Below are 71,911 nucleotides of genomic sequence, written 5' to 3'. Positions count from 1 at the left end.
TGGCTCTGCCAGTAGCTGGCTCTGTCACTCAGTGTTCTCTGAGCCTCAGTTTCTTTTTCTAACACTTAGCTGACGAGGCTCACTGAGAGGGGAGGAGGTGGTAGCATACATGAGCTGCAAGCAAGTGCATGCATGCTAAGAGCAAGCGCAGTCTTCACACACTGAGGCGGTGGGGAGGGGGGCGCGGGGCGGTTAATACCTAGATTGTCTGGTCTGGGTTTCCCTCACCCATGCTTTTCCCCACTGGGTGCTTGTTGTGCAGTCAACTCTGCTTTCTAGCCGAGGGGAAGACTGGAGTCCCAATGTTGAACTGAAGGCACTAAAAAAGTTTTCTCTCTCGAGGAAGGGATTTCTCACATTTGAAAAATACATTTCTTCATGCTACTAAAGTAAACATAGGCTGCGCTTTCTCCTTTGGGACGTACATTTTACATTTTAAATCCTCCTCTAGATGGGTTGTATTCTTTCAACAAATGAGTTTGTTTTGTCACACTACATATTAAACCCAGCACTCCAGCAAGCTGAGACAGAGCCTGCCCACCGTGCTGTAGCCTCAGCCCTGTTTTTTAGAAGGAAGTCTCACTAAGTTGCCCTGGCTGGCTTTGAACTCACTCTATAAACAAGGTAGACCTTGAAGTTGCTATCCCCTGACTCCCCCCTCCTGAAGAGCTACAATTAGAGGCCTTCACCACCAACCCCAAATCAACGAACTCTTATCTGAGTTCCTGTTATGTGCCAGCATTTGCCATATATAAATATGAAAAGATATTGTCCTTGCTTGCAAGCCCGTTAGAACAAGTTAGCCTTTCATGTAGTTCCTGGTCCAGGAGAAAATGCCATTATCAGTTCTTGTGGTCAGATAGCTAACGTATCTAAACCTGGAGAGTTTCTTTCCTAGCACCAAGCAAATCTCAGACTGTAGACAGCGGTTTCTTACCACGCTAGGCCGTGAGGACTGGCTCACCAGTGGCTTCGATGATGCTTTTGATCTCCCTGGGAAGAGGCCCTGGAGGAGGACACAGACATTGAAGGCAGGAATCAGAACACTGTTAATTATCAAACAGACTCTACGTTGAATTATGTTTTTATATATCAGAATTCCGGTCATAAAACTCTGGCATAAATCTTGTTGCTTAAAGATGACAGCATTAGACACAGTCTATCACAATGGCTATGCTCCTGGGGTGCTAAGTGTAAAAAGAGACTTAGAGAGCATCTGAGTAACCCGGGGATCCATCCCATAATCAGCCACCAAACCCAGACACTATTGCATATGCCAGAAAGATTTTGCTGAAGGGACCCTGGTATAGTTGTCTCATATGAGGCTATGCCAGTGCCTGGCAAATACAGAAGTGGATGCTCGCAGTCATCTATAAGATAGAACACAGAGCCCCCAATGGAGAAGCTAGAGAAAGTATCCAAGGAGCTGAAGGGGTCTGCAACCCTATAGGTGGAACAACAATATGAACTAACCAGTACCCCCAGAGCTCATGTCTCTAGCTGCATATGTAGCAGAAGATGGCCTAGTCGGCCATCACTGGGAAGAGAGGCCCCTTGGTATTGCAAACTTTATATGCCCCAGTACAAGGGAATGCCAGGGCCAAGAAGCAGGAGTGGGTGGGTAGGGGAGCAGGGCGGAGGGAGGGTATAGGGAACTTCTTTTGGGATAGCATTTGAAATGTATATAAAGAAAATATCTAATAATAGATAGATAGATAGATAGATAGATAGATAGATAGATAGATAGATAGATAGATAGATAGAAAAATGATAACACCAAGAGCTACAGAATAGTGATTTACCCAAGATTTTACAAAGCTAAGTAGAAGGTCGTCGACGAAGTTTGTTAGTACACTAGCTATAGCTAGCTGCCTTACGCAGTGCTTCACAGAGCTGATTATGAAATAGTCAAGAGTTTTATGAACTGCTCATTAAGCCAGAGGTAATTTCAAAAGTCACTCTGCTCTGGGTGTCCACACCACAGAAACTGGTGACTGCTACTCTAAAATATTGGTTGGTTGGTTTTCAGTGAACAAGTTTACCAGCAGACCAAGTTCAAGCCCAGACTCTTAGCTCTTCATTCCCATTCCTTCATTTTCAGAGCTGTTATCCCATGGCTACCCTTAGCTGCACATTTCTAGTTTAAACATCCAGTTCAGCTACTCCAAATGCTCCTTTTGTGGTATCCCAAAGCATCTCCAATTATCTCAAGAGTTATTATGAAACTCTTCAAACACTCACCCACCAAAATTAATTTTAATTAGCTTTAATTATTTTGTATAGACATACGGTGTAGAACAGTTAAATGGGGCACAGAAGGAAATAGATTGTGGTGGGGAAATCTCACCACTCCAAAGCATTTGGGATTCCTCAATCCCTGATTTCTCCAGCCTCAGATAGCTACAGTTACCAAGTCTTTCTACCTGGCAGCTAAATTCTTCCTGGTTTCCACACAAAATTTATTCAGCTCGACAAGGCTTTAAGAGCTCAGTCTTTGCTAAGAGGTGATTTGAATTAGTTCTGACACCCTAGACTCCAGGTGCAATGCCCCTACGTGAACCCACAAATTCCCTCGTGCCCAAACAGCTACTTTCTTTACACTATCCTTGCCCTGGTGTCCTGTCCTTGTACCTGATTCTTGTTCTGCTTCCCAATTATTCACCAAGAGAACCCTGGGGACCTTGCTAATCCGGGTGAACTTCACACAGTCCCTGGCCTCCTTTCCAAATGCCAGGCTACCCTCTAGGGTCTTGGTTCAAACAGGAGTAGCTAGACAGTATATAGGCTGACTGTGGTTTTCTCAAAATGTTTGCAAGTTGGAATCCTAAATCCTAATGTGATAGAGTCGGGAGGTGAGGCCTTTGGATGTCAATCAGTTATGTTAGTGGAGCCCTTGTAAATGGGGTTAATGCCCTTATGCAAAAGCCAAGGGAACTTTCTCCCTCTCCGCTGTCATGGAAGGATAGATCAGAAAACAGTCGCTGAAAACCTAAAAGGAGAACATCATCAGACAGCAGGTCTGTCAACAAGTTGATCCTGGGTTTCAGAGGCTCTAGAAATGTAAGAAATACATTTCTGTCACTGAAGTCACCAAGTCTGTGGAATTGGGTTGCAGCACCTTGAGCTGACTAAGATGCTACCCTGGGGTGAGTGTGTCTGACAGAAAGATGGTGGCTGCGGACAGTGGTGCTGTCTCGGGCCATCTGATGAAGCTAGCAGAAATGAACACCGACCCAGCTCCAGGGCAGGCTTGCCACAAGTCCCCCAGTCCTGTGAGCTCAGGACTGATTAGTGTTCCAGGGAACAGCCCGACAGATGACACTGTTCCCCAGTGCTAACCTTCTTCCATCACCAAAATTAAAAATTTAGAGAACACACTGAGTTCTGTGTCAACACTTTAGCGGTAGTTACCTACTTTCAGGTAATAGAATTTTATATGATTTTATATTCCTCTTTTAGCTTCTTCATAGTATCTAACTTTTCTAGGATAGATAGATAGATAGATAGATAGATAGATAGATAGATAGATAGATAGAAGATAAATATTACTTAAAATAATAAAATCAACTAACATTGCTTTTAATTGATATATCCAAATGTGTTATCATAGTGGAAACTAATTGGAGACCCAAGTTACTAAGTAGGGCAATCATAGCCCCCCCAAAGGTTCCAAGATTGATTAACTGTGATAAGTTTGCTATTGTGGGGATAATTTAAACCATTCATTTACAAAGCAAGTATTTGTGAAATACGTCCTAACCCTGTCACATGCATTTGAAGCACATAGGAAACCAGCATACGGTCCTTGAGTTAAAGAAGCTTTAAATTCAGTGAAGTATCAGACAGTGCATGCAGGGATTACTCATCACTGACTTTTCTAGAGAAAGGATGCACAGAGGAGAGAATGGAGCAGGGGAGGGGTACGTTACTCAAGGCTATTTGAGAGAAAGAGCAAGTAGGACTATATGCACATTATACAAGAAAGGACATTGTGCATAGGAGGCAAGTACTCAGGTTTTATGGCAGAACCGACATGAATTGGTACTCTGTTAGCTAGAGAACACTGGGGAGGAATCAAGGACAACCTCCAGAGATGAGACCATGCTGCATTTCTTTTTAATATACAGTAATCTTGGGAGAGGAGTCGATTTTTTAGAAAGATGATGGAGTCAGTGTGAGACATGCTAAGTGTGAGGGACCTGGGGGACACAGATAGCTACAGTCGACAAGGCATTGGCTGTGATGGTCTGGAGACCAAGAAAAAGGCCTGAGAAGAGCAATGAGCAACATAACCAAGAAAAACCGATAATGAGAAACAAGTCTGAGGGACACCAACATGTGGGACTGTGACACAGAAAAGGAGCCTGTGCAAGTGGCACAAGTGATAGACGGATACCCTGAGAACTGGGAGGAAGCAGTGCTCTGTAAACCAGAGGAGGTGACAGCTGCAAAAACAGGCACAGCCGACAATTACAAACTTCAGGGCATGGTGAGAAAGGCAACAAGTGAAAGATATTCTCTGGGTTACTGGATTGGACTATTAGGTCTGAGGGTCTTAGCATGAACCATTTCAGTGGAGCCATGTTCAAGGCAGACTTAGAAATGTGGAGGGACCCATGGCTCTAGCTGCATATGTAACAGAGGATTGTCTTATCTAGCATCAATGGGAGGGGAGGCCCTTGGTCCTGTGAAGGCTCAATGCCTCAGTGTAGGGAAATGCTAGGGCAGTGAGTCGGGAGTGGGTGAGTGGGTGGGGGAGCACCCTCACAGAAGCATCGGGAGGGTGATGGGATGGGGGGGTTTGTGGAAGGGAAAACCAGGAAAGGGGATAACATTTGAAATGTAAATAAATAAAATATCCAATTAAAAAAGAAAGAAAGAAATGGTGTAATAACAAAAGCAAGACAAAAGAGACAACAAGCAAGCAGTTCTTTCTCCGGGGCTAAATGGGTGGAACAGGGCTGGGTGTACGGCTGGCATTCAGGTTTAAAGAATCAGTTTAGAGTGAACAAGGCGACATATATGAATGTGCTGGGTCAAGTGGAGGAACCTAGACACTGAAGAGAAGCTGAAGGGAGGAATCTCAGACCAGACATGTAGAACCCAGGATAGGGGACCCCACGTCTGAACCTCACTAAGGGAAGAGATACATTCCTCTGAGAGAGGAATAAAGAAGGCAAAGACCACACGTGAGTTTATACACATGGGACCCAAGAAGGAAAACTTCCCGAAGCCGATTGACTAGTTCTACTAATTGCCTCTCGAATAAGCATCTGGGAAGGGACTTGAGAGACACCAGAAAGTTTAAAATGGCCAGGGTGGAAAACATAACGGGGGGGGGGGGTGTGCTACAACTAGGAACACATCTTCAAATAGAAAGCGGACTGGAAATATCCCAATATTAGACGGAGGCTCTAGCTTTAGCCTCCATAAGGGCATGGGCTCTCTGTGCTTATTCCATACCCTGTGCCTGGCATGTAGTACCAGCTCAGTTATGTTTTCTTTATAAACATCTCAAATGCAGAGCAGCGATAGCTTCACCATGATTCCATCCAACCGTTTGCACAACAAATATAGGATTACACTTTTAGACAGAAACTCGAAAACAGTAAAAGAATGTTGAGGCTGTGACTGAAGGAATTTGGCCAAAGAGTGAGTAGATGGTGTCTCATAGGCACAAAGGAGCAAAGATGGGCCCACATTATGTATAAGTCTTGTTAAATAGCATTTGAAATGTAAATAAAGAAAATATCTAATAAAAAATTGTTTAAAAAAAAGTCTTGTTAAGCCAGGGTCACTAGCTATAACTGAAAGACACATTCCAAAAAAGAGTGAAAGAAAAACATTAAATTTCAATAATTTTTAAAACTCAGTCCAGGTGGGGGAGACTGGATAGTTTCCTTACGTGTTTTTTTATTTCCCCAGCAGTATCTGGGGTACTGTGTCTCTTTCTAGTGACACTAAGAATTAATCAAAGAGTGCAGGGCCCCTAAAGCCAATCTTACAGGTCAGCTATCTTTATAGCCTTAACCAGTTATTGATCAACAAAGTCCTCAGCCTTCCTTTGGATGAAGCTGGGTAACAGGAAAGACACAGAAGTATGCTCTGGCCAAGAGTTCCAATTATAGAGATGTGGGGTGCCAGAAAAAAAGGGGTGCCTGTGCCAAAGTCAATTAGCCTGGCACAGATAATCTAAGTCACCAGTACCGGCCCTGGGACTTCCTGAAGGCTTAGAAATAGAAGTTGGCACAATCTATAGGCCACTAGACCATAGTGCCCTATAGATAATCTTGACAATGGATTCCTTTTGTTGCCATTTGTCTGGCCTCCCACAGACCTGTTCTTCCTGCATCCTGAACTGCAACCGATAACTAAAGAGACACCCCATCATTCAAGAAGGACTCCAAGCTTCCTTGGCAGCCCTGGGCTGGCAGAGGGGTCCTACTTCTCAGCCACTCGGCCTCCCATTTAACTGGTACTCTCAGAGTCAGGATGAGTGCACCCATAGAGGGTTGTGTCTGTGACTTTAGGCCCCATGTCAAGTGCCAAGGGGCAAAGAAGACTCACACAGCAGCTACGGGAAATAAAAGTCTTTAGCGTTCTCAGGGTATTCTCTCTGCTGCAGATCAATGGCTGTCAACGCCTCAGAAGAGAAGCACACCTCAGTCCTGGAATAACTGTCTGAACAGGAGACCCTGTTCTACCATCTGTTCACTATATAAACCTGTTAGTAACATCCATATCATAACATTTCTTCATCTGCAGAGATGATCACAGAACCCTACCTTACAGAATTATGATGAAGATAAAAAAAATCATATCTAAAACTTACAAATAATTTAAATATAGTAAATGCTCCATAGGTGTTAATAATTGCTACTTCTCTAGATGTACGAGAAAATGCACCCACAAAGTATTCTACACACATCACCAGGAAGAGACTTGAATATTTATTACTGCTGTGAAATCAACAAATCCTCCTTGACACTCAATGCAGTGCCTGCATTGACCCAGGACTTAGAGGAAATGGAGAAACAGTATCACTTGACTACACAGGGGAAAACGCCAATGGATTAAGGTGAGAACATCAGCATTCACAACTTTAAGAAGTGTGGTCCAGTGCTTCCCGCACAGGAGGCTGGTTGCTCCAGGAACAGGGCAGGATGCCACAGGATGATCATGAAGCATGATTTTCTTTCTTTTATAAGCTATTTTCAATAGAATTTTAATTTAACATCAGCACAAACATTCTGAAGGGAAGTTCAAATTTGCAGTCATTTTTTTTTTTTTGAAGACAAGCATGAGATGTCAAAAAAATTTTCCACATTGGCTATGAGACAGATAAACAGACACATATTCTGCACCCCCACACTGAGTCATTCCTCGCCACGCAGTGGGGAAGTCTGAGAGACATATTCTGAACAAGAGCAGACATTCAAGCACTCAGAGCCAATGAGCTGGAAAGAGCCTCTGGAAGGATTCCAGGCCTGCAGGTGAAGCCATGACCGTGCCAGGAAAGCTCAAGCCAAGGCCCCTGCTGATATACAGTTCTTTCATTTACAGACCTAAAGCTTTCTGAGCTCTCTACTGCTGGATAAAATTCTGTATTATATAAGACCCGGAGCACCCAGCCACTGCACTGCACCAACTCACTAACCATGTTTGGAGAGTCTGAAAGTTTTGGTTTTCCTGGAACACGTGGTATTTCTTCTCTGAGGAAAGGAGGTCCTCAGGGACCTCATAGTAGTATACACCAATATTCTAAAGCTCAGATGTCCTTCCTAAGGGATAACACACACACACATGCACACATGCATGCGTGCGCCTTAGAATCCCATCTCAGTCGTTTTAAGACAGGGGATACCCACCATGCAGCTCAGCAGCCTTTCCTTCTCCAAATCACACAGCCCCAGCCTTATTCATCAAATTTCCCATCTTTAAATCTTTGTGGAGAGTATCAAAGTTCCAAAGAAAACTGAAAATTGATGCGACTGGAGCAGGATGTCAAGCCACTTGAAGAGGACTAGAACTTAGTTGCTAGCACCCACGTTGAGCACTCACATTCATCTCCAACTCCAGGACATCCAGCCTACTCTTCTGGCCTCCAGGGGCCCCTGCACACAAGGGTAGGTGCAAGCACACACACACACACTCACACATACACTCACACACACACATGTTTGTATGCACATAAATTAAAATAAATCTTTCAAAAAAAGGGAATTGAAACTAAGCTTTAATTTTTTTTCCTCAGTTATTTCTCAGCCATGCACATTTGAGAGGGCGAAAAAAAATCACTCAGTTGTTATAATGTTCCAGATCCTTCATCTTGAATATGAAATCCTTAAAGGGCTGTTATGTGACTGAAATGAAATACCACACGGATAAGTACCTGTTAAGTATGAAGGTGAGTTTGGAATAAATGTTTGCCTTTCATCCAGGTTATTTTATATTCTATAAAGGTGTGACAAGCTAAGCCACATACACACAGGTGATACTTGGTCGGGCATCACAGTGGAGAGCTCTTCGAACTTGAAATTAGATTTGCATTCCAGCACTTCTGGGGATTAGCTGTGAGACAAGTAACTTAACATCCCAGGCAAAGGAGCCTTCTTAAAGGATACTGTATCTTGTTCCAGATACCCTTGTAAGACCGTGGTAGGATAAGTGAGAGAAAGCACTGTTTGAGGTTTAACTAAAAATTTAAAAAACAAATATAAGGTCTAACAGGTGTGGTCTAGCTGTTGGCCACAGGCCACATGAGTCTGAGAGTGGTAACTAACATAGTCCAAGACATTTGTAGATCCCCGGTGTGTAGCAACTGTTAAAAAGTTAAACTCCCCTTGCTAGAAGCACTTAGGAAAGTAACTGTAGTAAGTGTTCAGCACAAGTTGTTACTAAAAGAGTACAGATGCCAACAATTGGGAGATGAGACCTCATGACATTAAAAAGCTTCTGCACAGAGCCGGTGAGACATGGCCAAGTGGGCCAGGGTACAAACCATAAAGCATAAAGAGCTGAATTCAGTCCCCAGACCCACAGGGCAGAAGTAAGGAACCGACTCCCACAAGTTGTCCTCTGACCACTGCACAATCACTGTGGTACATACATACACACACATACATACACACACACACACACACACACACACACACACACACATATACATACATACATACATACATACATACATACATACATACATACATACACTAAAGTGATTTTTAAATTTTTAAAACTTTTATACAGCAAAAGAAGCTATGAAGTAAAGAGGCACCCTCACAAAATGGAATGAAGTCCTTGCCTGCTGTACATCCAACAGAGAACTGATATACAGAATAAGAACTCTTAAAAAAAAAAAGTAAACAAACAAAAACAATAATTGAAGAATGTACCATAGTTGTAAACAGATCTTTTTTAAAAGAAATACAAATGGCTAGCAAGACTTTAAAAGATGTTCAACAGGGAGCTGATGAGATGGCTCAGTGGTTAAGAGTGCCGACTGCTCTTCCAAAGGTCCTGAGTTCAAATCCCAGCAACCACATGGTGGCTCACAACCATCCTTAACAAAAAAATCTGATGCCCTCTTCTGGAGTGTCTGAAGGCAGCTACAGTGTACTTACATATAATAAATAAATAAATAAATAAAAAGATGTTCAACATCATTAGCAACAGTTGGTTGAAAGATCCATGAAATTCCATCTGACCCCAGTGACAATGACTGTCATCATGAAATCGAAAGGACAGCAAGTGCTGGAAAGAATGGAGAAACAGGAAAGCTCACTCACAGTTAGTGGGAGTGTGAACAAGCACAGCTACTATGCAAGTCAGTCTGGAGGGTCCTCAAAAAGCTAGAGATAGAACTCCATGAGCCACCACACCTCTCATAGACATCTACTCAAAGGACTGCATATCCTACTCCAGAAACACTCAGTCAAATACAGTTGTTGCTTGTCTATTCACAACAGTCAGGAAAGAAAAGCAGCCTAGATATCTGTCAATAGATGAGCAGAGAATGAAAAGATGACACATTTACAAATGAAAAGATGACACATTTACACAGAGGAACTTTCATAGCTGTAAATAAAAATGAAATTGCAAGTTAATGGTTGGTGCTGGAGGGAGGTGACCCAGGACCCAGGAAAACAAACTTTACATGTTCTCTCTTGTATGTGGATCCTAATCTTAGGATATGTGTGTTTTCCTTGTAGAGGCCAGGAAACTGGAAAAGGGCCATTGGGTCAAGGGTTACCTCAAGGGATAGCAGAAAATAGGTAATATGAAAACAAAGAGGGAGGCTAATGGGAGGAGTTGCTGAAATAGAAATGGAGAAGGAAGAATAAAGGGAAGAAGGGGAGGGGCTAACCAAACTGAAGAGTGTATTAAAAAGCCCTTTGGAAATCTACTCTCTGTAGACCATTTTTAATATATAGTTTTAAAAGACAGTCAGAAAGGAGCCTGCGAGCTGGATACTGCACCTAATAGCTATAGTTATTTAACCAAACCCAACGATAGGTGTTACGTCCTTCTGAGCAAAACACTACAAGTGCTTGCCGTTCCTTTCGGTTGCCCCCGTCAGAACTAATTGAAAAGATCCTACCACTGAAGACATCGCACGTCTTGGTCCACAGGTGTAAAGATTTGAGCTGGAACTGGGCTGAAAGCTTCCTCCATGCTAGCTAATCTTCACAGTTTAGGGAGTTACTGTGCAAGCTTCAAGAAGTGGGGCAAGAAAAGAAAACTCTAGTCTTACCCAGATGAGAACTATCATACCAAGCGAGGCAAGATGTGTCTACTGGCACAATGGTGGTGTAACTGTTATGGGGGTAACCATTAGTTAACTTAGTTGGGGCCATTCTGAAGGAGAAATGAATGCCTAGTACTGTAAACTTAATTTAAAAATCCATGGCTGAAGAGGTCTTGGATATGGGGAAAGGGGAACTTGTCACTATTGTTCAGCTCAATTGACATGGTGCCCAACTGCCTTCTCAATATTTATGTCTATGCTCCCAGACAAGTGCTATTTTCAGCCTTAATCAGAGAAGTTTCTCTTCGCCAGGAATGGTGGTGAATACAGAAACTCAAGGCTGCTCAAGGTGCAGAGAACACAGGGTGGCTGAGTGTTCAGCCCTAAAGAAGACATTTACACCACACAATCTAAGGCTCAGAGAGCAAGGAAGAAGAGAGCATGGGAAAAATAAACGAGCCAAAAGATAGGGGAAAGGGCAGAGAAATGTCTTCTTCTGGGCACATCACCTCCCAGCATCCAAAGCTGCCTGCAATCAGCCTGCTTACGGCTCAACCTGTCAGTAGTAGGCGTGGATCAGGGAGGGGCCCTCAAGGCTCTATGCCTCCTGATTGATTCTGAAGCAGGGCAGTCAGTGGTGTATCTAATGATGACGATCCCATCAGATTCCAGTGAGGAATTCTAAACATGTTGTCACCCAGGCAGCCCTGGTTAAACTCAGTGGGGAACAAAACAAAAAGACATGAACATGGAAAAGAAACTTATTTAGGGAAGAGGATCATAAGAGATAGGAGATGAGAGGGGAGAGTGTCAGTAATTAGAAGGGGGTGTGTGTGTGTACACATATATCTGAAACTGTTAAAGAGCCAATCCAATAAAAGATTTTTTTTAATTAGTTCATCATTTTGCACCAATGGAATGACTTACAAGCTGGCAGTATGACACTCAAATTTCATTTTTAAAAAAAAGTGCAGTTTTAAAGTTCAGGTCTTACTCAGTGACATTGTAGAATAAATCCAAAATGGTCTTCATGATTTTCCTGAACACAAAATTCTCACTATTGTTTTCTTCACCCCTTCCCCCCCACCTCCCAAAATGCAAGACTTGCTTTCTCAACTGTTTAGAGCATGTCGTTTTATTTAGCTTTTATCTTTCATTCATAACGAACTTTTCACGTTGTTTTACTTTATTATTGATAATCTAACCCATCGTTACTATTTCCAACTGTCATTCTGCCCTTTCTCTTATCATAATAACCCACAGCTACCTTATCTTGTCTTCCGGAGAAGTACCTGTCCCTGACTTGCTATTGCGTTATCTGGTGGAATCCGTGGGGGACTGTTCATTTGAGAAACAATAGGGAAGGCCAGAAAGGATCAGAGATTTTGCCAAGCTCATTCGGTACATCTGCATTAGTCACCAAATGAAGAACTTCACAGGAAATCAATCAGAGGATTTCTAGCCCAATGTTTTCGTCCAAAAAAAGAAAAAGAAAAAAAGCACAGTACTTAGCAATAGGCATAGAATAGATTCAACACAAAAATGCAATTATGTAAAAACTCATTTCATGTGAATACAATGATTACAACCTTCAAAGTCATCCAGCCTGTATAAATAGGCTCATTCAGCCTACTGATAGATTGGTAGGTAGGTAGACAGCTATTCAACGATAAAAATAAGAACTCAAAGATTCATTTCTGGTTTTTTTCTCCTCATCCAATTTGTCAGCCAACAAAGTTCCATTCCACTTTCTGGTGTCCTACCTCTCTGCCCACTGTTCTTGGACAGAAATAGGCGGTGAATGCATACACGTGTTTCAGTGGAACTTACGTCCCTTGTTCTCTCAGTCTGGAATTAGTGCCTGCACATAGAGCTGCTCTCCGGGAGGGCTGCTCCGGTACTGAATTTAGCACATTAGGGCAATTTCTGTAGGAACCACTTATGATGGCAGAAACCAAGGGTCAAACTTCAGTTCTAGAGGACACCGAAGGGCATGTCAGGATGATGGAGAGGGTTCTTTTCTGAGCACAAATGTCTGCAGCCATCACAACACAGTTGCCAAAGTTTGCTGTTTTCTGGGGGCAGCTTATACAAATGACTGCTGCAGACTCTGTGTGCTGAGCAAACACTGCCCTTCCTGGCATTCCTCCTGTGCTGGAGTTTCTCTACAAGATTGCTACCACTGTTTTCTTTAACACTAAGGATACGCTTTGTATTCCTCATGGCATTAATGACATCATGTCCTCGTGCTGATCCGGGTGTCATTCATCAAATACATGATGTCATTAACTGACTCCAACTGGGGTCTAATTCATCTATAGAGAATGTGAAAACGCAGTTCTTTCATTCAACAAGTAATTATTGTTGAACATAAATTCATTTGTTAATTGAAATAAGATTATTTTTCTCCTATAGATGCTAATTCTCCATAGCTCCTCTAGTGAAGAAGGCAAATCCCAAAACTACATAGAAAGAATTCACAGTTCCTGTCCTTACCTAATAACTAGGGAGTAAGTGCCTCTTACATGCCGAGTTAAGCCACATAAAGAGAACAAGGTGAACTTACTCCTTGTATTCTTGGAGTTTACTGGTGTCTCAGGTTCTCTATTGCCATGATGAAACGCCATGACCAAAAGCAGTTTGGGGAAGGAAGGGTTTAACTGTAATTTGTGTTAAGTGTAATTTGGCTTACACTTCTACATCATAGTCCATCATTAAAGGAAGTCAGGACAGGAACTCAAATAGGACAGGAACTGGAGACAGGAGCTGATGCAGAGGTCACGAGGTGAGGGGTGCTTCTTACTGGCTTGTTCCTCATGGAGCTCAGTCTTTCTTATAGAACCCAGGACCACCAGCCCAGGGACTGCACCACCCACAGTGAGCTGGTCCCTCCCTCATCAATCACTAATTAAGAAAATGCCTTACAGCTGGATCTTACAGAGGCGTTTTCTCAACTGAGACTCTCTCCTCTCTCGTGACTGTAGTTTGTGTCAAGTTGACATTAAACTTAGCCAAGACAACTATCTAATGGGGACACAGACAAATTAGTTACAATGGTGTGTATGGGGAATGAGAGTATGAAGCAAGTGAAATCCATTATGAAGGAGCCACACTCAGTCAAAGAAAGCTTTTCAAAAGAAAAGCAGCTGCAACTGAGACCTGCAAACTAAGAGTGCACCATCCTGGAAGTAGGTGAAAGAGACAAGTGTGCTCCGGCGAGAACGGTGAACACTGGAAAAAGATTCTTAGGCAAAGGAAAGCCTAGGGCACAACAGTCACAGTCAGTGGCATAGGTCATAGACGTGATGATTGGAGAGCCTAGAACATAAAGAGCAGCACTGACAGTTAAAGCCACCCAGCCCATCCTAGCTGCCTCACTCAGCCTCACAGAAAGGTATGTAGCCCCACCTCTCCCAAGACCTGGGTGTGGGTTTTTTTTTGTTTTTGTTTTCTTTTAGGGAGGGTTGGGTTTGCTGGGATGTTTTTGTTTTGTTGTCCTGGTTGTCATCATTGTTGTTGTTGTTGTTGTTGTTGTTTGGGTGTGTTTGTTTGTTTTTGAGGCCAAATTTCTCTGTGTAGCCCTGGCTGTCAGGAACTCACTCTGTAGACCAGGCTGGCCTCCACCTACCTTTGCCTGCTGAGCGCTGGGATTAAAAGCATGTGCTGTCAACTCACAGCTAAGACCTAGGGTTCTTTACTTAAAAAAACATATCTGCTATTTCTGCCTGCCCAACATCCTGTCATTTCTGACAATAATTCATCAGTTTTCCTTTAAAAAATCTTCCCAGTCTATTCTTAACTTATATACCACATATGAGACATAGCCCATCTTTTGATCTAAGAGTGGGCACAAATATTCAGGCATAAATATGAGAATTTTATGTCTCCCTAACCACAGAGACTAATTCAGCATCCAGCACATGTCCAGGGACATCTCACTCTGAACTGGAGCTTGGGGGTGGTGATGTCTCCAACCTACAGAAGTTTTCCTGAAACCACTGAAGAAGAAGAAAAATACTCTTCCCACTGGGTTAGCTGAGATAGCACAAAGCCAATATGGGTGGAACTGGTAGCCATCTCCTCCCCCACCCATTCGCTCGATAATAGTCTATTAAGTAACTGCTATGTGCCTTATGCTGTTATAAGCATCAGGATTTCAAAATAAAACAATTCTGTCTCATACCTTCCTAACATCAGGTGGTAAATTGTGGGCTACTAAGGGGGTAGGGAAAGAGGGGGAGGGGGAGAATGCCCGCGTCCAGCCAGAGTTCCTCCTGTGCTCTGGGCAGGCAGACGTGGGAGGGCTGCCAGACGCTTTCCACTTGGCCCCGGGTGGGCATCTAAGCCACTGATCCCCCTTGACGGGGGGTGGGGGGTGAATAGGAGGCTGCCCCCAATATCAGGGGCCCTGGGGCGACACCCTCGGCCCCAGGAATATGGGAGAAAGGGCAGAGGGAGAGAGGTTCCCACACAGGCGAGAGTCTTTAGTCCGGTCTGTGGCTGGAGCACAGGAAGGCCTTCTGACGAGAGATTAGGAATGGCTCATTAGAAGAAAGCCTATCCCATCGTTCAAGCATGGCAGGCCTTGATGAACAGAGACAGTCTATGGTTTTAGAGCTTTATTGTAGAAAAGCAGGGGGAAAGAGAAAAGGTAAAAGAGAGAGAGAGAAGAGGCCAAGAGGAGGGAAGGGGAAAAGAAGAGAAAGAAGAAAGGCTAAAGTAAGAGAGAGAGTAAGAAAGAGGGAGAGAGAGGAAGAGAGAACAAGGAGAGTATGAGGAGAGAGAAAGCAAGGGGGAGAGTGTAAGAGAGTGAGGAGGGGCCAAGCAGCCCCTCTTATGGTGGGACATTATCTTGGTGTTGCTAGGTAACTGGGAGAAGTCTAGCCTGAAGGTCAGAAGCTTGAGACATTGTCTCCATGACTACTAGCCACACACTTCTCCTGTGGGGGCTGTGGGGGGCGGTAACTTCGACAGGAGCCTTGAGTCCAGGAGACATGAGGGAACGCCTACCACCCCATGTAGGTGAATTATCACCACCAGGTCCCGGGGTTCCACACCTCAGTTCAACTGGAGACCAGCCTGTCTGTGAATAGCCCATTGCCCCACAGTAAATAGTGGAGAGAATGGTTCCAGAATGCTATACCACAGGCAAGGCGAAGCTTCAAAGACAGTCAGTAATGTTCTCCTTAATTCAGTACAGGCTTCAGGCCAAACTAAGGGACTGGTGGTAAGGAAGACTGATCTAGGTGTGGGTGTCAGATTCAAAATATAGCAAGGAAGCAGAATAAGCAGGTTAATTGGACTTACACAGTCCTGGATTGGTGACCTCAGATGCTGATGTCCCTGGTCAAGAATTTTACTGGGAGAACCATGTTGGGCCACGGTGAGTTTAGTTGCCTTTGGGAATGCTTGCTGGAGGGGTCCAAAGCGGCAACAGTGAGTCAGGAGGAACTCCCAAGAGAAGTCTAAGGAGACATGGGTTTGTGGCAGATGATATTCATCTGTTTATGCGTTGTGTTTTTGTCCTGAAGATTTTGTGTGCTTTAATCTAGGCAGTAGCAACACCCACATCATAATTAAAATCACTGCTATAAATGAGACCATCAAAGGTGAACACAGGCTTCAAAATAACCGTTTAGGTGAGAAAGGAAGACAGAAAGGTCCATGAACACTGAGAACACAGGGTCAGAACTGCATTGAGGGAGATGACAGCAGGAAGGCCAGTGAGTGCGTCTGACGCCAGAGTAACCTGGGCGACCTGGGCCACAAGAGATCCAGTACCAAACAGAACAGGACGGGGTGGGGGGGGGGGAGGAAAGAAAATAGTGTAGGAGACCACATCCTATACAAATTTGAAACTGTGTTAATGCAGTTTCATGGGGTTGATGGAAAGATCAGGATGGAGAGAAGAGAGCAGACGTGGTGAAGGAGCTGTGCGTTTTCATTGGCTGGCTTGGTGATTAGTGGATAATGTAAAATGGAACACAGAAGAGTTTTTAACTCAAAATGGGAAACCAATGAAAGAAGAGGCTGAAGGAGCAAGTAAATAAAGAACTGGGAGATGGAGGTGGTAGTCTCTGGGGAGGGGACTTGTCCAGGTCAAAAGGACACTTTAGCTTGGTGTAGTATCAAATGCCTATAGTCCCAGCACTTGAGTCTAAAGTAGGAGGCTAAAGAGTTCAAGGCCAGCCTAGACTGTATAGTAAGCTGCAGGCAGGCCTGGGCTACCTGTCTCAAACAATAACAAACAACCATAACCATGAAGAACCGCAATAAATGCAAAAGTACAGACAGCAAGGGATGCATGCAGAACTGTGTGCATAGTTTAGTGAGCTAGACTAGGCAAGGCTGATGGGGGAATATGTGTGTAGTAATTATGTTAAAGAAATCTATCATTTCTATTAAAGCATCTTATGAGTTTCCCCCAGTTTCCAGGGTAATCAGTTGATCTATGGTGGTGAATTTCTGGAAGCCAGGAAACCCCACACAGTCACTAACGGCAAATATTCTATATTTTAGTTAAAACTACTGCCTGTTTTATTTATTTATTTATTTATTTTTACTCCTTCAAATTTCTTTCAGGTCATCTTAAGAACTTTCACTTTGTCCCTCTGTCCCTCAAAAGTCATCAGTAGTAAGGCTCCTGTCCCAAGCACTCGAAAACCGATACCCAGATATCTAAGATGAGGTGGCATCGAATCACTATTTCTAAGGCCTTTTTTCTTGAAAGCAAGGCTTGTTCCTAAAGTATTTATACTGTGAGTGGGTCCTCTCTAGGAGGATCTTCCCAGACTCTTCCAGAATATCACAAGGTGAAGAGTCCTAATTGGTGATGGGTGAGATACACTCCTAAGGAAAATATCCATCCTTTTACATGTGGACAAAATCCAGAGCTGTGTGAGAAACTGTTCAGCAAGCAGGAAACTCACACCAGGCGGGAGCTCATCCATCCCCATGCAGTCACTACACAGCCCATGAGCTGCAGCCCAGAGTGGCACATGGCTCATCAGGATCTGCGCCAGGACCCAGCTCTCTCTTCTCCCAGCCCAGCGGTCACTCCTCCCCTCGTACGTAACATCTGTTTTTCCTACTGAGCTGCAAATTCCACAGGGGCCATCACTTCTTCCACTTTGTTTGCCTAGGTTTTCCCAGCAGAGAGGTGGGAGTTAAAAATATCTGTTGGCCAAAACATTAACTGCACTCCAGGTAGGCAACAGGTGGTCCCTTTTGAGGTTTCCTGCAAAGCTGGTGAGCAGAAAAAAAAAGTCTCCAAAGAAAGAAAGAGAGAAAGAGAGAGAGAGAGAGAGAGAGAGAGAGAGAGAGGGAGGGAGGGAGGGAGGGAGGGAGGAAGGAAGAAGGAAGGAAGGAAGGAAGGAAGGAAGGAAGGAAGAAAGAAAGAAAGAAAGAAAGAAAGAAAGAAAGAAAGAAAGAAAGAAAGAAAGAAAGAAAGAAAGAAAAAGAAAGGAAGAAAAGGAAGGAAAATCACCAACCTGTAAACACATGGTTTATGAACTCGGCAAATAGCAGGAACTCTGGACCCAACTTCAGGATATAAACCTTGGGAACAGAAGCCACACAGCCACCGCTTGCTCACCACTCTGTGCCAAGTCCTCATTTGTCACAGTTGGCAGGCACCAGGCCCCTAGTCATCTGTATAGCTTGAGAACAGAAGTTTCCACATTGTCTCTAAGTCAGCTTTAACCAGCTTGAATCCTCCTTAAAATATTTAACGGGCTCTATCCTCTCCCCAAACACTGTAATTGCCAAGTCTCCTTTCATCTAACCATAATCAAACTTGCCTAAATTCCTGTGAAAGTTGAAATTACATGCACATTAGCCGTGCATTCCAGCCAACAAGGCAAGGCCCCTGCCAGGGTATGCAGTCACTGTACAGAGTGAGGGTCTAAACCAGCCTCAGCCACCATTGAACTTGAGGGTGGTTGTTTTTTTGTTGTTTTTTGTTGTTGTTTTTTTTTTTTTTTTTCCAAACAGGATCCTGTCAAGTTCTTCATTCTGATGAAACCATGTGCTGGCCTGAATGCCTGTCTTCCCTGGTTCAAACTACATGCTTTTTCAAATGAATCTGTTAGAAGGGTCTCCAGTAAAAATTACATTCCCTCTTAGTTTTCTTCTGCTTGGGTTTGGTTTGGGTGAAGTTGTTAGTGGTGAAAATAAGTACTTACATCTTTGCTCCTAAATGAGGAGCTGCTGCAGCTGCTCCTGCGACATCCCATCCTGACAGCCTGCTGTTACTCACAGCTGGCAGACACTGCAAACTGCCGTGCCACGTCAGCCACACAGAACCTTTCCGCTTCAGCAACAGTTCCCCCACGGAATAATTTAGTAGTAGCTCCTGAGGCTGGAAACATGATCTGATCACCATTTTGGGACAGTCCCACTAAAAGGGGCACTACTTCAAAGTATAGAGAGTAACCACACAGAACTCTGAGTGCCTGATCAAAAGTCCTGAAGACACTAATCATCACACTGGCTTTCTTAGCAATCATGACATCAACTTAGTAAGTGCCCCACCTCAAAACTGTATCAGGATTAATGGTAGCTCATTTTTTTTTAAAGTAATGAATTTAGAATGGCAAAATATTGAAAAGGTTTTTGCTTAAAATTAGGGGTACGATTGAGTAAATTAATACAACTATGTTGTTAAGCGAGACTAATAATTAAAAATTCAGAGCTGATACCATTAACATACAACATCTTCTTTTCTTTTTTTTTTAAAGATTTATTTATTATATGTGAGTACACTGTAGCTGTCTCCAGACACTCCAGAAGAGGGCATCAGATCTCATTACAGATGGTTGTGAGCTACCATGTGGTTGCTGGGATTTGAACTCAGGACCTCTGGAAGAGCAGTCAGTACTCTTAACCGCTGAGCCATCTCTCCAGCCCCAACAGACAGCATTTTCTGAGTTATTATAGTATAGAAAAATTGTATCATTCCTTTTTCCATCTTATACATATACATAATTTTTTATGATTATACAAAATTATATATTAGTTATTGAATCGACATTGATAAAGGTCATAAAAGATGTGTGGCGGCAGCTGCTAATATTCCCTTTCTCTGAGAAAGTCTGAAAGAGAGCATTGACAAAGTAGAAGTTACTTTCTCAGATGAAATAGCATCTATTATGTCCTGTTTCTGTAAAATAGTCTCTTTGTGAATCGTGTGTGTGCTTAAAGGAAGGTCTGTAAGTTTATGAAGTGCTAACTAGATATCTAAAAGCAGTGGGATTCTACAAGACTTTGCTTTTACATATAGTTTTAAGTGTGTTTCAATTCTGCTCCCTCGGGGGAATCTAAGTAATTGGGAAAGAAAAAAAAAACCATAAAGGTGTTTTTATTAAGTGAAAACCACTGGCAAGTGGTAACTTGCCTGAACCCTTATGCTCCTGAGTCTTTTGCTGAATCTTAAGTAGATTTGGGGTTGTGGAGGGGCGCTAGCTGTAGTGTTTGTGGGTTTTTCTCTGTTCCAGACACACTCACAAATGCTGAAGACGTTCTTAGACTTTTCTAGAACAGATAAGTTCAGACAACAGAAAGAATAAGAAACACTGATCTGGTCCTGAGCTCCACAGCCCTCCCCTTTTTGTCAGAAGCAGGCTATATCACCCTGCCTTGGGGGTGAAAAAGGAACCCCAGGCCACAGGCCCACACAGGGATAATGCTGGACTCGGTGTTCAGTCCAGACTACTTCAGATAATGCTGCCAGGGATGACCCTGAAGTCATTTATGGAGATGCTTGTTACAGAATGATGACTGGCAGGTGACCAACCAAGCCTTCCTCTGTTTCAGCAGCAAGAAATTGAGTAATACAAGCTCTTACTGATGAATAACCAAATAACAAACAAATGTTCCACAACTAGAACACAGGAGAGATTACTTTTTTTTTTAATTGAATCAAAGTGGGGCTGGAGAGATGTTTCAGTGGTTACGAGCACTGACTGCTCTTCCAGAGGTCCTGAGTTCAATTCCCAGCAACCACATGGTGGCTCACAACCATCTGTAATGAGATCTGATGCCCTCTTCTGGTATGTCTGAAGACAGCTACAGTGTACTCATATAAGTAAAATAAGTAAATCTTAAAAAAAAAAAAAAACAAAAGTGGGGAGGGGTTGAGGGAACAGAAAAACATCATCAAAATATAATGTATGAAAAAATGATGGAAATAGGTAAATAAAAGAGTAAGTATATGGGTTGACATAAAATAAAATGAATAACAAATTTCTAATGTGGAAAGTTTAGAAAATTCAAGCTGTTCAATCACTCTAAGGCTATGTATCAAGTAAGCATATGCGTGGATGAGAAGGTCAATGTCTATTGTTTGTATTTGCTAGACCAGAAGAGGCTCTCAGTGTTGGACTTGCATAGGGGAGAGCTGCGGTTTCAGAAAAATGGGTGAATTACAGAATTCTTCCAAGATTTACTTTGTAAAAATCTAGTGTCCATTATGAAAGAGGATATAACTTATTCACAGTAGTAACTTACTTTTTTTTTTCATTCTAAAAATAATCCTAGCTGACTGGCTTATAAACAGAAATTTATTTTTTCTAGTTATGGAGATTGGAAAGGCCATGGATATAACTTTTTTTCTAGTTCTAATTCTGTCATGGATTTTTTTTTCCTTTGAGTGGTGGATAAGTGCATAAAACTATATTCCATACTAAAAGTGTAAAGTCTAATATAAAGCTTCACACGGGCTGGAGAGATGGCTCAGTGGTTTAGAGCACTGGCTGCTCTTCCAGATGTCCTGAGTTCAAATCCCAGCAACCACATGGTGGCTCACAACCATCGTAATGGGAGCTGATGCCCTCTTCTGGAGTGTCTGGAGACAGCTACAGTGTACTCACATATAATAAATAAATAAATCTTTTAAAAAATATCTTTTTGTTGTTTCTTGATATTGTTTGCTTTTTTAAGACAAAATTTTGCTCTGTATCCCAGGGTAGCTTCCAACTCTGGGTCCCCCTCCTTCTGCTAGAAAGACAGTTGTGTGGTCACCTCTTAACCTCTGAGCCATTTCTCTAGCCCCCAAAAAGTATTTTAAGTAGTGATATTTCTGGTGGCTTTTACTTCACTGTCTGTTTGAAAGTAAATTTCTTATTTTTCCCTATGAAAACTAAATAATCAGAAAAATTATGAAGCTGTTCATATTATTATGTAAAACTAAATAATAACTTGTTCACGGTAGTGACTTACTTTTTTTCTTTTAATACTAAAAATAACCCTAGCTGCCTGGCTTGCAAACAGAAGTTTGTTTTTCCTAGTTATGGAGACTGGGAAGGCCATGGTGAAGCCACCGGCAGATTTGGTGTTTGTTTGTTTGTTTGTTTGTTTGTTTGTTTTTTATGAAGCACACTTTCCTCTACTTGGTTGTCTAAATCATGGTGGGATGATGGAATGATAAAGCAGCTCCCTCATCCCTCCTTTAAACACACATGAATCTCATTCATGAAGCCTTTGCCCTCATGTCCTGATCATGCCCCAACTGCTAAGATCACCACATTAGATGTCAGGATTTTAGCATATGAATTAGGGGTGATATTCACCCTCTAAGGCATCCCATCATTCAAGATGGAAAGAACTGAAGGGTCAGAGAGGTTAAATAACTTGTCCAAGTCCAAACTGGACAAGTAAGACTCCGGGCCTCTAGATCTGAGATCAAGCTGTTTTGGCTTTCATTATTAAGAATGACTGTTACTGTGCAGGTATGGCACTGCCACTGGGATGTGAGCCCTCACACATCAATCATTAATCAAAGAAACGCCCTCACAGACGTGTTCACAGGACAACCCGATGGAGGCAATGCTAAATTCAGATTTTGCAATTCCTGACAAAAACTAGCAATCACATGAATATTCTCGCTCTGTGTGCAAAAAACACTTCCTTAGATTTATGCAAAGAATAGTTAAGTCTGAGTTGTATTTGCATCTTGTCTTGCCCTCGGCTAACTCTTATTTTTGTTAATAACCACCCAACTAGATAAAATGTAAGATATAAACAGATACCCATAAAAAGTCAGGAGGTACATCAATGTTCTTGGTACACATGCAGCAAAGACGTATCCAGACATTAATAGCCCTGCATTTCCCTTGGCTTGGATACCTCAGATGAACTGAGGAAGTTATTCAATCTATCCACTTATTGCTAAACCACTGAGTAAAGATGGAAGCAAAAAAAAAAAAAAAAAAAGTGGCCATCGCTTTTGGGGTGTCCTGGATGCACACGTTTGTCAGCATCTTCAGCAGGCTCTGATACAAAACTCACAACAGAAAATAACAATAAACATTTCTTCTCAATAAGAACCCTAAATTCTATCTGCTAGTGTAAGTTCCTGGTTTATAATGTACTAAAAAAAAAAAAAAAAAAAAAAAAAAACTCACATTTATCCATGACACAGGCAAATGGTGAATAGAAGTCCTGACCTCCCTGGTTGCAATGGTATGTGAGACGCCCAGGTTTAGAGCTGAGGCAGCAAATGTGACAGCCCTGTGTAGCTGTGAAGACATGTGACTAGGCTGCCTGCATGCCTGACCCTGACTACCACTCTCCAACCCCATTTAACTAAATCACTGGGTCTCTCTGAGCCTCAGTTTTCTTACCTATTAAGTGGGGCTAACAATAGTCACCTCAAGAACTACTGTAAAGAGTACTTGAATAACTTCAGGCAAAACACCCAGAAACATGCACACAGTCTGTGGCTCGTGCCTATCACATAGTATTCAGTTCTTTATTTCAGACAGCTTTGTGTTGTATTTTCTGTACAGGTTTATGTCATTGATCCAGCAGTGCTGTGTCATCTGTCTTTCCTATGAGAAAAGACAACATGATCTTCATGCAGAAGGTAAGTGCTCGGTTCCAGGTCCCACAGCTAGGTAGCAGAGAACCAGACTTCAAGTCCAAGTCCAGTAAATATGGAGAACTGAAAACCTCAGCCCCTAGATTCATCCCCCCATTAACCCATTAACTCACTGAGGGATTTTTGTGTGCCAGGTACCGTGCTGGGATTGAGGCTGTAGAGATGAGCCAGGCAGTGGCAGGAAGCCCTTACAGAACCTATTTGCTATAGACAGAGATAGAAAACCCCAACCACAAAAAAGTAAATGAATAAAAATCATCATAAATGTCAGGTGATGTTAGTGTTAAAAGACTGAGGAGGAGTCAGAAGATGCATGGCCAGGGTGGGGTTACCAGCCTCCCTGGGGTAGAAGCCTCAGGAACACTTCTCCAGGAGAGAGGTAGCCTGTGAGGGGTTTCCATGGTGATGAATGAGTGGAAGAGTCTCATTCACAGTCACAGAGTGACTTTGAGTGCAAATGCCTGGAAATGGGATGGAGTGCCACCATGGTAGAGTGAAAAGCTCAGAGACAGCACAGGGAGTTGTTTGGCAGCCATAAGTTGTAAAACAGCCAACCCCTAAGAGAATGGGACAGTGACTTAGCTGTACTGAGAGGATCAACTGGAGCGCTGGGTTCCCATCTCCAGAGTATGATTGTGACAGTGTGTGAGTGTGACAGTGTGTGAGTGTGACCTGTGGAGAGCCGTGAGCAATTGCCATCATGAGCCTCCGCTGTGCCTAACTGGTAAACAAGTAATATGCGCAGGTGCAAGAGTAAATTCGTGCCAAGTCACTGCCCATCCCAGGGCGTAGTAGTGGGGTGATGAGTGAGCAGCTAATCAGGAGCTGACACGTCACATGGAGGGGTATATAAGCAGCATCATTTTCCTTGTTGTTGTTCTTCTTTCGCCTATGCAATCAATGTTCTCCCAATAAACGTGTGCAGAAGGATCCTGTTGCAGCGTCATTCTTCCTGGCCAGTTGAGCGCGAGCAAGAGTGACCGTGTGTGAGTGTGATAGTGTTGTGACAGTGTGTATGACAGTGTGTGTGTGACAGTGTATATGTGACAATGTATGAATATGGCAGTGTGTGAGTGTGACAGTGTATGATTGTGACCATGTATGAGTGTGACAGTGTGTGTGATCTTGTGTGAGTGTGACCATGTGTGAGTGTGACAGTGTGTGAGTGTGATAGTGTGCATGACAGTGTGTATGACTATGTGAGTGTGATTCTGTGTGAGAAAACGTATGAATATGACAGTGTGTGAGTGTGACAGTGTATGAGTGTGACTATGTATGAGTGTGACAGTGTACAAGTGTGATAGTGTGTGTGACAGTGTGTATGACAGTGTATGAGTGTGATAGTGTGTGTGTGACAATGTGTGAATATGACAGTGTGTGAGTGTGACAGTATGTGAGTGTGATAGTGTGTATATGACAGTGTGTGTGTCACAGTGTATCTGATAGTGTGTGAGTGTGATAATGTGTGTGACAGTGTGTGAGTGTTACAGTGTGTGTGACAATGTGAATGATAGTGTGTGTGTGTTTGTGACAGTGTGTGTGACAGTATGTGAGTCAAACAGTATGACAGTTTGTGAATGTGACAGTGTGTGAGTGTGACAGTGTGTGTGACCATGTGTGATTGTGACAGTGTGTGAGTGTGAGAGTGTGAGCTATGATTGTGACTGTGTGATTGTGACAGTGTGTGGGTGTGACAGTGTATAACTGCAACAGTGTAAGTGTAACTGTGTGTCACAGTGAGTGTCACAATGTGTGAGTGTTACAGTGTGTGACCATATGTGACTACTACTGTGTGAGTATGACAGTGTGTGACTGTGACAATGTGAGACTGTGATAGTATGAGAATGTGACAGTGTGAGACTGTAACAGTGTGTGAGTGTCACAGTGTGTGTGTGACCATGTGTGATTGCAATGGTGTGAATGTGACAGTGTATGGGTATCACAGTGTGTGAGTGTGACAGTGTGACAATGTTTGAGTGTGACACTGTGTTATTATGACAGTATGAGGTGGGAAAAGGGATTATTCAGAATCCTTATATTATTATTATAAGGAGGTTGGGGATCTGAGAGACCAAAATATGAGTTCAATTCTCTGCATCAGAGGGCTCCCAAATTACCATTGCCCAGTAATCCTGTCTGTGTGTCTATCTGGCATTGGCTTCTCAGATGCAGGGATAAATGATAATAGGAATTTATCAAGTCTGGCCAGGCCTCTTATTCCAGCTGCCTGGGAGGCTGAGGTAGGAGAACAGAAAGCTCAGGTCTGCCTAAGCTACAGAGAAAGTTCAAAGCCAGACTGGGTTGGGATGTAGCTTAGAGGTAGAGTTCTTGTCTAGTGTGTGCAAAGCTGAGGGTTCAGTCTCCAGTAAGAGAAGAGACTTGTCATGTCTGGGGGGTTTTCTTTGGGTAAGATCATCAATGAGAGTTGAGCCTGTACCCTGTGCTCATTTTGGGAAGGAAGGGTGCTGAGATATAAGGGTGGTGTGAGTATATGGTGGACTGGCAAGGCTGAAGAATGGTTGGAGTTGGAGCTTTAGACGGAACATATGGAAGTGAGGCTTGAGGCTAGTGCCTGTAGACCATCTCCAGAGTATGACTATGACAGTGTGAGTGTGACAGTGTGTGTGACAGTGACTATGACAGTGTGTGTCACAGTGTGTGAATGTGACAATGTGTGAGTGTCACAGTGTGTAACTGTGACAGTGTGTGAGTGTGACAATGTGTAACTGTGACAATATATAACTGTGACAGTGTGTGAGTATGACAGTGTGCATGACACTGTGTAACTGTGACAGTGTAAGTGTCACAGTGTGTGAGTGTGACAATGTGTGAGTGTCACAGTGTGTAACTGTGACAGTGTGGTGACTGATACTGTGTGATCATGACAGTGTGTTACTGTGACAGTGTGTGAGTGTGACACTATGTGGGTGTCACAGTGTGTGACTGTGACAGTGTGAAGTGGGGGAAATGATGACTAGGAACTAAGCAGGTTGGGGGTCTGAGAGGCCCAGCAGAGTTGGCTGGGAAGGAAGGAGACAGCTGAAGCTAGCTGGTCAGCCTAGCGGGATGGCGAGTTTTAGGTCAATGTGAGGATATGTCTCAAAAAAAAAGAAAAAGAAAAAGAAAGAAAGAAAGAAAGAAAGAAAGAAAGAAAGAAAGAAAGAAAGAAAGAAAGAAAGAAAGAAAGAAAGAAAGAAAGAAAAGAAAGGAAGGAAGGAAGGAAGGAAGGAAGGAAGGAAGGAAGAAAAAAGAAGGAGGAGAGGGGGGAAGAAAAGAGAAAAGAAAAGAAAGGTAAAGAAAGGTGGATGAGGCTGGAAATGGCTCAGCAGATCATTCAGAACACTCTTACAGAGGACCCAGCTTCAGTTCCCAGCATCTACACGATGGCTCACAACCATCTGAAACTCTAATTCCAGAGAACCAGGCACTTTCTCCACAGGACACATGGTGCACATCCATAGAGGCTGGCAAGATACTCATACACATAAAATGAAATAAGTAAACCTTTAAAAATTAATTAAGGAGGAAAGCAATCAAAGAAGACATGGGATGTTGGTGTCTGGCCTCTACATGTATGTACACACACACCAGTGCATAAATCACACATGCACAAAACACACACATAAAATACACACGGAGAGAAAGAGGATGCACACAGAACTGTGTAGGAGTCAGAGGCTCGGAGTCTTTTACTTAGGTAATCACCAATCAGACATGGCAGGACTGTGATTATAACCCTCTGGAGACAGTGGATAATCAATTGTATTTCTCCCTTTTATAGAAAGAATCATGTCACTTAATGACAAGGCTACATCCTGAAACGTGCTAGTGACCCTGAAGACACCAAAGAGCAAACACGCAAACCTACATTGTGTGAGTCAATCACTCGCTGTGGTCCCTGCCGCAATCAAGAGATGTGGTAAGCCCGAGATGTATGGCAGGAGGCTGCTGTCTGCTGTTTACAGAAAACCCTTTCCTAAGTGGAGGGAGAACATTCTAACCTAACACTAAAATATGTGTGGTGGACTGACAGGAACCAGAAGCAGTCACATGTCACCGGCCTGTATGACTAGTATGTGCTGTACTCTGTACAGCTGACATCACAGTGGACTCGTTTAAACCATCATCGCCACAAACACGTGAGCGATGTGTCGTACCATGATGATAATTCCATGTCTGCAAAGTCACTAGGCAGAAACTTTCAACTCCACTGAGGTATCACGGGACCACGATGACATCTGTGGTCCACCATGGGCTGGAGGATGTTATGTGAAGCATGGTTGTGTTTTGTTTAGACTCTTAGGCAGCATGTTAATTTCCTACAGCTTCCATAAACAAAGTACCACAAACATGGAGACCTCAAATTGTAAAAACTTATTTTCTCATTGTTCCAGAGCCAGAAGTTCAAAACCAAATGTTAACCTTGCCTATTCTCCGTGCCGGCTGGCTTCCAACCATCCTGGCTTTTCTTGCTTGGTTCACGGCTGCAACACTCCACTTTTTGTCTGTGTCTTCATGTGGCCGCCTTCCCTGTGTGCATACATGTATGTGCATGTGCATGTGCGTGTGCGTGTGTGTGTGTGAGTATATTACTTTTCTGGTCAATGAGATGAAATACCTAACACAGACATAGGTGGCAGTGTTCTGGAGGAAGCATGGGGTAGCTCCCTCACATCTCTAGTAGTGACTAACTAAGAAGCAGAAAAGGCTAGACCAAAAGCAAGGTTGGACCATTACCCTTAAAATCTGTCCCTAAGAACCTATCTCCATCAGCTAGGTCCCATATTCAAACAGGTTTTACACCTCACAAAACAGTGCTGCCATCTGAGGACTTTAGACTCAGACATATGAGGCTATGGAATACATTTCTCATCTGAACCATAATTGTGTAAACTTCTCTTTCCCTAGAATACCTAAGCTTAACTGGATCATATATGCATATATACATGTCCAAATTATACTATATTCACAAGTTATAAAGTCCTACACTGCCAACATAATTCTTTGTGTGGAACAATTCAACAAAGGGTTCATGGATGTGACTTAGGGACAGCTAGGAATGGCATTCTTACACAAAGACCACAGGTTCTTTGGGCCATTGTGAAATCTCGCTTCCACCACAGCTAGAGGAGGGTCACAGTGGGCTTCATTATGGACCTCAGTGTCCAAGCAGAGGAAAGTGTGGTCTGGAAGGGAGGCATACTGCTGGCGGTGCGGGGTCCTCAAACACGGCTGAGGGAAAGAATGGCTGATTCAGGGAAAACCCACAGAGTCAATTCAGACTCCATTCAGGGCACGTCAGCAGTATCTTCAAGTACAGGAAGAGCTCCTGTTTGATGTGAATTGACAAGATAATGAGCACCTGAAAGGTCTCCTGCTAGCTGCCCATTAGCAGAGCATAGTCAGTGCACAAGGAGAGATGAAGGCAGAGAAAATGGCCTGTGTTGTATACAAATCCCCAGTTTAGTTAAATGGGCAATGTGAAGTGGAAACTTAAGGGTTCTTTGGAGAGTCAGCTGTGTTGGGTGGTGTTTTGCTGGCTGGCGCAAACACGGGAAGGAGTGTTTTCCTTGAAGTGGGCACAGGTAAAAGACTAAGGCAGACTCGTAAAGGGATGTTTAGCTGACGCAGACACAGGAGAGGGGATGTTCTGCTAAAGCAAGCACGTGAAAAGACGCATGATGAAGGACTCTTAGCTAACAACACGCATGTATTGGTCTGCCTTACATTGCATAGTTGAGCTCCATTTGTCCAGACTCAGCAGACTCAGCAGGCTGATTGAAGACACGTGCTGAGACAAGAGCCATGCTGAAGCAAGACCTGTGCTAAGGCAAGGCAAGTGGAGAACATGTGATGTTTGGAGGGTATAAATAGGACTTCACAGAGCTTGGCTTGCTGGTACAGCTAGCTGTGCAACACTTATGGGTCTCAAGGCTTCACTGATCTTTGCTTCCCTGAGAGAGTCACAGCTGAGAACTCCTCCTGGTGTTCCTCTGGGTCCCTCCTGCTGACTTGAGCGAGGCTGAGGCCTGGCTGTCTCTGCTAGGTCACTGTTGCTAACCTGACTCTATGGAGCTGGACTGCTGGTGTATCTGTGGAGTGTTTGTGAGTAGATTGAGATGCTGCTGCCTGCTAGCCTGTGAACTGAACTGCCAATTTCCAGACAACACAGACAGGAATTTCTCCCCCCCCCCCAAAAAAATCTTTCTAAACAAGTCCATTTCCCCTGTAGCCTTCCTTTTCCATTTCTGGTGGGTAGTGGGCTACAAGAGAGGTTAAAGCATTTAAGAACCATCATTAAAAATAGATTTTAAAAAAACTAAAGTTACAGCAATGTGCTCCAGCAATCAATTACCAGGGATTAAATGCCCATTCCTGCAACACTGACATAGAAAAAAATCAAATGCACAGCCCTAGCCTGCAAGAATTTATGTGCCAGATGGGGGTGCGAACAAATTAGAGCCAATATGAAAGACTAAGTATAGTCAAAACTCCAACTGTAGCTGGGCGTGGAGACTCAGTCCTTTAGCCCCAGCTCTCTGGAAGCAGAGGCTGGTGGGTCCCTGTGAATTCCAGGACAGCCAGGGCTACACAGAGAGACCCTGTCTGGAAAAACCAAACTAAAATAAAAATTAAAATCGATCTGATTTATGTAGACAGATCAATATGAAAGTTTTAAAAATAGAGATTATTGATCCCGTGGATATCCAACTGGACTACCTGGAGTTCGGTACTTCTTTGGGCCCTACTCCACCAACTTGGGTGGGCAATATCCCTCGGCTCTCTCACCGTGAGATTCTAGCGTCTCTGTTTTACAGACAGGAAAACCGAGATTCACAGATGTGAAGATCCAATAACTTAACTCAGGATACTCTTGCCCTGAAACCCAGAGCTTTTCCTACGCCACACTGAAGGATAAGGGGGGCTTAGGGAGGAAGAGCGAGCAAGAGGAGCACTTCGAGTACGGGAAATAGGATTAATATTTTATTATTACATTGAGCTCCTTGGCTCCTGAGAGTCAGCCTATGTCCCCAGATGAGAAGCTGCTGCCAGTCTCTTAAAATACCTGCTCTTAGACTATCTGGGTCACTGAAGGGAGCATTGCAGACTCTCCTTGTGGCTATTTTTAACTTTTTAAAAAGAACCTTTAAAAGCGAAGATACAAATTAAGTCAGAAAGTTTGTCGTCTGAAACGGAAGCTGTGAGACAGGAAGTGACGGGTTATCCATCCTGACTTGGGAGCTGGGGGCAGGATCCTTGCAGGGTCACAGGGGAGGCAGAGACAAGTGAGGTGGGTCCACGGGCTCACTGGGCAGCCAGGCTAGTCTAATCAGGAAGGCCCCAACCCCAATGACTGATCAAGGCAGATAGCTCGCAAAGGACCCCCACAGTTGACCTCTGGTCTTCGCACGCATGTGCACATCTGTGCATGCACACCTACATGAAACTTAGAAATGTTAAATTAAGCAGTGAGTCCATCAGGTCAGGGAGGTCATATTTGCAAGTATGCGCTCTTAGACTTTCTCTGGGCCCTCTACTCTCAGCATGCCCACTTAGAATGCTTCTATGAAAGAATATCAGACAAAGACAGGAAGCCAAATGGCTTCTTCCTTCAAGACACGGGCAATTTTACCACATTATTTTAGGTTACTTTTACAATCCCCCATGAATCTGACCTGTAATATTGTAAATCTCTCTTTGATTTGATTTGGGTCCTGGCAAACTTTGAGAGTAATAAGATCTTTGTGCTCACCATTCCTGTATAAAAAGAAGTCCTATTTTTACTTTGCCCTAAAACTATTTCTTTAAAATGATAAAAAAAAAAATTCCTTCTTAGTTTTATCCACTGGGACTTAATAAGTTCATATTTTTATCCTATGATTTTCATTATTTCATAAATTTCAATCATGCTCTTTTCTTAGCCTGTGGCTTTCCAGAATGAAGAGCCCTAATTCTTTTTATCACCCCCTTACTTTTAAAAACATGCTCTCTGCACTCTTGATCGAGTGAGATGTCCTTCTCTAGACCTTGACTGGCTCTGGGTATCTTTGAAGTACATCAAATCACCAGCCCCCATCACTTTGTCTATTATTCTGTATGAAAGAGCACAATGACTTCAGCTAAAATGTAAAAACCTTTCAGAGACATTTAAAAAAAAAATCAAGCGGTCCCTTTGCTCCGTGTCAATCCGACATATGCTGAAAAGGCATACCTTTCCCTTTGATTCTGGAGTGAAGTTAAACACACAGGTACAAGACAGCCTTGTAATTCACGGTGAAAATGGCAGCCTGCAAAGCTCTTTCCCTACAGCATCTCATCTGACCCTCACCTGAACCACAAGATGCAGAAGAAAACATACCATTACCCTTACAGGCGAAAGGGAATAAGATGGGTCTAGCCCAAGATCAAAGAGCTGGACTTCGAGCTCCAGCCCCTGGCCCTCCCTGCAGGAGATGGTGCTTCAGTCACTGCATGGGACAGCCTTCCTTATTACTGCTTGTCACTTATTTTAAATCCCCACCTATTCCCTCTAAAGTTTCTGTCAGTGGTCTTCAAAAGATCTTCAGAGTCTACACACTCCTTTCTCACATGATAAGGTCACATCAGCCACACTGTGTGTATCAAAATCACATGCACACAAGAGGCTCCCAAATTTGTATATCTAGACCACACTCCTCTCTCCAGAGCACCAAGCAGATATTTACTCTTGAATATCTCAATACGTAAAGAACTCTTTAATTATGCCCCACTCTGTTGCCAAAACCCAAGTCTTTCATTGCTGCTTCTACATCCACAAAATGAGTGCCACCCTGACATGTTTTCCTCCTTTCTGTGCCTATATCCAATCCAACAGCAAGTCCCTTCACTTCCATCTCCTGCACAGCTCTACACTCTGAACGAATCTCTCCTTCCCCATCATAATAAACACACAACAAGCTATAGTGTTCCCTTATTTAGAATGGAGTCCTCCCTGCTCTGCTACCCCTCTTTAGATGGTGGAAATCTAAAAGGCTACTCTGATCACATCCAATCCCTGCTAAAATTCTTCATGGGCATCCCATTGCTCTTACAGTAAAGTCAAAATCTTCATCAATTGCCTTCAAACCCATATGAGCCCTGCTCTCTACCTTCTAGAACCATCTCTCACCATGCTCACCGACCCTGCCCCCATTATGCCTTGCCTGATTCAAGTCTAGCATTGTTGTGTTTTCCTTTGTTTGCCTTGAGTCAGAGTCTCATTCTGTAGACCACTTGGTTTCAACCTTGGGATCTTCATCCTGTTTCTGCCTCCCAAGAGTAGCGCATCTGGCTTGGGTTTTTTGTGCCTTATTTATCTACTCCTCTCCTCGATTTGTAGCTTTTTTCCACCACAGTTCTTCCTGTGTAGTGCTGAGTACATCGTACTTGATTCCCCAGCAATGAGAGATCCAGAAACCAGTATATGTCCCTCACAGGCCAGCATCGTAGCAATAAGCTCTGAGATGAAAAGAACTGAAAAAAAGCAGAATTCAGCACAAAGAGGGCTTTGAAAAATCACTTTTATTTGATTCCCTTATATAATCCTAGAAGGAAAACTTTAAGAAGGAGCAGCCTATTTTATTTAAACTGTTTTTTGTTATGAAATCCAGGTGAGTGGCTGAAGACACCTCTATTCCTTCACTTGTTTTTTGTTGTTGTTGTTGTTTTTGTTTTTTAAAGATTTATTTATTTATTTATTTATTATACATAAGTACACTGTAGCTGTCTTCAGACACACCAGAAGAGGGCGTCAGATCTCATTACGGGTAGCTGTGAGCCATCATGTTGTTACTGGGATTTGAACTCAGGACCTTTAGAAGAGCAGTCAGTGCTCTTACCCGCTGAGCCATCTCATCAGCCCTATTCCTTCACTTGTTAAGCAACACATTTGTTATCTTTACCATAGATCAAATAGAAAAGGTTGCTTTCTAGATTCACACAAGTGCATAGGAAGGAATATTACCAAGCACACTGACTGGGAGCAGATAGCATCGTTCCTTGGATCAGAGCAGAAACTCTCACTTTTGTTGTTGACCCTTTGTGGGGGGCCAGTGTTAGGGACTGAACCCAAGACCTGACAAGTGCTAAGCAATTGCTCTGCCACGTAGCTACAACCCCAGCCTTTTACACTCGCTTGGAGAAAAAGACATGTGCAAGTAGACCAGTCGGCCATCACTGAAAAGGCAGGGCCATGGGAGTGATTTCTGCAGCAGCCAGTCTCTGAGGAAGAATTGAGAAGTCTGTGAATACAGAATAAACATTGTCACTTGGAGACATATTGATTCTTTTTTCATTCTAATGGTTCAGATGGTAGAACCAGCAAGCAGTGACTAAAATATGAGTCAGAAGCTCTCAAATCAAATCATCTCCCAACAGCAGGAAGACAGGCAAGCAGCGAGCAGATCATTAGAGGGTCTAACCAATACCTTGCCAAATCTGAAATCCATTCTCCTTAATGACTGCCTCTTCCTATTCTACGTCGTTCTGAAGTTAGTAAGCTGGGGACATTCAATCTCCGCTGTCCATGGCACTCACAGGTCATCTATGCTCCGTGAAGAGGCAGCTCCTGGCTAGAATGTGCACACTCTTTCCCAATTCTGCTTCACCTTCCTTCTCTTCCAGGCGCCATCCAGCTTGCCTTCAGTGATGCCAAAAGGGTTCAGGAAATGCTGAAATTGCCCTCAAGGTTGAGTTTCATGAGAGCTGGGAAAACCATCTGTCATTTAAGAATAAATAATAGGAGCTAATAAAATAAAATTATCCCCTATGAATAGGGTAAGAAAGCTGTATCATAAGAGGAGCTCCACGGAAGTGGGAATTCGCCACACACAGTGACACATGGCAGGGCCTTGTGGAAGCACCTTGTAGACCCACAGCAGTCACATGACAAATTTTGACAGCACTCTTTCCACTTCACCTTCCTTCTGGATTTCTTTTTTTTTTAATTAATTAATTTATTTATTAATTTATTTATTTATTTTATGTATGTGAGTACACTGTTGCTGTCTTCAGGCACACCAGAAGAGGGCATCGAATCCCATTACAGATGGTTGTGAGCCACCATGTGGTTGTTGGGAACTGAACTCAGGACCTCTGGATGAGCAGTCAGTATTCTTAACCTCTGAGCCATCTCTCCAGCACCCTTTTCTGGGTTTCAAATTGTTCCTTACATTTTTTTTCAAAACTTGTGTGTAAAGAAAATTTTTGCATATGCATGTGTATGTGGTGTGTGTGTGTGCATGTCTATGTGGTATATGTGTGTGATGCTTGTATTCACATGTAGGGGATACACACGTAGTGTATGTCATTAATGTGGAAGCCCAAGGTCAATGTCAGATGGCTTCCTCAATAACTCTCTACTTTATATATTGAGGCAGTGTCTGTCACTGAACCTGGAGCTTTAGCAATCACTGATCTCTGCCTCCTTGGCACTAGGATCACAGGTGGACCATCACAAATGCCTGGATTCTATATGAGGATCTGAACTACAACCCCAAAAGGATTTGCCCACTGAGCCATCCTCCTTGCCCCAAAGATGGAGTTTTTAAGTGGTCTAAAGTACCAGACAACAAAACCTCTTGCCATATTCTTGGCAAAGGACCCAATCAATATACAAAAGGACCCACATGCATCCCTGTTGTGTCTAGTACCAGTTTATCCTCCATGCTACCCCCTCTTTTTGGATAATTATCATTCAAGTGCTAGGAAAAACAGTGTAGCTGCTTCTCCTTCTACAATGAAGTCATCTCTTGATAAACCCACTATAAGTTGAAAGTCACACAACTTAGAGGGGCATTTATTACTTCTGACTTACAGATCATCATAGCTCAGCAATAGGACACAAGGGACTGCCAGGAAGCTGCAGGAGCTACTGCCCACCATGAGGCAAGAGGATTGTAACACACTGTATTGCTAGCATGAGAGAAGACCAAAAGTCAAAGTAAGGAGTCTACTCAGCACCTATTGCCTCGACAGCTGACATTCCAGGTTCAGTAAGAGACCCTGTTCTCCACATGAAGTAGATAGTGATCAAGGGAGACACCTGACATTGATCTTGGCCTTCCATACCCAGGACATAGACTACATATGCATGCCCCACACCCCATATTTGTGCCCACACACATAATATACACATTTACCACACACATACATATGCAAAAATTTATCTTCACACACATTTTGAAAAAGAATATAAGTATATATTGGGAAGTCACAGTTAAACTATCATAAATCAAGGAGTGTCTGCAGAATGTTCAGCACCTAATGGTAGGTCTCTCCCGAAGACCAGAACGTACACAGCACAGCGGCTCCCACCCACTGAGCCCAGCACTCTACACACGCTCTGCTCTCTCCCCTGAATCTATCCATTTAGTTAGAAGTAACAGTAACACATCTTTTTATAAGAACTGTTTTATCATGGCAAAACATGCATAACATTTACCGTTTCAACAGTTTTTTAAAAATAATTCCAAGTATATACCTCAGCAGTTCATTATGGTGATCATTACTGCCCCCCATTTCTACTGATTTTCCATCTTTCTGACCTGAAATGCCACATGCCTTAAGTAAATCCCTATTTCCCCATGAAAGCACTGTCAAGTTTACCAGGATATACTCCAAGGGGGTCCCTGATGACCACCATTCCACTTTATCTTTGTCGAACTTGATGGAATCTAATATAAGTGGACTCACAGAATGCATGTCTTTTCTTTAAATATGTTCAATCTTATGGAGAATGGCCTCAAAGTTGACACATATTGTAGCATGTCTGTGAATGGTGATGTTCCTCTTTAAAGCTAAAAATATTCCAATGTATGCATATTATACAATGCATATGCAATATAACATATATTGCACATATGCTATATGTATATATAAATACACTAGTACGCATAGTTATACATTCACCTGTCAAAGGGCATTTGGGTTGAACAACATATTGTTAATCTAATCCCACAATTTAAGATTCCAGACAAGTTAAATTGAATAGTAGAAGGTATAGGAAGTCAGCAGGTGATTCAGACATAGTACCTGTTTTAGTCAGGGTTTCTATTCCTGGACAAAACATCATGACCAAGAAGCAAGTTGGGGAGGAAAGGGTTTATTCAGCTTACACTTCCACATTGCTGTTCATCACTAAAGGAAGTCGAGAATGGAACTCAAGCAGGTCAGGAAGCAGGAGCTGGTGCAGAGGCTATGGAGGGATGTTCTTTACTGGCTTGCTTCCCCTGGCTTACTCAGCTTGCTCTCTTATAGAACCAAGACTACCAGCCCAGAGATGGTCCCACCCACAAGGGACCTTTCCCCCTTGATCACTAATTAAGAAAATGCCTTACAGCTGGATCTCATGGAGGCATTTCCTCAACTGAAGCTCCTTTCTCTGTGGTAACTCCAGCTGTGTCAAGTTGACACAAAACTAGCCAGTACAGTACCTATTTCTCAAGGAACTCACAGTACCTTTTGCTCACAGAAGGGGTTAAGTTTAGGCAGGAATGTCTGTGGCCACAATGATTACAGGCAGCAAGAAAGCAGAAGCAAGGAGAACTGACACCAAGACACGGCACCTGGGTCACTAAGGATGAGCCCTTTAAAATGCAGGAGGGACAGCAGACTTGGGAGTCTGCCCAGGGTAGGGTTTACTTGAGGGACAAGAGCACCTTGCCCGTGGATTTGCGCTGCATCACATGAAGGAAGGCATCGTTGATCTAAAAGAAATCCAAAATGGAATGTGGTCAGACTGATGCATGTTTCAGCAAATATCTGACAGATGAACAATTTTTAAAACATTGCTATTGAAGTAATATGGAAGTAGTAAGCTGCACCTCTATGAACTATATATAGCCACGCAACACTAATAAGGTCACCATAAATACAAAGGAATACAATGTTTAGGAATAACTGATCTACAGAATGTCTCCACATCCAAGCTTATGATTTTCAATGTTGTCAGATAACTAAGTGCCAAGCAGGCAGAAGGTCCATGAGCCAGTCCTTATTCTCCTGGAAGAATTTTGTACCAGCATGAATGGATACAGCGGAAAAAAAGAATCAATTATTTTCAAATTTTTTATCATTATATTATACCAGTCCTCTGCACCTAAAATTACAGCATCTTAAAATCTTTCTTCAGAAGTTTAAGATTGTATACTGTTTTAGTATGTTATTGAGTTCTTCTACCTCTGCCTCCCTCCCAACCCTTACTCTACCCAATACTAGGGAGGAGAGGAAGAAAGTTAGAGGGAAAGGGAACATAGACCTTTATAGGCTACTTCCTGCTGACTAGGGGCATTGGGTTCCTTGGCGCAAGTCCCATCTTCGTCCTCAGAATATCCAGCAGTCCAGCAAACCAGCAAACCAGCAATAGCAAATGCAGCGGCAGGAACCAACATACGGTGGTAAGGCCAATCATAAAGCAGCCACGGTAGTGAAAGCGGTGTGATAGTGGTAGAAAAACAGAAAAGTAGCTCCATGGAATGAGCTGGAGGACCCCAGAGCAGAACCAGAACAGCCAACCAGTCTCTAATGGGAGTGAGGGCAGCTCCGTGGAGAAGGGAGGGAGGGTGATTTCAGCAAACAGCACTGGGAACACCAGAGACCCGCACTTAGAGTCAAAGTGTGTTTCATTCACAGAATTCACAGGAAGTACTTAAATTCACAAAAATTACCTTAAACTGTTTATAAGTCTTAAAATAAAATACAAAACTATACAACTTCCCAAAGACAACACTGAAAAAGTCTAGTGCACTTTGGGTTTCACAGTGAGATTCTGGAGACAGCACTGAAAGAACAACCGTGGGGGACGATGAGTAAATTAACATCATTAAGGTTGAGAGCCTTGAGGCTGCTGAACGACTCAACAGGTAAAGGGCTCACTGTGCAGGCTTGCTGAACTGAGATGGATCCGCAGAACCCACATACAAGTAGGAGGTACCTGACCCCACAAAGCTGTCCTCTGATCTCTCCGTGTGCACTGTGGCACATGCAGCCATGCGCACAATACTTTTTTCAGTTAAAATATTTGGGACTACAGAAATGCTTGAGTGAATAAAGTACTTGCCACAGAAGCATGTGGCCCTGCATTAGACCCCCCCCACCCCCACCCCCACCCCCACCCCCGGACCCACATAAAGAATCTGGCATGGCCAGGTGGTGGTGGCCCACGCCTTTAATCCCAGCACTCGGGAAGCAGAGGCAGGCGGATTTCTGAGTTGAAGGCCAGCCTGGACTACAGAGTGAGTTCCAGGACAGCCAGGGCTACACAGAGAAACCCTGTCTCAAAAAACCATTAAAAAAAAAAAAAACTAGCATGTACTTGTGATACCAGACCATATACTTGTGGCCAGAGTCATTCTAGCCATGATGAGCTCCAGGTTCAGTGAGAGACTCTGTCTCAAAAGCCAAGGTGGAAAGTGATACAGGAAGTCATCAGGCATCCACCTCTTCATGTGTATATGCACCTACACACAAGAAGAAAACTAAAAATGTCTACACTAAAGAAGACATTGTTAAACACACAAAAAGACAAGGCATATGTGGCCATAGAGAAAATCATTGCAAAACATACACCTAACAAAGGAGATAGATAGATAGATAGATAGATAGATAGATTGATGATAGACAGAAAGACAGACATAGAGATGGATATTAGATAGAAAGAGATGCTTAAAGCTCAAAAAGCATTCTGTTCAGAGCAAAAGATCTGAACAGACATCTTACGAAAGAAGCACACAGATATCAAATAAACTCACACTAAGACACTCAGTTGGCAGAGATTAAAAACAATGATGAGACCTGCAATGCCATTAGGATGGCTAAGGACCAAGACGCTACACCAACAGTGTTGAGAAAGCAGAACAGCAGGATCTCTCCCTTGCTCTTGGTGGGCATGCAAGGTGGTGCGGACACTGTGGTAGGCAGTGTGGCAGTTTCCCACCAACCACATTCCTGGGTCTTCACTCACATCAACTGAAAACTATGTAAGAGGAACACACACATGAATGTTGATAACAATCTCATTCACAACTGGGAAAACCTGGGAGCAACAGTGCCTTCAATAGACAGCTAGATAAGCAGCTTGGGAGACTGGGGTAGGGGAATCTCTGAATTTGAGGCCAGCCTGATCTGTGAAGTGAGTTCCAAGATAGCAAGGGCTACATAGAGAAATACCCTGTCAAAAAAAGGGGACAGAGGGCTGGAGAGACGGCTCAGCGGGTAAGAGTACTGATTGCTCTTCCAGAGGACCAGAGTTCAATTCCCAGCAACTCACAACCATCTGTAATGGGATCCAATGCCCTCTTCTGGGGTGTGTCTGAAGACAGCTACAGTGTACTCATATAAATAAAAATAAAATAAATCTTTAAAAAAAAAAGACACAGGAAGCCGTTGAAGAACCTTAAATAAATATTGCTAATAAAAGAAGAATAGCCTGAAGATGACTCCAATCACACAACACTCTGAAAAGGACCACAACTATAGAGACACCTGGAAGATCAGTGACTGCTAAAGATACGGGATAAGGGGATGAATATGAAGATGTGGAGCCCAGAGAATTGTTTAAGGAAGCTATTCTGCAGGCTATGTAATCGTGGTTACATAACATTAAACATTTAGCAAAACCCACAGAGCTGTACCACACAGAGAACGCAACTCAATGTGCATGCCTCACTGTGATTAAGACAGTCCATATGCAGCCATTGGCTCATTGGTTGTGATAAACACACGAAACCAGTGCAAGGTGCTGACTGAGAGTGGGAACTTCTGACTGTGGAACACGGGTTATGAGCACTCTATTATTAATTATTTTAAGATGTCTTATTCACTCTATGTATATGAGTACACTGTAGCTGTACAGATGGTTGCTGGGAATTGAACTCAGGACCTCTGCTCGCTCAGCCTCTCGCTCCAGCCCCGCCCACCCTGGCCCTACTCACTCCAGACCAAAGATTTATCCATTGCTATACGCAAGTACACCGCAGCTGTCCCCAGACACACCAGAAGAGGGTGTCAGACCTCATCACGGATGGCCATGAGCCACCATGTGGCCACCCAGACCTGAACCCAGGACCCTTGGAAAAGCAGTCAGTGCTCCCAACCGCTGAGTCATCCCACCAGCACAAGCACTCTTGTCTTCCTCTTGAATTTTTCTGTACAACCAAACCCACTTTTAAAATGGTCTATAGATAATGATAAATGCAAGGAATAAAATTAAAAAGCAAAGAGTGGAATGAACAACACCATCACTTCTGCAGACAGTATAATAATCTACATAGGAAAATGAATCAAAGCAACAAAAATAAGAAAGACCATCAAACCAATGAAACGAGAAATGAGCTTATAAAAGCTACTGACTGTCTCTACAGCAGAAATATCAACAAGCAAATGTAGCAGAAGCAAACTACTGTTATCAAAAATCAAAAACAGTGATATTTGTGGGGAAAATGGAAAGAATATCCCATAAGATGTTATGGCAAATACTTTACGCTCTCCTAAAAGACACAAAAGATCTGACTATATAGCTCTATTTACAGATAAGACAACTTAAATATGAAAAGCAAGAACAAAGGTACAAGATATATTTTTATACATTAAAACATACCTTACTGCTACACACATAAAGGCTATAGGATGCTAATTTATGAATATTATCTTTGAAGCAAGAGAAGAGAAAACAGAAAGCGGATCTGTGTGTCCTGAAACTTGATGAAAATAGCATCGTGAATCATGGAAAAAGACTGAAGGCTGAGAAAGCTTGCTTGCTACAAATAGGAAGGTAAAAATGAGTTACTGAATACTCAGATCGGTGCCTAGCCCAGCCGTCATCTGAGGCTGCCTCTGGCAGCTGATGGGAACAGATGCAGAGACACACAGGCAAATAGTAGACAGAGAGAGAGAGTCTAATTTGGAGGTCTCCATTGGGTACCTTCTCTTGGAACTTGGGAAACCCTATGGAAGGAGGACTGTAGAAGCCAGGAGGAGTGGAGGACATTGGGAGAATGCGGCCAATAGAATCAACTAACCAGGGTTCTTAGGGGCTCACAAAGACTGTGCAGCAATCACAGAACCCGCTTGGGTCTATGCTGGGTCCTCTGTGTACACTCTATGGTTGTTTAGATTGGGGACTTTGTGGGACCCCAATCAGTGAGAGTAGGGTTATCTCTGACCCTTTTGCCTACAGTGGAGACCCTTTCCTCCTACTGGGTTGCTTCATCCAGCCTTGATAAGGGTTTGTGGCTAGTCTTATGGTGAGACTTACTATGCCATGTTCGGTTGATATCCCTGGGAGGCCTGAAGGGAAACAGAGGAGGAGTGGATCTGGGAGAGAGGAGAGGTGAAGAGTGGGGGCGAGGACTGGGAGGAGTCAAGGGAGGGAAACCTGAGGTATTGTATGAGAGCAGAATAAATAAATAAGAAAAAAGCAAACATTTCGTTAGCTGAGATACACACAATGCACAAGTATCTTCAGATACAGTCAGTCCATAAGTGTGGCAGAACACTCTAACTGTGCTGGACAGTGTAGGCTATGCCTACAGTCCCAGTTATCCTGGAGGCTGAGGCAGGAAGCTAGCTTACACACAGTTGTTCAAGGCCAGTCTGGGTAATACAGCATGCCCTATCTCCGTGGTTCCCAACCTTCTTTTGGTTTTCCAAGACAGGGTTTCTCTGTGTAGCCCTGGCTGTCCTGGAACTCACTTTGTAGACCAGGCTGGCCTCAAACTCAGACATCCACCTGCCTCTGCCTCCCAAATGCTGGGATCAAAGGCATGCTCCACCACTGCCCAGCCCTAAAATTATTTTTATTGCTACTTCATAACTGTTATTTGTGACTGTTATAAATTATAATGTAAATATCTCATATGTTGGATATATTATATATACGATTCCCATGAAAGGAGACTCGTTCGCAACCCATAGGTTCGCAACCACTGCCCTATCTCAACAACTCAAATCCATAAAATTAATAAGCAAGAAAATCATTTTGGCCTTGGGATAATGAAGAACTTCTGAAACAAGTCCTTCAATCACAACCATAAAACAAAATATTGGCATGTTAGAGTGGATTAAATGTAGACAAAGGTAGCAAAGTATGACAGATCAGGAGGCTTGTTTTTTTTTTTTCTTTGTTTTGGGGGGTTTGTTTGTTGTTGTTGTTGTTTTTGCAGCCTATCTACTCAAAGACTAGGTCAAGGGTCAAACCCTCTGCTATCTTGAGACCTGCTTCTTTGTTTATAGGAACCTAACAAGTCTGCCAGGTATGGCGGTCTGCATGAGAAATGCTGACAAGTATTGGGACACTTGGTCCCCAACTGGTAGTGATGCTTGGGGAAATTATTGAATCTTTTGAGATGGTACCTTGCCGGGGCAAGTGTGTCACTAGGAGAGAGTTCCGAGGGTTTATAACCTCGCCCTGCTTCTGGGTCCCTCTCTGTTTTGTGTTGGCTGCTGAAGATGCAACCTCTTTTTTTTTTTAATCTAATATTTTTTAAAGATTTATTTATTTATTACATGTAAGTACACTGTAGCTGTCTTCAGACCCTCCAGAAGAGGGAGTCAGATCTCATTACGGATGGTTGTGAGCCACCATGTGGTTGCTGGGATTTGAACTTCGGACCTTCGGAAGAGCAGTCGGGTGCTCTTACCCACTGAGCCATCTCACCAGCCCGAAGATGCAACCTCTTAGCTTCCTGTTCCGGTCATGTGCTACTATGCCTCCCTTCCATCATGGACTCTCCCTCTGGAGCCAGAAGCTAAAATAAGTTCATCCTCCCATCAATCACTTTTGGCTGTGGTCTGTAGCACAGCAACATAGAGGTAACTGACACACTGGATGACTTACAACACATCAGAGTCCAGATGCTCAGATCACACAAAGAATTGCACACATTGGAAAGGAGACAGGGGCCCTAACAGAAAGAACCAGAAACCTGAATACTTCCTACATATAGAATGTGTGGGTTTGTGTGTTTGTGAGGTGTTTCTCCTGGGTGAGGGGACAGAGAGTTGAGGACTGAGTAGGGCCACTGTGCTACACCCCTATCCCAGCCAGCCAGCCAGCAAACATACAGAAAGATGCTTAAATGCATTGCAGCCAAGAAACGCACATTAAAATCGTAAGATACTCTCTATGCCTTATTATTTGGGTGAATATCAGAAATATAGACACTGCTGCATAGCAACAAAATGACAAGTAGACAAGAACTGTCACATATTTCTGGGACGAACAAAAAACTCGCAGAGTCATTCTACAGAGTGTCCAGCCATCAGGATGAGTAAGCATACATATCATAAGCCAGCAGTCCTGCTCCTAGAACAGTCCCCACAAGACAGCTACACAAGTCCCTAAGTTTAGACCCACAAGGCTGCCTATTATCACACCGAGTATGGTGTCATGAACTCAACCTGGAGGTCTATCGTGAGTGTGTCTGCAAACCATGGTGGGTGTACACTATGTGAGTACCACTGCACAATTCTGGGAGACAATGCAGGACGCACAGAAGTGCTGGTGGCAAAATGGAAGTCTTACAACAGCATGGCATCTGAAGGTAAGAAGCAGACTCAGATCAAGAGCACACCACCAGCTGCAGATGTTAAAGATAACACACAAATACGGCTGTGTGTTTCACAAGGAAACACAAACCCACAGGAATACATCAGACATGCTGCAGAGAGGTGCTTGGAAGGAGGAAAGAGTGGAGGTAAAAGTACATGGGACAAGAAAAGGTAAACATGTATAAGTATATGGATATAACAGCAGAAGATTAGCCTTGCATAGTCCAACAAGGAATATATGCTTTGAGAAGAGTTTGCTGGTTAAACAACACTTCCCATTTGAGATTCCCCCTGCCCCCAAAAAAAGCACACACAAAATAAGTAACTAAAAATAAGTAGAGAAATCAATCAATCATGTCGCTCTCTGAGTAGCATAAAAATCTCTGTTTTCAAAAACATCTGCACTGTGGGGCTTTGTGCCTTAGGAGACCTTTCCACAGTACAGACAGGCTCACTGGGAGGAGGCGTAGGAAGTCTAAGACAGATGTTAGGAACACTCATTCCCCAAAGCTGTCTCCAGGTGACTCACAGCTGCACGGCTCTCCCTGTCAGGTATTGCTGCTCACTCCCCTAGATTTGTCAGAGCCTCACAGTAGAAAGCAGTTAAGAAAATAAGTATTATCTGAGATAGTGGTGTTTCATCACCTGGCATCCCAGGGAAATGAAGACTCCCTGCAAATGAATGTTAACATATAAGAAAACTGTGGCTTCAAGTGCAAACTTGTTTTTAGCCATTTTGCATATAAATAAATCCTCTGTAGAAATGAGTCCCGTATTTACCTAGCTTGCTAAAGAGATAAGACTATGTGGAAAGCTTAATCTGTTTTTCAGACGTCCCATGGCTTCCCATGTCCAGTTGCCACTTCTGTTATAATTGTCATTGCTCCTAGGTTTCTGTCCAGAGCTGGGAACCAGCTTCCCACTGGCGTCTGGGAAAGGGAAATGAAGGCAATGAAGAGAGAGTCTGTGTGGGAAAATGCAAAGCTGCAAACCTATCTTTTGAGGGCTGCTACAGAGGTCTGAGGACACTGCCCTGCATCCTACAGGCTGCTGCAGACAGGGAGCTGCAACTACTGAAGTCAAGATGCAAACCGTACCCAGAACATTGGTTCTCTGCCTTGAGGGGGTGAAGCGGTAATTAAATGTCTGGAGAGACTCGAAACCTGGAATTTGAGGAAGGGAAAGATAATGCTTTTGTTTTAAGGTGAAGGTTCTGCTTGTGGAATTTTTAATCAGCTCATCAAGTCGGAATAATCAGAGTACTTAGGTTCCCCAGATATATCCTGCTGAGTCATGCCTCCTGTCAGCACTCGGCTCTTCCCTATTGGCGGCGCCCTCCTGAGGTCTTTCCGACTGAAAAATAAACTCAAGGGCAGGACTTCGTCCTACATAAATTTTATCAACTGTCATACAGAATGTTCTCAGCAAATGATGAATAAAACAAACTCGTGAATAAGCCAATGAATGTACCTGAGGCTGAGTGGGACTTTCCATTAAAAGGTGAAATGTTTTGGCTGATGACACTGCTGAATTACATTCATCATGCCCTTATGCTGATACAAACTGATCTGAACCCTCTTTTAAAAGTCAATCAACGACAGAGATACAGCTCAGTGGAAGGGTGCATTTCCTAACATGTGAGAAGTCCCAGGTTCAAGTCCCATGGCATGGTATCACAAAAAAAAAAAGATTAATCATCATTATATTTCATCAAAAAAGAGATGCAGACCTCATATAAATTCATGAAAAGACTCAAGGTCACTGATCATTAGGGAAATATAAGTTATACTCACAAACAGATAACTTTATATATCTACTACGAAAGTCACTAAAAGTAAACAACTGATAATATTAAGTGTGGACAAACAAAAAACAACTCCAAATCTCGGGCATTATTGGTAGAGAATGCAAACTGGCCCAGACTCTCTGGAAAAGAGTTGACAGTTGGTTTAAAAGTTCAACATAGTATTAGGAAATAGGTAGAAGCAAAATCCCAAAATGTTAGAACTGACACCTCAACCTCCAGCCCACATATCTACCTGAGCACTGTTTTCTAGCCCACAATGCCCTGCTCACAGGAAACCTCCATGTCATGTGGGCCTTGATGGGAATGGCATAAGGTGGCTTTGTCTTCAGAAATCATGGGCTGTAGAGGCTGAAGCAGAATTGCTTCTGAATAACGGATACAGAGAAAGAGCTCCTGGGACCATCAAGCGTGCTCTTCTCTTACGAGCATCAACGGCCGCTCCTTTTAGAACTGTACATAAGTTCCTTTTAAACAAACCATTTAAAGCTACTGAAATCAAATTCTGGCCCTATGTCATTCTTGCTTAATGACATTAGTTGGATACCATGGAGACGAGGGGAAATAACAAAACCAATCAGGTATCTGTGCAAATGTGTTTTAACATTAAATGTACACTTAGCATCTATCCTAGAAATTTCAATCCTAAAATAAATAAAGCCATATTTCTACAAAAATATACACGAATATGTACATGTCAAACCTGAAAACAATCCCGTGTCTATTAATTGACAACTGAATAAACAGGCTGTGGTATATCCATCCAACAAAACATCACTTGGCTTCTTTAGAATAAAGTTTCCACTCAAAAAGAGAAAGAAGGGGCTGGAGAGATGGCTCAGCGGTTAAGAACACTGACTGCTCTTCTGAAGGTCCTGAGTTCAATTCCCAGCAACCACAACCATTCGTAACAAGATCTGGCACCCTCTTCTGGAGTGTCTGAAGACAGCTACAGTGTATTTACATATAATAAATAAATCTTTAAAAAGAGAGAGAGAGAGAGAGACCACTCCACAACAAAAGGGACTGAACTACTGATGCATTTAGTCTGGATGAACTTTCAAAGAATTATACAAAGTTAAAGGATGTAAAATTATGGGGCCTGGAGAGATAGCTCAAAAATTAAGGGCACTGGCTGCTCTTTCAGATGACCTGGGTTCAATATCTAGAACCCACGTGGGACCCTAAAACCATCTGTGATGACTCTAGTCACAGGGGTTGGTGCCCTCTTCTGTCCTCTGTGGGCACCAAGCATGCACGTGATGCAGACATACATGCAGTCTGGAATTTGAATAGATCTGGCCTCCCACAGACTCATGCGTTTGAATGCTTGGCCCATGCTGTCTGGCACTATTAGGATATGTAGCCTTACTGGAGGAAATGTGTCACTGGGGAGGAGGGCTTTGAGGTCTCCTATGCTCAAGCTCCACCCAGTGTGGAATCTAGTCCTCTCCTAGCTGCCTGTGGAACACAGTCTCCTTCTGCTACCTTCTAATCAAGATGTAGAATTCTTCACTCCTCCAGCACTATGTCTGCCAGCAAACTGTCATGCTTCCTGCCATGATGATAATGGACTGAATCCCTGAAACTGTAAGCCAGTCTCAATTAAATGTTTTATGTATAAAAGTTGCCTTGGTCATGGTGTCTCTTCACAGCAATAAAACCCAAACTAAAACACGGGTTAAATACCCACACACAATAAAACATAAATCTGAAAGTAAATACATAAATAAACAAAAAAATCATCCAACACCCAAAGGTCATGGACGACCGACATGGCCATTTATAGGATATTCTAGAAAAGCCCAGATTGCAGGAGAGAAAACAGAGGAGTTATTGCTAGGGGGCTATGGAGTAAGGTAGGAAGGTGGATTACACAGGGCCACAGGGAAATCTTCTAAGATAATGGAAACAAACTATCTTTATTATACAGGTGGCCACATAATTGCATGTGTTCATCAGAATCACAAAATTATCTGAGTACAGTGGCATTCACTTATAATCCCAACTGCTAGGGAGACGGTGGCAGGAGGGTCTCTTCAACTGAAGAGCTCAAAGTCAGACTGGGTGACACAGCAACAGAGCCTAATTCCTTAGAAATAAAGCCTCTTAAAGACGCTTATCTCTATCACAATATCCCTCCAAGACTCGGAGACCCACTGAGAAGGGGATGCAGAAAGACTGAAAGAGCCAGAGGGGATGACATCAAGGAGACAGTGTTTCCCAGACACAGCAGAATGGATGCACAGATGAACTCACAGAAATGGCGATGGCCTGCACAAGACCTGTACAAGCTTAAGCCAGACACAATTTCAGAATGCAGGACAGAAGGTGGGCATTAAGTCCCACTCTTAGCTGAGAAGTTATTTGCATCTTGCTGCTGGGAGAAGGAAAGTCAGTTTTCTTTAACTGAGTGACCCCTGGTATGTAGTTAGCTAATACAAACTGGATCTAATGAGTGTTAAGAGGTTGGGATCAGGGCATATGAATGAATATGAAGTTGGGTGAGTGGAAAGGTGGGAAAGATCTAGGAGATATGGGAAAAGGAGATGGATGGGAGCCAAATATATTTATGAAATTCTCAAAGAATAAATAAAAACATTGCTTAATAAAAAGAAAATGCTCTTCCAGATGACCTGGGTTCAATACCTAGAACCCACATGGCACTATCTAGCAGTTAACCACATCAAGAAGAAGCTGAAGATCTGTCTGTTTCCGAGTCACCAGCCACAGACACTCACTGCAATGGATGGTGAACACAAATTTCATTCTCTCCATGAGAGGCACGGCCACAGAAGGAGCTGCTGGTGCTCTGGGTAAAGAGTGAAAGGGATGGCTGGGTATGTGTCCAAATCAGTGGTGGGAATGACAGATACCTTACGTTCCCATTAAAGTGAGGTGTCTTGACCCATGCAGTGTGCACTTGTTGCTGAGTAAGGGCATTCTAGTTAGAGATCAGGGTAACTAGAGAGAAGCACAAGACTGTTCAGGGCCGCACTGTGGATGCCAAGCTGAGTATTCTCAACTTGGGTATTATTTTTTAAAAGGTGGAGGGAGGGTGGATATTAACAGATACTACTATGCTTCAAGGGTTGAAGCCCAAAAGAGCCCCAGCAGCATTCAAAAGCTTTCCAGTCTCTCTAAAGATGATGTCCAGCAGCATGCTGTCAGGAAGCCCTTACACAGAGAAGGTAAGGACCCTGTTCTAAAGCCCCCAAGAGTCACCATCTTGTCACTCCATGTGTCCTGCAACACAAGTGCTCTAAAGAAACAACACACTAAGAAAAACAAGGAGGAGGAGGCAGAAGAATGTGCTAAACTTGTGGCCAAGAGAATGAAAACCACCAAAGAAAAAATGCCAGGGACAGATTGCCAAGAGACGTGGGCTGTCCTCACTGAGAGCTTCTACTTCTGAGTCCAGTCAAAAATAAGTCTTTAAGGGTGACAAATGAGCAGGGCTTGAAACACACACACAGACACACACACACACAGACACAGACACATAGACACACACACCCTAATGCTGCATTGACGGTTGCAATTCCAGGGCAGCAAGGGGAAGGGGAAAGTAAGACTGAATCCAAGGAAGATAGAAACTCTGTGTGTGTGTGTGGGGGGGGGGGGGGGTGTATGTTACAAATCCTCAACTGGATGAAGCTTCAGAGATACACAGAGCACTGGTCATATGGGACCTCTATGAAGAAGCCACGTAAAACAATCAGTGGAAAGAAAATAAAGCAATTTACCCTCTGTTGTACATTCCTCAAAGCTTGCCCTACACAGAACACTCTACATTTCTCACTGCAGTGCCAGGCCTCATGCTGTTCCTGGGGAAAACAGAGGCTTCTGTGAGTCCACTAGCTCAAGTGTCTACTCTGCAGCTGCCGCAGCTGTGATAAGGACATGGAGGCTTTGGCTCTAAGATCCACCTCACTCCAGGGAACAAGGGACTGTCAGTGGTCTAAGGCTGTATGACTGCAGACCCCGGGGGGAGCATCCCAGAGAAGTGTGATGAGCAGCCAAGTGGCCAGGGGCTGGAGGTATATTTGTGGTGGGGATAGCAGATATAAGACTCTCCACAAACTAGGTCTGGATCAATGGAATAATTACTATTGGGTCTGAAGTTTTGTTTTTAAGAATATTCCACCTGTACAGAGGAACCCTGAAGCAAACAATTTCTAGTCATTAATTCTATTCACATGGTGAGCTAACCTTTACATAGGAATAATCGCAGATCTGTAAGATTTCGGTGCTGGGTTAGATCAGGTAATATGCATCCAGCTTCATAAAGAAAACAGACTGCACACTTCAGCAGTGCTATTCTCTGAACAGATCACAGGCCAACGCATATGTAATCCAAGAGTGTCAACAGTTAAGTTCTGGCTTAAATTTAAAATCTGATGGCTAGGGTTCTAATCCCTCCCTCTGAGAGCTCCACGCAAAAGTTATCCTTCACAGGGACAGGAAAAGCTCAGTTCCGCATTTTATAACAATGCTATCTTGGACATTCGGGAGCTACGTAAATTTACTGGGTTTTTCTCATATGTATTATTTTGTTTAATTTCCACCAGCGGAGCACACAGAGTATATTACTGCCCCACTGTAAGTGAGGACAGAGCTGAAGATGTCTAATGTACTCACAGCCAACGTCTGAACTCTGGGGCTCTGACCTCAATAAGTCAGTCAACATATACATGAGTGAGGGACAACAGCTGGAGTCTCTAGCGACAGACATAAGCATAGCACACAGTCCTACATGGAGTCTGTGCACTGTGGGAAGGACGGCACTGAACGAGTAGTTATAGTGAAGGGAACAAGTACAGGCCTCCGCCCACCGAAAGACTGTTAGAGCAAAGTTTATTGGCATATTTATACGAGTTATCAAGGTCCAAACTGTAAAAGCACCAAACATTCTGCCACTGTATAGATAAGTTTGGTGGCTATTTTTTAATCCCAACAGGTTCTGACAATGTTTAAAATCAAAAATAAAGTTCAGTAAAACCAATTATATATTCACTTACTCTAAGTGGTTTTAAACAAGTAAAATGTATAAATTATCACTGCTTAAATAAATACAAGAGTCTTGGTCATTTTGATTACAAGATTGTTCTTGAGGTTCATGTAAATATTTCGGATGGATAATTTTCATACTATAGGATACAGTGTGTTCTGGCTGTGGCGGCACACACCTTTAATCTTAGCACTTGTGAGACAGGAGTGGGTCTATTTCTCTGAGTTCGTAGCCAGCCTTGTATGAATACATGTGAGTTCCAGGCAAGCCAGAGCTACACAGTGAGACCCTGTCTTAAAAAAAAAAAAAAAAAAAAAAAAAAGGAGAGCCGGGCATGGTGACCCTTTGATCCCAGCACTCGGGAGGCAGAGGCAGGTGGATTTCTGAGTTCAAGGCCAGCCTGGTCTACAAAGTGAGTTCCAGGACAGCCAGGGCTATACAGAGAAACCCTGTCTCGAAAAACAAAAACAAAAACAAAACAAAAAACAAAAATAAATAAATAAAAATTAAAAACATAAGGAGAGAGCACAGTATGTACAAAGGCACTGCTTGGTTCATTTCCAGAGAGTCTGACATGGTCCTAAGCAGAGAGATTCTGGTCCGACCAGCCATCTCTGCTGATCAGCTCTGACACACACATCACTGGGCAGCTTTCTTGGCTTCTAGGTCCAAGTCCTTCACCAGTAAAAACTGATTAAACAATGGATAGACCACAAAAGAGCTTCCCGGAAGATTAAATCAATTAATATCTACAAAGTGCTTAGCTTCTGGTATCTCTCTGAATTGTCTGCCCGGTTGCAGACACAGAAAGAGAAGAGACAGCAAATGTGGAGATGGACTTGGTGTTGGGGAGCCTGGCTTGGAAGGCCACTCAGAGGCACCTAAGTCAGCAGAGAGGGCAGACCCAGGCAATTCTTGTCGAGGGCCCTCCTGGGAGGCGGAAAGGTGAACGGAAGCTGACAGACAGTAATTAGAGCTAATTCGTGTTTGGGAGGAAAGAGCAGCATGTGGACAATTAAAGCGATTCTTTTCCCATGCCTCAGCAACACTGAGAACACATTACCGGAGGGAGGAGACCTTCAACTACCACCTGTCTCCCGCATCAGCCTCTCCCTCTGGGTAACAGCCAGCCAAAGCCAGAACGAGACCAGAAAGCTACCAAACTAGTGGTTTTCAACACTTTAAGGCCACAAAAGCTTTTCTTAAAAGAAAAGGATGAATGAAAGAGTGAAAGCATGCAGCTACCAGGCTTCTGAAGAACTGTGGTCCCAGAGGGGAGCTGCTGTGGTCTCCACCGCATCCCCACCCACATCCCCAAACATAGCTCCTGAAGGTCATCTGAGAGCCTCTGCTGAGGGCCCTCTCCATGATTGTACAGTAGAAACTGAAGCAGGGGGATTGCCACATCCCAGGGGGGGGGTGCGGGGGGGGGGGGGCTGAATTACTGAATACAACCAGCAGATCCCCTACCAACAGTCTGATGCTTTCCTGACGCACACACCAGAGAGAGAAAGGACACACACTCCTTCAAGACAATGGACCACAGGAACCACACAGGTGGGAGGTTGGTAATCTGTGAAGCGGGACAGTGAAAGAGCCTAACCTCTGCGAATCCACATTTGAACAGGACATGGCCTTCATCACTGACTATAACTACCAAACAGGCTGGTTTTGGGGTTGTTGGTTTGGTTTGGTTTGGTTTTGTTAACATTAAAACACATTAAGGAAAAAAGTTCTTAGAGAAAGAGAAAGGCAGGTGTCCCAGGAAAGGCCTGGGACTCGCATTCACAGCCAAGCTGCCTATGAATGCATGCGGTTCTGCTGGGGTGGAAGTCTAAGCCACAATTATGAGACTGCGGGGGAATGAAAACAGGGAGTGAATAAGCAACAGAATTAACTACAGTGACTAATGGATGGATTCTTGTCTTCTGACGCCCAGCACAACTCATGTTCTGGTCTCAGTATGGCGCTCAGATCATCCGGCTATATTTTGAGACATCTGTACTTGAAAACCAAAGGTCAGGTCAAGTGCTTCCTTCTTGGGACGCTGTGTTGCAAAGTTCAAGGTTCAAAATGACACATGTATATTATGTTCTAGTGCACGGTTAACTTCCCTCCCTCTGAATCTCCAGTGATTGACAGAGCCCTCAAATTCAGCTTAATCCCGCATCCATGTTGAAAGCCAGGAGAATGGCGGGGATCTGGACACACTGAAGCCCGTGACACTCTACATCCCAACACTCAGGATAGCATCCTTACCTATTCAGTCCACCAAAGGAGGGCTTATGGGACTCAGAGATAAGGCTGCCAGATTTGACAGGGATAATTTCCCAGCCTGCTCTCCCCCTCATTCCTTACGCGCCGTCTCACCTTCTCCAGCTTAAACACGGCACCCGTGTGGGGGTGGATGAGCCCTTGCTGGCAGTACTGCATGGCTGTGGACATGCTCTTGGAAAACACTGCAAAGTCCTGGTGTTGGTAGCGACCCCAGTACAGTCCCATGGCCGAGATGTTCTTCAGGAGCAACAGGTTGCTGGGCACGGACGCAATGTTTCCTCCAGCGAATCCCAACACCACGATCCTGCCCTCCCACGCCAGGCTGACGGCAAGGAGGAGACAGAAAAGGTTTTCGGACCGGGTGCTTTAGAATCAAGGCTGACTTCAAGTGTGGAAGGATATTGGGTATCAACCAATGGCACTCCATGGGTTGTATGTCAAGACAAGTCAGCTTGGACCTCGGGCGGTAGGGAATAAGGCAGCTGATGGGATATGAGGGATAAAGAGTCACTTTAAACAAGGGCACTTTAGGACTCCTTAAGGCATGGGACTTCTTTAGAGAATTCTGAATAATCTACAAAGCCTCCTGAGGTTTCTGTGCAGCCCATTGTGAAAAGTGCCAGAGAGCACACCACACGTGGGTCGTAACCAATGGCTTCCCACGGGGCTTTGCACAGAAAGGAAGTGAGAGGCTGTTTACAAAACACAGTTATCCAGGATGCAAGATGGAAGGCACAAGAGTGGGTCCACTTGGTCTCTGCTTCCTCCTCTGTTTCTCCTCTGCGCGTAGGACCAGCAAGTGACACCAGTGTCCAGACACCTGCCTCCCAGCTCAGGGATGCCTGCTGGGTTCTATCCAAGACTAACTGCATTCCTTCTGCGGGCCGGCAGCTCTTGCTGCTCTGGTTTTTCTACTTCAAAAATGAGATAAATTACAAAGCACAGATGTGAAAAATGAAAGCAGGCCTGGTGTGGTGACTCATGCATACTTATAAACTAAGTACTCAGGAGGTACTGGGATCAGAAGTTCGAGGCCAGCCTTGGCTACAGAGGGAGCTTAAGGACAGCACAGCACATACCTCGTCTTAAGAAACCAAGGAGGAAAGGAAAGGGGGATGGAGAAAGAGCAGACAGGAACAATGCTCTCAGAGATCACCAGAAGCCCTGGGTGAAATATAGAGACTGTAAGATAGAATAGTCCTACCAAGTCTCTAGTGACACATAGTTAATCAGACAAACTAAGGAAGCACACAGCAACTGCGGGACCAGCGCCATCAAAAGAGCTTGTACCTTGGTGCATAGTCATCCTGGGAAGGAGAAACTACCACCACAGCAATCTTAGCATCTGAACAATGATCGCCCCAGGACCCCACACCCCCACATATTTAAAGCAGCCTAGTGGGGAACCAGAGAGCTAGATTTAACACATGGATAATTTCTAAAGTCTCCAGCGTTGCCAACTGGAGAGTCTGGAGTCATTTTTTGAATATTTTCCAGTTGGGTATTTTGTTTTTACTATATTTAAGCATTTCCTGATTTTCTCTGCTTCTGTTCCTTGTCACCCGCCCACTCAGCTATTCTCGTTGACGCTGATGCCTACAGGAGATGTGAGCAGCAAAGACAGAGAGAGTTAGAGATGCAGGGAGTTAGAACTGCATGGAGCTTGTGTGGAGCCCTAGCTCTAACCATTCTGGACAGAGCAATACCCGCACCTGCGGAGAGACTCCAGGAAGACATCTCCTCCCACCATGTCAATGGCTACGTTGACCCCACCGCTGCCTGCCAGCTTCTTCACTGCATCCCTCAGGCTGCCCTGGCTGTAGTTCACACTGAACTGTGCTCCCCTCTGCACCGCCAGCTTGCACTTCTCGTCACTTCCAGTGGCAGCTATGACCTGAGTGAAAAACATAAGGTTTCCAATGAACCAAGTCGTGAGGTAGGAGGGACACATCCCACCAACCACCATGCCATGAGCATCCACCATGAGCCATACTGTAAGAATACAAGCTAGACATCACACTTGGAGTCAAGAATGCAAGATGTGTGTGGCAGGGAAGGAGACAGGCTCCACAAGCACAAATCAGAAATATCTAGTCTAGATCTTGAAGACTAGAAAAGGCTTCCCTGTGCGTGGATATAGGCTAGGGGGGAATTCCTGATGTCAGATAGACCAGGGTTCAAATCCTGGCCCTTCTACTCACCAGCTGCATCTCACTGTAGCAACAAAAGTAAATTATACAAGGAAGACCACACAGTTGAGACTCAAATCCAGATAGCTCAGTTAATCAGGCTCCACACACTTAACCTCTTCATGGCCAGACAGTAGCCCTGGGTCTCAGCTACCCCCTCCTAAAGTAAAGTGGAACACTGACTACAAGGTTCCATAGACGTTGGGGGATAGTGTTGGATAAGTTGCAGCGGTTGTCAGACATATGCAATCGCTTATTCTACTTAAATGTCAGAGGAACATCACAGGAAGGCATAATAACTGCCACTCCATTAGATTAAGCAGCTGAGCCAGGGTCACCCCAAGTAGTAGGTGGCAAAACAGCGCTCAAAGCCAGTAGCATCACCTTACTCCAAAGTGCGTGTGTGCCTGACTTTTCTCCTCTGTTCTCCTTGGGGGAAACCATGCCTCAGGCCCAAGGCACATGACACAGATGGGTGGCAAGTTCAAGGCCTGGAAAGTTTCAAAGCTGCAAGCACTGAAGCACCCCCTAGAGTTGCCTTGTCAGTGAGAACACCCACCACAAAGTCTGAGATGACATTCAGAACCTGCACTCTGAAGGCAATTTTGGTTTTGCTGGTAGTTGGGGGCCTTTTGTCATTGTCTTGCAGAGGGTCGCTTGCGTAGTTTCTTTGGGACAGGATATTGCTATGCAGTGCGGGCTAGCCTCTAGCTTCCTGTTCTCCTTCCCCAGCCTTCTGATGCTTAGAATAACTGGAGAATATTATATCCCACCCTGGAGATGAAGAAGCTTAATTTTCTTTCCTTTTTTGTTTGTTTTTTTATGGTGCTGAGAACTGAACCCAGGGCCTTGCACGTGCCAGTCAACTACTCTACCACTAAGTCGTGCCTGCTAAGCCATGCCTGTGTTTTTACTACAACATGACAAGCACAGCTATGGAACTATATCTATCTTTACAGCTCTCAAAAGGCTTTCAAATTTAAGTACTGCCAAGTGTAGATGTTTGGATAAGGGATATTCAACCTGCACTGCCCAAGAGTCTGACCCATGAAATGCAGTGCAGAGCCAGTCACAGTGGTATGTGCCTATAAATCCATCTGTCTACAAGGCTGGAGAGAGGGAATGAGGAGATTGAAGGCAACCTAGGCAATGGAGTAAGACCCAGCCTCATTACTATTACCCCATCCTACTGACCATTTTCAAACTATTTGTAAACTCATTTCAGCATTACTATGTACATGTGATGGTTAAATTCTCTTTGAGTTAAATATACTTGCTTCTTTGTTAATTGGTTTATTTAAGTCTTTGGAGTGTTAAAACAACTCTATTCAGATACTGAAGAACACCAGTGTCCATAACAGATCTCAACTCACCCATAGCTATTTGGAACTAAAAGCTACGTTCAAGTGCTCACTAGTACACCCCTTAAAACAGCATAGTTTACTGAGGGCTATTCCCACATAGGGCCATGGTCAGCAGACAACAGACTAGGACCAAGTACCTGACCCCATGCACAGACTGTCACCAGGTCTCTGCAAGACCTCTGGTGAATTGCTTTCTCTCTTGCTGCTTCACTTTCTTGATCTGTGAAGTAGAGACAATAAACACTTAGAGGGCTCATCTCCCAGGGACAGTGTGAGGGTAAGGTTTGGATAATTGCTTTGGAGCCACTCTGGAAGCAGTACGCAACACTGTGCAGAGAAGGTGTGACCAAATGACTTTTGCCGAAAGGGGACATGGGGACATTTTTAACTTTTATTTTTGTTGACTTATATTTAAGAGACTTTTTGCTTCAGAAGAAGTTTTTTAGCTCAGATGAATTTTAATATCTGAGTTTGAAAATCTGAAACAAATTTTCTATTTAATCTCAGGAAATAAATAGTATAATTTTACCTTCTTAAAAAATGCTAACTAGACGTGAAGACTGATTATGATCTCTCTCCCTGAGAGCTAAACGTCCGTCCTGATAACATGAAATGTGTTAGCGTTCCACAAGAAACCTCCTAGCCCCTGAAGTCACTCTCAAACCTCACATCTCCTTCCCCAAGGAAACTAAGGTGAGAGAGGAGAAGCCAATCCCACATCATCAACTTCTATTTCTAGGTGCTGTCTCTCCATCCCAGCCCCATGCACCACAGGAACTTTGCACTCAATATGGCCAAAACAGCTCTCCTTGTCCGCCCGAGCTCTCAGCCTCAATAAATGGCAATTCCGAAAGTTAATTTCGTTCCTTCCCACTCAGCATCTAACAATAGCAGGACTTGTTAAGAGACGCGTACTGACACACCATACCTCTGATAGGCACATAGCACATAGCATCTCAATATTGCCAGCAGCTCTAGGGAAGCAACATTTTGCAAAGGCGATGGAAGCTTTGAGCTGGAAGCAGAACTGGAATATGATCCTCCATCTTGACCCTTTAAAACTTTCCTCTGACTTGTCGGATGTTCTTCCTCTGAGCCCTGCAGCCCCAGAGATGCCCCTGTAAAGACTTGGCTCATCTTCCATCCATTTATTTAGCCATTTATCACTTGATTCAGAAAATATCTCAAGTATATATTATGTTCCAGGTACCATGGTGGATGCTGGGACTAGTCATGAGCTATGCAGACACTCCTCTTGCCTTCGTGACAATGACAATGCAGGAAGAGAGACAGTGACCCACAGTGACCCAAATAAGGAGCAATCACACAATGAGGCACTAAGAAATAGACGCATAGGATGTTATGAGGTCACATGTAAAAATGCAGGGAGAGGAGACTGACCTAGCCTGAGGACAGAGTTGCCTGAAAAGGTGACATGAGTTTAAATCTAAATCAGAGCGCGGCAGGTAGAGAAAAGAGCATGTGCAGAGGCCAAGGTGGGAGGCAGCCCTTGCCAGATTCCGCTACCTGAAGAGTCAAGCCATACCCCTTAAGGTCTCCGTTTAGTAGGCAAGCAGGCAGACGGCAAGACAATACTCCAAGTACTGTATGCCCCCAATGCCCTTCCCATGATACTTGATGAGTGAATCCATATATTTGATGCCTAAACACTGGAGTTAGTTTTTAATAGAGATTCTACAGGCAAATACCTTGGCGCGGAACACATTTGTCGCCACGTCTATCACTGCGAGGCCTGTGGCTCCAGCAGCTGCTGTCACTAAAACAGTTTCTCTGTGCCAAGGAAAGAGACATGTTACTCCAGAAACCATTCAAAGCTCACCCAGGGTTAAGATTCCAGGGACACAGACTAGTACATTTGACAGCAAGAACGGTAGAGACTCTTTCATTCAAACCTTCACGTGAATCCATTGTCCAGGTAGGACATACATAAGACTTCTGGGTCAGGGCTAATCTAGTCTGGTTTTAGAGCCTTCCTAAGATGGAGGTTTCTCAAGCCTTCTAGATAGTCTCTCTCTCAAGGCAGTAGCAATGGTTCATCTGAGCAAGCATACCAATGCGTGCTTCAGAAATTTTGCCCTATAGCCATTTTCATACTCAACACCACCTAATTTAAAAAGCTGGTAATCATGGAATAGCCACCATTCAAATGACACTACCAGTGGGGAGCAACTCTGAAAGCCAGATCTCTGAACAGATCGAGAGCCATTTTCCCAAGTAAAGAGAAGATTTCAGAACTTTTACGTTTAAAACGTCCATAGCCAGGGGGTGGTAGTACACACCTGTAATCCCAGCACTTAAGAGGCACAGACAAGCAGATCTTTGTGAGTTCAATAATAGCCTGGTCTACAGAGTGAGTTCCACAGCAGCCAGGGTTACACAGAGAAATGCTGTCTCAGATGGATAGATAGATCAATCCTAGTTGGCATAACCAACCAAGCCTCACAGAAACACATAGTCTCTGTTAAGCCCCCAGGGAGCTAGCTTATATAAACCAACCTCCACCTAGTGCTGATAGTACACGCCTATAATCCCAGCACTCCACGGCTAAGAATGAAGCTCTTGAGTTTGAAGTTCACCTGGACTATATAAGTTGTCCTAGGCTAACCTGAGCTACATAGCAAGACCCTGTCTCAAAAAGTAAAATAAGATAAAATAAAAATAAATCAAGTCTGTAAACTTGAAGTCGCCCTATGAATGAACCCCAAAGTGGTCAGATTCAAGAGAACTACTTTGCCAAAGCATTTAATGGCAAAAGGATGATCTATACCCAGTCTCCAGTATCCAAATTCATCTCTCTTTTGCCTTTCCTCAACTTAAAGGAACTTGAGCTGAAGAGAAGCACGGGAAAAGGCAAGAGAAAAGAATGGGAGAGGGGAAGGGAGCGGGGTACACTCTTATCTGTGATTGCTTTTGGCTCCTGTGGCTCAGACTGATATCTAACTCACTATGTAGCTGAGAATGGCCGTGGGTTCCTGATCCTCCTGCCTCTTTCCAAATGCTAGGAACACCAAGTGCATCACCAGGCTGGGCTTCAGGCAAGGTCCTGTCAGACATTTCTAATATCAGAAGAAAATTAAAATGCCACCTAACCCTCTGCCCCTAGACAGTCCTTACCCGGGCTGGATGCGGGCCCGATGATCTACAGCCAAAATAGCTGTGCCATAAGATACCGGTAACACTGCAGCATCTTGCAAAGAGACATTTTCTGGAATCCGCCACAGGGTCTGTACAAAGAAATAACATCGATTGGCAGTAAACATGTGTAGCTGGATACACAAGCTGCCTAGCTAACCTTATGATTCGATTGGATGAGTAATTTGCAATGGGAAGCACACGTCTATCATCACCTACTAAGGAGTACAAGTCCGGACCAAGCAAGCCAAGGTAGGGTTTAGGACCTGGGTGTGTCAGACTTCAAACCCATAAGGCTGGCATCTGCTCAAAAAGGAGCCAATTGATGGAGAATCGGCTCTAGGTTATTATGTAAAATGTATCCCAGTAAAGTTGGATGGGTTCCATATAACATGCCCCACCAGGGGGCACCATTCACATCCTGCTCAACCCAGCTCAGACCATTTTCACAAGCTTTATGGGAAAATATGTCCATGATATCCAATTCCATGTGCTAGACCAGTTTTTCAACCATAACTCACTAAGTATGGTCCAAATGGATAGCCAACGAAGGAACAAAAGGCTCTCTACACAAACAAAACTCTGTGCAAGGGCTGTCAAGAAAGTTAGCGTTTAAAGGGAAAAAAAAACCTGCTTGGTCAGGAAACACGATAAAATGAAACAAACGCAAAAGGAGGAGAGAACGGTGTGAGAAAGAGAGACAAGGAAACCAGAGAGAACAGTGGAGAAAAAGAAACGCCCATGTGTCCATCAGTGCCAAGAGTCAGAGATACCTTCTGGTCCGTGATGCACTGCTCCGCCATAGCATGAAAGCTACTTACTCCAATAACTCGATCTCCCTGGAGGGAAGAAAACATGTTCAAATGCATGGCCTTGTATTCCAAAACACACATCTCTGGCCTATCAGACACAGCTTGGCCTTAATATCTATTCAGAGCTCATTTCAGGTTTAAAACCAAAACAGCGATTCTCTCAATAGCTAGCAGGCTACCAAGCCAATAGAAGCACATTTTTCACAACAAGCAAGCCAAGGAAGGAAAAGTTAGTAGGAATCAGAATTCCTGTGACTACTTTCACTTGAGATTCAAACTCAAAAATCCTTTATTGTTTCAGTAACTGAAGACCAAGTGTTGTCTTATATTCATTCATAATAAAGAGCTTAATAAGGCCAGGAACTTGCACCAAGTCCTCCCCCACCTCCTCGTTCAGAATTCATTCTTTCTCTTCTGACTTGGTCACATGGCAAAGGCCAAGAGAAGCTAGACTTTCTAGGTATAAACAAGATTAGCACATCTCTCACAACTACACACACTTTCTGGTGTTTTATCCAATTTACCTTTTTCACAGTGCTGACATCTGTTCCTGTCTCTAAGACAGCCCCAGAAAACTCCATTCCTAAAACATTGAAAGATTAAGTTACTAAACTGGGCTGTGGTGACACACAACTTTAATCTCAGCACGCAGGAGCTCCAGGCCAGCCAGGTAACAGAGCTAGTTCCAGGATGGCAAGGGCTACAGAGAGAAAGCCCGTCTCAAACAAACTAACAAAAAAAAAAAAACCTGGGTAGCAGTTGAGAACACTGACTGCTCTTCCAGAGGTCCTGGGTTCAATTCCCAGCAACCACATGATGGTTACAACCATCTGAAATGGATCCAATGGCCTCTTCTGGTGTGTCTGAAGACAGCTACAGTGTACTCATAGACATAAAATAAATAAATAAATCTTTAAAACAAAAAACAAGAGAAAGGGAGAAAGAGAGAAAGAGAGAAAGAGAGAAAGAGAGAAAGAGAGAAAGAAAGGAAGGAAGGAAGGAAGGAAGGAAGGAAGGAAGGAAGGAAGGAAGGAAGGAAGGAAGGAAGATAGGTTATCTTTGGAGCCTGGCATCCTGCACACAGGAAACACGGCCAACAGGCCACCTCCTCCTTTTGAGCTGTTACCTTCAATGTCCATCATTTTAACTAAGCGTAAAAGGTGGTACTCAAAAACCTAGCACAATGAGCGTAAGACTTCATGATCACAACACATCAGTTATGGTTGTCCCAACTCTTTTTTTTTTTTTTTTTTTTTTTTTTTGGTTTTTTGAGACAGGGTTTCTCTGTGTAGCCCTGGCTGTCCTGGAACTCACTCTGTAGACCAGGCTGGCCTCGAACTCAGAAATCTGCCTGCCTCTGCTTCCCAAGTGCTGGGATTAAAGGCGTGCGCCACCACCAACTCTTAACCTACATCAAGAATATGCAAAAGCACAGAGACTCGCTGGTACACAGGTACTTTTGACCCTGACTGGGCCATGGGGTTCCTATACAACCCCAACTACCATGATCACCAGATGATATTTATCTGTTGCCATGTGTCCTTTGCTGACCTGTGAAGGGGTCCTCAAGGACATGGCCTGTGTTTATGCAGGCAACGCTCAGTTCAACAGGATGGATTAGTGTCATCTGCCCTTTCTTCATCCACTTCTGCAATTTATGAGCCTCTCAAATTTATGAATAGTTTACTTGCTCTGTCAGAGGAATAACTTAATTGTGACATCTTCCACTGGTCTAGTCTCTAAGCAAACACAGACAGAAGGAACTGGGTCCTAGTATTAACACACAACCAAAAACCCCAAACATAACAGCTATGTTGTAATCATGCAATCACTATAATCTTTATATTTATCCCTATAAAATATTCATGTACTATAAACATACTAAGCTCTACTTAAATCTCCTTAAATAAACTTCAACAACAAAAATCCATGCACTTAAGGTCTAAAAATAGTTGGGGGGTGGGGAGGTGGCTCATGCCTTTAAACCCAGCACTTGGGAGGTAGAGGTGGGTAGATCTCTGTGAATTTGAGGCCAGCCTGGTCTACAGAGTGAGTTCCAGGACAGTCAGGACTACACAGAAAAACCTGCCTTGAAAAAAACAAAAATGGTCTAAAAGTAACCAGACAGAGCACAGTAAAATTCAGACAGTGAGCTACTAAGATATGTCTAAACTTTTTCCTTCCTCTTCTTCCTTTTGGGCCTTCTGCGTTAAGCTTCTTAAGGTCTATGCCAATAAGGCTACAGATTGTAGCTGCAAGCATGGTCGAGATCCTTCAGAGAAAAACTGTAACTGAGGCAACACTAAGAAGGCAAAGGACCGAGGAGGGTTAACAGAAAAGAATTCTGGAGAACACAACACTGTGTAAACAGTTGCCCATTTATTCATTTTAAAGTAGTTAGTGAATGTCCTCGTTAGTACTGGCTGTCAACTTGACACAGGCCAGAAGTATCTGAGGGAGTCTCAATTATGGGGTTGCCTCAGTCAGACTGGCCTGTGGGCATGTCTGTGGGGCATTTTCTTGATTGCTAATTGATGTATAATGGTCCAGCCCACTGGGAGTGGTACCATCTCTGGGCAGATGGGCCTGGGCAATTCCTCCATGGTTTCTGCTTCAGTTCCTGATAGAAGTGTAAGCCAAATAAACCCTTTCCTTCCCAAGTTGATTCTGGTCAGAGTGGTTTATCCCAGCAACAGAAAATCTAACTAGACCACTGAGTGTCATCTATGGATTGGTACAATGCTAAGCTGGGGACACAATAGGCCTATAGGGGGAGAGTCATGAGGTAGTTACTCTAACAATGATAGTGACATAAATAACAGAAACCTCACTGGTCAAGCCTGGCAGAGAGTGGGGAGTAGTGTCTGAGAAGATGGGTGTGGCTCTGAAGACTCTAAATTCTTCTTTTCTGAAGTAGCAGTCACTTGGTCCCCCGTACTCACCCGGTGTAAAGGGAAGAGGAGGCTTTTCCTGATACTGACCACGACAGGCCAAAATATCAGCAAAGTTAACACCACAGAAATGAACATCAACTCTGACCTGCAGAAGAAACACAGCACAACAAAACAGAGACGTATACACCCTAGAGACAATGTTCATTCAGTAATAATGCATTTCAAAAGGGCTACTGAACGAATGACAACCATATGCCAGACAATGAACCATGAGCCAGATTATCAGGAGGCAAAATGGACCGAGTTTCTGCCGTTGTGGACCTATAAGTATAGCAGAAAAGGCACCAACTAAATAATAATAAAGCTAACAAAGCCATATGTTGTTGAGTCAGAATCTCACTATGTAGCCCAGGCTGGCCTCAAACTCACTATGTAGTCCATGCTGGCCTCAAACTTAAAATCTTCCCTGTGGCCTCTCAAAATTATAAACCTGAACCACCATGCGTGGCTCATATGTGTTAAATTATAACCTAACATAAAGTCTTAAAGGTAGGAGAAAGCACATGATGAGGGTATGTGACCTCTTGAGGAATGCCAAGGAAAACTAGGAAAGTAACCCTTGCACTAGTAAAAGCCAAGAGTTAATGATTCAAACTTGGAGGTGAACGCTTGGTGCTTGGCACAGACAAAAGCTATGGCGTGTGCAGATGCCCTGCGTGAGGGACAAAAGAAAAACTAGCAAGTCTAGAACTGGAAGAGGAGAGAGCGACAAGGAGTGAGAGCTCCACACTACACTGAGATTTGTAGGTCTGAACTGAGGAAGGTCCTTCATACTGGGAACAACAGAACGCCACTAAGCAGGGGGTTGCGGCGTTGTCTGAGCAAAGGCAATATGCTGGAATTTGAGTAGCTCGAACCCGGGAGGACAGCCTAGATCCCTGTCTTCTATGCTCTTGACAAAGTCATCACTGAGGTAGAACTACAACCACATGGCCAGCAGTTTCTCTAGAGCAGTGGTTTTCAACCTTCCTAATGCTGCGACCATTTAACACAGTTCCTCATGTGGTGGTGAGCCCCAACCATAAAATTATTTTCATTGCTACTTCATAACCGCAATTTGCTACTGTCATGAGTTGTAAGGTAAATGCCTTGGTATGCAAGGTATCTGAGATGGGACCCCTGTGAAAGGGTCATCTGTAGTGGCTATTCCTGGTTGTCAACTTGACTATATTTGGAATGAACTACAATCCAGAATTGAAAGGCTCACCAGTGACCCTTATCTGGAGGCTTGGAGATCCTTATCTGGATCTTGGTTAGGAGATCTTGAGCCATAGTGGCTATGGATTCCAGAAGATTAAATCTCCGAGTTTAAGGAACACACCTTTAATCTGGGCTACACCTTTGATCTGGGATTAAAGGTGTGGTGGAACACACCTTTAATCTGGGCTACACCTTCTGTTGGAAACAATATAAGGACATTGGAAGAAGGGAGTCTAGCTCTGGCTCCTTCGCCTGCTTGCTGTGTGAGACTGAGTAACTGCTAGATCCTTGGACTTCCATTCACAGCTGCGACTGAACAATTGTTGGGAATTGGGCTGCCGACTGTAAGTCATCAATAAATTCCTTTACTATCTAGAGACTGTCCATAAGTTCTGTGACTCTAGAGAACCCTGACTAATACAGTCATCCAACCCCTAAAGGGGTCACAATCCATAGCTGAGAACCACTACTCTAGACCTTTTGAGGAGCCAGTGAGTTTCAAAAGGTGGTGGGTCCAGGACCATCATCACTGGCATCATCTGCGATTTGGTTAGAAATTCAAACTTCACCTTGTGTTGGGGTGAAGTTTGCCCTTAACGACAGCACTGAGAAGACAGAGATGGGCAGATTTCTATGAGTTCCAGGCCAGCTAGGGATACATAATGAGACTCTTGTCTTAAAAAAAAAAAAAAAAAAAAGAAGTTCCAACTTTGAGGCCACACCCCATACTGACTCATACATGGGAAGATAGGAGAGGCTCAGCAACCTGTCTGAACAGGCCCAGAGAACTCTGGTGCTCATCAGAGAATGCAGCCCACAAGGGTGGGGATCCCAAAAGGTGCCAGCTGGAATCCCAGATCAATGTGCTCTACGTGTTTACGTTTACTGGAGAGGTGGCGGGTTGGTTAGAAGCCATTCTTTATCTATCAAAATCATTCATTTCTCAGTTCTTTAAGTATGTGCCACATGCCAGGGCCCGTTGCAAACTCCAGGGATTTAAAGGCAAAGAAAAATAACATAAAAACACTCTCAGAAGCTAGCTCCTTACAATGCAAACAGCAAAACTGGGGAGCCCATGCCTCCGCATCCAAAAACTGGAGTACTTATTGACTGGTGGATAGCATGTCCACTGTCCTCAAGACACTCCACCTTGGTTTAAAAACAACTTAGCCAAGAGTAGGGAGGCATTTCTGCACTCCGGAGACTGACACAAGAAGACTGTAAGTTCAGTTCCAGCCTGGATGACATGGTGTTATCCCAGAAATGAATGACTCAAGATGAGGGAAGTTGAATGGCTGTGATCACCCTCTCTTCCAATAATCTGTTTTAACCACAGGCCCCATTTGGGTGACCTTTACAACTGTAGCTGCATCTCTGCCTCTCATGAGCGACCCCTAACATGAAGATACTCTTGCGTACTCCACCCTGTTTCAAATTGTCATTCTCTACTACATATGTGTCACACGCTGTCACCAAAGTGGTCAACAGGCAAGGCCAAGGTGACTTCCACATTTCCTGGCAGGAAAAGGATCTCATCCCAAATTACAGCAGGACATAAGAGGAGCCCAGGCTTGTATTCTTCATGAGATAGATTGGGATGGGGGCAATGGTTCGGGGACCCGTACATAATTTGATACTGACCCTGAAGAGGGGCTAAGCAAAGGATAAGGGTCCTTTTGTCTGTATTGTTATGTAAAGTCCTGTGTAAATCAGACACAGTTTCTAAGGCAACGGCTCTGGAGCTCTCTGAGAGGCCTATGCTTGAGATTTGAGGGAGGGCTTCCTTGACATTTCTAGCCTTTCCGTGAACCTTGAAAGGGCTTGACCTTCCAACCTAAAGTGGGTGCGCTCCAGCCTCTGGTCGCCCCCTACGCTTGGGAACTAGGATTTTGACCGAAGCAGGAAGCCCACGAGTGCTGGGCCGAGAAAGTCAGAGGCTCTGAACTATACAAGGAGGCATCCCGGGGTCAAGCTTGTCACCCTACCTCCTGTGGCCCGACGGGGCGGGGAGCCACCTCTTGAATGGTCAGGGGCTGCTTCAACTCGGTGCAGAGTGCAGCTCGGTAGTGCCGGCCTTGGCCCTGCCAGGCTTGCCTGCAACAAAGAAAAGGGAGCTGGTTTTCTCAGCAGTACCCCTGGGGTCTGTAAGGGGGCCGGGGGGGGGGCGGGGGGGGGGGGAGTTGGGCTTGCACCTGCAGAGCCACACCGGAGGGAGGCAACGCGTACACAGCCTTGCTGCCATGGCCAGCTGAAGTCGCGAGGGGCGTGGCCAGCATGTGGCAGGAAGAGCTCTGGGGAGAGCGGAAAGGCGTCCCAGGACGTGCCTGCTCTGGCCGGGTGACCTGACCGGCAGGCGGAGCTCTTGTCTGTCTGTGCAGGGGACTGTCAGCCCCACACCACTTCTAGGGTTAGACCAAACAGTGTGTGCAACCCTTGATCTCTTCGCTGGTTCTGGAAAACAAAAAGGAAGCATGAGGGAAATGATTCGATCACCCCAGATTAAGAGTCTTTGAGACAGGGTCTCATTAGGTAGCTCTCACAGTGTTGACCAGGCTGGCCTAGAACATGTCATCTTCCTGCCTCTTGTTTCCTGAGTGCTGGAACTACAGGGTGTGCCTGGAAGACTATTAAATCTGTGTTTGGTAACATTTCAGTAGTAGTTCTGGGGTTCTTTCTAAGAAAGAAGTCCAAAATGCACAGGTGAATCCTTTGATGTCTACATTTGAACTGCTAGAGTTCTTGCCACTAATTTTCTCACACAGGACTAATTATGATAAAAAAAACTAAACTGTTACCAATAGTCTGGTGTTAACTGATCCTGAACAAATCCAAAGAGAATATCCAATTAAAGACAAGCCAGCTGGGCACACGCCTGTAATCCCAGGGCCCAGGAGACAGAGACAAGAAAACTGAACATTCGAATCAGCCAGAGCTACATTGTAAGACCTGTCTCCGATAAAAATAAAAATAAATTAACATGATGACACATGCCTTTAATCCCATCACTCAGAAGGCAAAGATAGGTAAATCTTGGTAAATTTGAGGCCAACTTAGTCTACATAGCCAGTTCCTGGCCAGCCAGGACTACATAGAGAAACCCTGTCTTAAAATATTAGTTAGTAAAAAAATAAATAAAAAGTCAGCCCAAAACTTAATGACTCTCATGCTCCAAAGGTTTACCCCTTGGTAAATGTGATTCAGTGATGACATAAGCCTTAGGGGCACAGGTATGCCCTAGAAGAACCAAAAATAATACTACTGTCTATATGAAATAGTATATAAAATTGCTTTGGCATTGGCAAGATAACTGAGTGGGTAAGGGTGCTTGCTATCAAGGTTGATAAGCTAAATTCAACCCCCAGACGTCACATGGTAGAAAGAGAGACCCTACTCCCAAAAATTGTCCTTTAACCTCCAAATGCTGACCTTACACATGAACCATGTACATGTATGTACACACACACACACACACACACACGTTAGTATTAGATGTAGATCTATCTGACCTATTTAAAACAGCAAGTGACTATACGCCAGCAATGTATGTGAGGTACATGCTATGCTGGAAAGAATGGAAGACTATATCATTGGATAAATAGATTTAACGACAGCATGGCATCTTTGGAAGACATCTGGCCAGAGGGTATAGGCCACAGGTTGAAATCCAGTTCTACCACCTCTTTGGCCACCTCCCTAATGGTTCTCGCCCTCAATTAACTCTTCCATAAGAGAAGGCATTGAGCAGGAACGAACAGCAATTGAATGGAGGAAACTGTAAAGCGAAAAGGAAGGATGCATTTCTGAGTTTATGACCTAAAGGCTTTGAGGGCTGAGGAACCCAAGAACAAATAAGCCCCTCAGGTGTGCAGTAGGCGCTGTCATCATAATCGTACCCGTTGGGAATTTTCAGCTCCACATACAAACAACCGAAGGGAAGCAATGTCTACAATGGGAGATGATTTCTTTTAAAAAACCCATGGCTCCAATGAGACAGGCAGGAAAGCACTCTGTAAACGGCATATAAACCAAGCATGTAAGATGAACTTGGGACCTGGAGATGTAGCTCAGTGCTATGGTGCTCACCCTGGCAAACTAGAGGCCCTGGGTTCAATCTCCAGCAATGTGAAAAAAAGGAAAGATAGGAATAGTGGAGAAATCCATGTCACCACCAAATGGTCATCCTTAAGCCTGTAGTGTAACTCCAGAGTAGAGCACCAACCTAGACTGTAAGGCCCTGAGCTTGATCCATAGCAACGGGGATGGAGGAGGGAGTTCCTGGTTGCCAGGAAAGCCAACAGCAATAAATCTCTAACTTATGAAGTATGTAATGATTGTTTGTTCTGAGTATTAATTGTTATTGCTGTGTAGACCAGGCTGGCCTCAAACTCACAAGAGATCCAACTGGTACCTCCAGAGTGCTGGGATTAAAGGTATACACCACCACACCCAGGCCTAGCAACCATTTCTTAATCTTGTTTAATTTGTAGGATCTGTATAATGCATAACATTTTCAGTATTTAATAGATATGTACCTAATAAATTATTGAACGAGAACTCAGTTATCTAGTATTAATTTTCCAGGTAATTGGAAATAACACTAAGTATTAAGTCTCATATTTGTAATTAAGTGCTTTTACAGAAAGGTTTTCATGTGCAAGTATATGGGGGTGGGGGGGAATGTATGTGTGGTATAAGTTCATGTATGTACAAGGGTGAACATGTCTAGGTTCACACAGAGGCCAGAGAAGGATGTTAAGTATGTTACTCTCTCATTCTCTGCCTTTTCCCTTCAAGACAGAGTCTCTCACTAGACCCGGAGCTAGGCTGGCAGTAAACAAGCTCCAGGGATTCTCCTGTCTTCAACATCCCTCCCCCAAAACACACACAGTTCTGGGGATGGAGCGATGCACACGACCCCTTCAAGCTTTTGAGGAGGCTGCTGGGATTAAAACCAGGCCCTCCTGCTTGTACAGCGGGTACTCTTACTCACCAAGATGCCTATCCAGCTCCAGAAAAAGGTTCTATTGTTGTTTTCACAATATTCTGCCATTCTCAGAGAATATGAAGATCAAGGAGTGTAAGGAAAATTTTCAAGATGGCATTCAACATTTATGAAAAATCTAAAAAAAAAAGTAGAAATCTATTTAAGAGTCCTGAAGGCTGGAGAGATGGCTCAGTGGTTACAAGTACTGACTGCTTTTCCAGAGGACCTGAGTTCAATTCCCAGCAACCACATGGTGGCTCACAACCATCTGTAACGGGATTTGATGTCTTCTCCTGTTGTGTGTGAAGACAGAAAGCTATAGTATACTCACATACATAAAATAAGTAAATCTTTAAAAAGAAAAAAGAGTCTTGAAAGGTGTTGAAAATATTTTAGGTAATTGAAGTGATTTGCGCACTTATGTGTAAAAATAAGTTTGACGTCTACAGAGAGCAGTTAAAAGGGTGACAGGCTGTTTAATAGTGGTTTTCATAGTAGCAAGAGAGACATCTAGCTTATCCATCGAGACGTTGCCACACCTTACTGTCTACGTTCAGCTATTGCTTCTAGTTGTCCCCGGTTATTTAATTTTATTTGGGAGTGAGGTGGCAAGAAGAAACAAGAAGAATAAAAGTTGAGTGCTGTAGGAGATTAACATCGAGCAGCTAAATCTGAACACTCAGTCCTCTCTAAAGGAGGCAGGAGATTGATCACTGCCCTCTAAACCAGCTTGAACCAGCTTGAGGCTCATTAGGGAAGTAAAAGAGTAACAGCTGAGTCTTCCTTCTGGTGCATATCACACGGAGAGATAATATTTAACATCCAGAAGCTGCTGGAGAGCTGGGGGTGAAGAAGCAAGCCAAAGCCTGAGACGCAAACCGCTCTGTTTTCACAGGATAGTAGAAAACAGTATACGCTCAACTTAGGATGACGATGGGAAGGTACAAGAATCCTCCAACAGTAAAAATGCACCATCCAAAAACAGGGCTTGAAAGGAAAAGCTGCTGCTGCTGCCTCCAAGTTTACTTCTACGTCCAGCACATAGCAGTACTCAATTAATGCCAAGAGGGTGGGAAGCAAGGAGCTCTACCAGTTGCATAGGAAAGCTGCTGGCCCCACACAACTGAAGCCACAAATCCCAAAGGTTGTTTGTTTGTTTATTTGTTTATTTAGTATCTATCTATCATCTATCTATCAATCTGTTTAGTGTGTGTGTGTGTGTGTTCATTCATAAGTTTATGTGAGTTTATGTGTATCACATGCAGGAATGGAGGCCATAAGAGGGAGTCAGGTGCCCTAGAACTGGAGTCCCAGTTTTAAGGGCTCTTGCACATGCTTGCTTGCTCTCTCTCTCTCTCTCTCTCTGTCTCTCTCTCTAAGGGTAGTAAACCCATATATATATGATTTATTTATTTTATGTATGTGAGAACACTGTTGCTGTCTTCAGATACACCAGAAGAGGGCATTGGATCCCATTACAGATGGTTGTGAGCCACCATGTGGTTGCTGGGAATTGAACTCAGGACCTCTAGAAGAGCAGTCAGTGCTCCTAACCACTGAGCCAACTCTCCAGCTTGCACATGCTTTCTTACCTGAGTTCATAGCTACTGGCATAATTTGATATTCACGTAGATCAGCATTGCTACTGTAGTTATCAGCTGTCATCTTGTGATGTCCTCCAAAATCCCAAGACGTATAGGAAGAGTTTGCCTTCTCCGTACTCTCCCCTGAACATTACTACCGATCACTACAGCAGAGTTAGCTTTTATCAGCTCCAGAGAAGTGCTTTAGTCATTGATCCATATAATAAGGTTTGCTCTGCAAGTTATTTTTCCAGTACCCATAGAATCAGGATTTCTGATCTGAGATGGAATTCTGGGTAGTCTTACTATTAATCCCAGTACTTAGGGGGCACAGGTGGGAGGAGCTCTGTGAGTTCAAGGCTAACCTCGACAGCCAGAATATATAGCCAGT

At 43.8% G+C, this 71,911-nt stretch overlaps 2 protein-coding genes and 1 long non-coding RNA gene across 13 annotated transcripts in view; 1 reads left to right on the top strand and 2 right to left on the bottom strand.

The window, feature by feature from the left end:
- The window catches only part of Sec16b (SEC16 homolog B (S. cerevisiae)), a 61,693-nt gene extending 42,635 nt beyond the window's left edge, over positions 1–19,058 (bottom strand). For 2 of the 6 annotated variants that reach the window (XM_017312986.1, XM_017312987.1), the window contains exons 1-4: positions 18,931–19,058; positions 18,238–18,405; positions 938–1,006; positions 1–319 (exon numbers count right to left, since the gene is read on the bottom strand). The exon at positions 1–319 is cut by the window's left edge and continues 434 nt beyond it. The gene's annotated coding sequence lies outside the window, so the exon portion shown is untranslated. Of the gene's footprint in view, positions 320–937; positions 1,007–18,237; positions 18,406–18,930 lie in introns of those variants that run through there. The other 4 variants (XM_006497049.2, NM_033354.3, NR_027641.1 and 1 more) reach the window with 4 other exon arrangements.
- On the top strand, positions 14,068–27,789 carry Gm15486 (predicted gene 15486). The gene is made up of 3 exons (NR_151610.1): positions 14,068–14,141; positions 23,533–23,609; positions 27,406–27,789. It is a non-coding gene; the product is annotated as a predicted gene 15486 (long non-coding RNA).
- Positions 27,790–35,790: 8,001 nt separating this feature from the next.
- Positions 35,791–70,073, bottom strand: Cryzl2 (crystallin zeta like 2). Of its 6 annotated transcripts, XM_017319995.1 has the most exons (11): positions 69,944–70,073; positions 67,146–67,404; positions 66,939–67,047; positions 63,742–63,838; positions 61,324–61,382; positions 60,761–60,826; positions 59,970–60,079; positions 58,544–58,625; positions 54,994–55,175; positions 53,375–53,603; positions 35,791–37,348 (listed from the first exon to the last, which is right to left on the bottom strand). In XM_017319995.1, the coding sequence occupies exons 2-11, from the start codon at positions 67,193–67,195 to the stop codon at positions 37,280–37,282; spliced, it is 1,053 nt and encodes a 350-aa protein (XP_017175484.1). In that variant the 5' UTR covers positions 67,196–67,404; positions 69,944–70,073; the 3' UTR covers positions 35,791–37,279. The 6 variants fall into 6 exon arrangements, with proteins under 6 accessions (XP_017175484.1, XP_030109180.1, NP_001028456.1 ...); NM_001033284.2 differs by lacking the exon at positions 69,944–70,073 and having other exon boundaries at positions 36,729–37,348; positions 67,146–67,223; XM_030253318.1 differs by lacking the exons at positions 35,791–37,348; positions 53,375–53,603 and adding an exon at positions 53,610–54,195.
- Positions 70,074–71,911: the final 1,838 nt, after the last annotated feature.

Source organism: Mus musculus, chromosome 1 (genome assembly GCF_000001635.26).
Source record: "Mus musculus strain C57BL/6J chromosome 1, GRCm38.p6 C57BL/6J".
NCBI classification, from domain to species: Eukaryota; Metazoa; Chordata; class Mammalia; order Rodentia; family Muridae; genus Mus; species Mus musculus.
Note: the sequence above shows the minus strand (reverse complement) of the source record. Positions and strands in the feature narration are given on the sequence as shown.

Excerpts from the sequence above, each read along its gene's own strand:
- Cryzl2 (XM_017319995.1), bottom strand. The coding sequence starts at position 67,195 with ATGGCAGCAAGGCTGTGTACGCGTTGCCTCCCTCCGGTGTGGCTCTGC. Across the intron at positions 67,048-67,145 it reads CCTCCGGTGTGGCTCTGCAG|GCAAGCCTGGCAGGGCCAAG; the intron begins GTGCAAGCCCAA and ends TCTTTGTTGCAG. Across the intron at positions 58,626-59,969 it reads CGGGCCCGCATCCAGCCCGG|AGAAACTGTTTTAGTGACAG; the intron begins GTAAGGACTGTC and ends TCCTTGGCACAG.